Genomic DNA, 72,089 nt, shown 5'->3' with positions numbered 1-72,089 from the left:
CAGTCACATTAGGAATATTTTGGAACTTGGATAATGGTAATTTTGTAGACTTTTTGAAGAATTATTAGATACCTAGATGTGGGCTTTTTATAAACCATTGCCAAGCCCCTGTACGTTCTGGTGAATTACATAGTTATGCTATTGGGAAAATCCGTTTAGAAAACAATTATTTAGTTATAGCGAAAATTTGAATTTTTTTTTTAAATCGAGCCATTGTGATATTTATAGCAATAAATCTAAACAAGAATTAATTTGTGCTTTAAATATGGATGGGGCTTTTAAAAATGATACGGAGAGGGTGTCGAGTGGAGGACTACTTCAAGATCATAATAGCACATGGCTAACAGGATTTACAAGAAACATTTGTATTACCACCAGAAGCTGAATTTTGGGGCTTCTATGATGACCTAAATATGGCATGGTCAATGGGATATCATTGACTAGTTGTGGAGGTGGATAATTTACATGAAGTCCAAATGCTTAGGGAAAGACCCGAGGCTCCACCTACAAAGTCGTTGGCTCGAGCAATTCTTGGTTTGCTTAAGTGAGAGTGGCAAGTCAAAGTTTTTCGTATCTAATGGGAGGGGAATATGGTAGCGCAAAGGTTGGCTAAAATGACCATGGAGCAAGACATTGGTTTGTAAGTACTTCAACAACCACCAATGGAGCTGTTACTTGACACACAAAAGGATAAAAAGGGTCTAGTCACATTTCCAACATGTATACAATAATTTAAATGTTTCAATTTTCACTTTATTACAAAAAGAAAAACATATCACATCAGCTTGTCACTACAACATTAATGATAATTACCGATTCAATGCCATAACATCATAAATCGATAACATTAATTATTATGTAACAATTTTTTAAAATTCAATGACCAATGCATAATTTAAACCATACATGAACGACTAAACTAGTAGTTTGTCCAAAAAATGTTGGGTCATCTAATATTTCTCCTTAAAATTCCAAGATTTTTTCCTAATAATGAGAATTCAATACAAAATTTTGAAAGCCTCTTTACGAAAAAAACCCCTTCCGTGAAATTCTTTATTTTTCCATTTTTAATTTGCTGGTGAGAACCTTCCTACTTTGTCTGAATTTGATCTTCGTTTCTTTCTCTCATGAATGAAATTTCCAAGTTTGCTTTCTCTTGACGTCAGAAGATCACTTTGAATTGAATTAATTATTATGTCTAAAAGAAGGCCAAAAGGAAAACAACAAATAAGAAAGATTTAACATGTAAGAAAAAACAGATGATAACAGTGGAAAATCTTCGTAGAGATTTCTTGAAACCTGCTGTACTTTTCACTCATATTTTCCTATTTTATTGCTATGGCAACCATCTCTGATCTGCCCGCACTACTTGTTTGGATTAGTTAGGCATCTTTTTTTTTTTTTAAAGAAACACACATGATGTACCTACAACAAATGGTTTAGCTTCACAGTTGAAACTTAGTTTTTCTTTTCTTATAAACAAAATATGATTCTAATCTTATCCTTAAATTTTAAAATATTATATTTATATTTTTAAATTATTGAGGTTATATTAATAAGATTCTGTCATTATTAAAATAGTTAATTTATCAGTTAAATGAGAGGTTAAATTTTATATGTGATAATTTAAAATAAAACATTTATAAAAGAGTAAATATTATAAAACTAATGTTGTAAAAATATTGATTTTGAGGTTTTCAAAATTTTTACAGAAATTTTATTGTTCATATTTTTTTCTCGATTTTACTTTATTTTTAGTTTTAAAGTAAATTATTTTCTTATTTTATTTTTCTTAAAAATTTAAAAAGGAGATTATTTAAAATTATATTGTCTTAAAAATAGTATATTATTATTTTTAAATATTAAAAATTCGGAGATCTTTTACTTTTTGAACTTTTTTGCATTATTGAGAAAATACCGATTCTAAAAGTAATTTGTAAATTTTATTTTAAAAACGACAATATAATTTTTTACAAGTACACCTTTTCTATATAAACGGCCAAAAAACAACTTTATATATATATATACTTTTTTTACAAGTAAACGTAAGAATTTTCATATTTAAAAAATATTTTATTTTTTCCTGAGCTCTCTTTTAGATCAACATTCTTATACGTATGGTTTTTGGCCCTAATTCAAATTTTTTGTTCAAATATTGACAAGAATAGCGTAATCTCTTAAATTTTATTGATAGACCTCAAGGGTATATATATATAGGGGTGTACAAAATTCGGGTAAAACAAAAAAAATTCGGTTAGCCGACCGAATTCGGTTAATCGGTCGGTTAACCGAATTTTTTCGGTCGGGGGTCAGTTAATTATTTTTTGATTTTTCGGTTAATGGTTAATTCGGTTCGAAACCGGTCGGTTAACAGAATTTTTTTGATTTAACCGAAAAAATTAATAAATAAAATTATAATATATAAATAGGCCCACTATTCACCTAAACCCAATCCAAACCCAAGTATTCAATCCAACCCAATTACCCAACCCAACTCAATCATAAAAATTACAAATAATTTAATAAATAAAAATAAAACTCTAAAACTAAAACCTAAAACTAAAGTATAAAAGTCTAAAAATAATTTAATTATGTATGATTCAATTAGGTTAATCCGGTTAATTCGGGTAATTCGGGTATTCGGTTAATTCGGGTAATTCGGGTAATTCGGTTAATTTGCTCAATTCGGTTAATTTTTAACCAAAAATAAAAAAACATATAATTTTCGGTAACCGACCGAATTAACCGAAAAAATTTCGGTTCGTTTAATTTTTTAAAAAAAATTTTGGTTCGGTTAACGGTTAAAATTTTTGAAAGGTCGGTTAATTCGGTTAATGCTATTTCGGGTCGGTTAACCGAATGAACACCCCTATATATCTATACAGTAGTAGTTATGTAGGAATCAAATTGTCAAAAGATAACATCTCATAATAATATCCTATAATATCTCATTAGAACTCAAATTGCTAAGAGATAATATCCCATAATAATATCCTATAATAATATTCTAACACTCCACTCAAGTTGGACCATGCAAATCATAAATGTCCAACTTGTTGAGAAGATATTCAAATTGTAATTTACTGAGCGCATTTGTAAAAATGATAGCCAACTGAATCAAGGTGGAAACATAAGAAGGTGCAATAAACCCATCCTGGATTACATCCCTAACAAAGTAATAATCCACTTCAATATGTTTAGTATGCTTGTGAAATATGGGATTCTCACCAATACGCAATGCAAATTAACTATCACAAAATAAAGGAATTGCTTTAGGATTATGAACACCTGAGCTCAATAACAAGGCCTTTCGCCACTTGAGCTCACAAGTGATAGAAGCCATAGAACTATACTCAGCCTCAGCAGAAGAATGAGAAATAGTATGTTGTTTCTTAGCTTTCCAAGAAATAGGAGATTTTCCCAAAACGACAAGTCAAACAGTAAACGAACGTCGAGTTAACGGACATGCAACACAATCCGAATCATACCACCCTTTCAAGGACAAATCACTATCAGATCTCAAAAGAATCCCTTAGCTAGGAGAGACTTTCAAGTACTAGACAACACACAGAGCCATGTCCCAATGCTCCTGCCTCGGCTCATGCATAAACTGAGATAAGACATGAACTGAGTATGTCAAATTAGGTCTGGTCATTGCCAAATAAATCAAACAACCTATTAACTATTTGTACTACTTAAGATCAAACAAAACTTTTCCTGTTGCATGCACTAATTTATTATTTTGCTCTATTAGTGATCATGCGGGTTTTGCTCCCAAAAGACTCACCTCCAAAATAATATCAAGTGCATATTTCCTTTGAAAAAGAAATAACCCCAAAGAAATACAAGCTACCTCTATCCCCAAAAAATATTTCAAAACACCAAGATCATTCATATAGAAGCAAGAGCTAAAATACCCTTTAAAAGTTTTCAAAACAGTTGAATCGTTCCCAAAAATAAGTAAATCATCAATAAAAACTAGCACATTAATGTGTACAAATCCTTTAGTGTATGTAAAGAGAGAATAATCAGAATATGATTGAAGAAATCCATACCCTTTTAATACAGTAACAAGCTTCACAAACAAACACCGAGGAGCCTATTTCAACCCATACAAAAACTTACACAAATGACAAACCATTCCAGGCTTATCAAGAGCAAAACCTAGAGGAAGCTTTATGTAAACATCTTCGTCAAGATCACCATACAGAAAGCAATTATGGACATCCATATGATGTAACTCCTAATTTTTGAAGCTATAATATCTAAGAAAGCTCAAGCAGTCACCTTTCACCACAGGTGCGAAAGTTTCATTATAATCAATATATTCTACTTGGTGATTACCAAAAACAACAAGACGAGCTTTAAGTCTCTCAATACTTCCATCGGAGATATATTTAATCTTGTACACACACTTACTACTCAGTGCTTTCTTTTTAGGAGGAAGTGTTTCCATAGACCAAGTGTCATTATCCTTCAGAGCACAAATCTCCTTTTGCATAGCATCATGCTATCCTTCATCCTTCACAGCCTCTTTAAAAGACTGTGGCTCGACCCTTGCAGTAATAGCTGCAAGAAAATTTCAGTGTTTTAGAGTAAATTTGTCATAATTAACAAAATGCACTATGGGAAATGGAGTACCTCAGGAAGGCTCTAAAGCAGGTGAGGTAAGAGATGAGATTTTCTTTATGACAGTATGAGTGACAAAATCCCGAAGCTTCACACAAGGAAATTTCTCCCTATGCCATTGTCCCAATTCATGCGCATCATTACCTAAAGCCCCTTGTACCACCATGTCATTGGAAGAAGAAGAAGATATCACAGCTGTCGAAGAACTTACAAGTGGAGAACTCACAGGCTACGGAGTAGCAAGTGGAGGAACTTTCGCGGGTTGTAACACCTTTGATTCACCAAAATATGTATAAAAAATTATGTCTGCACATCCATATGGCAAGCTCAATGGTTGCAGCATTCCCATCCAAATATAGAAAAATATCCTAAAAAAAATTCACATCACGGGACACAAAGAACTTCTTAGAATCTAGATCATATAAATATCAACCCTTTTTTCCAAAAGGGTACCCAACAAAAACACACTTTCGACTTCGACTAACAAACTTATCACCCTTAGAACATTGATTATGAGCAAAACATAAGCAACCAAACACACGAAGATCATCAAACAAAAGAGGGCTACCAATCAACATTTCATAGTGTGTTTTATTGTGAACAATAAGGGAATGAGTTTGATTAATGAGATGAGAAGCAACCAATACACATTCTCTCAAAAAAGATATAGGCAGATTTCCCTAGAAATGCAAAGCACGAGCTATATTTAAATATGTTGATGTTTCCTCTCCACTCTCCTATTTTGTTGAGGATTACTAACTCAAGATGTTTGAAAAATAATGTCATTTATAAGAAAATAATCCTAGAGAAAATTAAATTTCGTCCCATTATCACTTCTAACACACTTTATTTGTTGAGAAAATTAACAATCAACCATAACAATGAATGACATGAAAACTTTGAAAACCTCATTTTTGTTAGCAAATAAATATACTCAAACAACACGAGAGAAATCATCAACCAATTGTCAAAAAATAATGAGATCCATAAGATGAAGAAGTGTCATAAAACCCCCATAAATCACAATAAACTAACTCAAAATATAAGTGGCTTTTTGTTCACTAATTGAAAAGTTATTTCTAGTTTTCTTAGCACGATGACAAATTTCACATGTTTTATTTAGATGACCTCTAGAGTTACTAACATAAGAAAGTAAATTTACTACTTTCTTGGAAGGGTGACCAAATCTTTTATGCCAAAGTTCCAAAACGGACGAGGCTTTAACCAAAACTGCTTTAACTGTCGAAACTTGTCAGAAGTAGTAAAGTCTATCTTGTCTCTCACTCGCTCCAATCAGCTCCCTCGAATGAAGGTCTTAAATAGCACATATGTTAGTAGAAATTTGGACAAAACAATTCATATTATCATTCAACTAGGAAACCAAATTATATTGCAGTTAAATTTAGGAACGTAAAAATGTGTTTTAAGTGAATTTTGTCCGTCAATTTAACCATTCCTTTTTGGGTAGCCACTATTGTTTGGCCATTAGGGATTCTTATGGAACATGCTACAACCTCATATTCATCAAACACATAAGATCACCTGTAACAGGATTTGAACACCATGTATCAATAATCAAATTATTCTTAGACTTACCATTCAACTGAGTAGAAATTGGTTGTTTATTACCGACCACCATCAAAAGAGACTATCATTGTTCAGCACTAAAACTAGGAAGTGCCGCCCCCTGGTAGTAGTGAACGAGGAGAAGACTCGTCAACAACCATTTAGAATGATGAAAGAAAAATAATTGTGTCAAAAACCTTATTTAGATGCCATGACAAGAATAGGGTAATCTCTTGAATTTTATTGATAAACCTCAAAGATATATATAATATCACATAATAATATCTTATAATATCCCATTAGGAATCAAATTGCTAAAAGATAATATCCTATAATAATATCCTAACAAATATTCTTATAGTAGCAAATAACAAATACTTTTAAAATATGAAAAGTTTAAAGTTAAAATATGCTATAAGTTCTTGTACTATTTATAAATTTCGAAATTTGTCCCTATATTTTAATTTTATAAATTTAGTCCCTCCACTTTTCATATTTCATAATTCAGATTCAATTGTTAACGCCATTATTTTTTTGTTGCATTTGTTAATGTGACATTTTGAAATAAAAAATACTCACTTGGTGACCATGTAACTAAAAGAATAAAATTGTAACGAGCATGAGTTTAACAAAAGAATTTTAATAATGTTAACAATTGAACTTGCATTTTTGACTTTGAAAAGTAGAGGGACTAAAATCCTTGAAATAGAAGTTGGGGGATTAAATGCCAAAAGTACGAAGAGTATAGGGACTTAAAGCATATTTTAACCAAAATTTAAATGTACTTTAAAAGTAATACTTTTTCAATAATAATAAAAACTGCAAAACTAATACAATTTCCAAATTTTTAATATTTTAAAAATAGAATTTAAAACAAGAATTTAAAACAATCTCTTTTTTAAAATTTTAAGAAAACTAAAAAATAAAAATTGTAATTTAGTATTTTTCTTTCCTTAATTTTAAATATAAATTTGAAATAAAGGGGTCATATCGAGAAAATAAATAAATTTCATTATCCTTTTTTTAATTGTTAGTTCAATTTTGAATGTGGAGGCAAAAAACAAGTCTAGTCTGAAGCATTTTTTTTGCCTTGATATATTGATTTATGCTTATCAACCAATCAACGGTGTGTTGACATTAGTTGGAGTTCAAATTTAAATAACTCCTTCCCCTTATCTTTGATGAAACAAAATTGATTATTAGATTCTTCTTCTTGTTCTTCTTCTTCTTTTAGCATAAAAGGCTCAGAAAGCCATTAAATTTCATTAATCAAACACCATCATCAATAAGAAAGTAAAGCCATTAAATTTCATTAATCAAACACCATCATCAATAAGAAAGTAGTGGTTCTCACAAGTAATCCACATCAAAAGTAAAATGTCTAAGCTATCAAGCTCTAATCGACTTAAGCAATCGACACTTCTATTATCTAAACATGTTAAATAATGAAAATTCAAAGACAAAAATAAAATGTTTAAACAATCGTGCTTCATTTAGGTAGAAGCCCAAAAGAGAAATATCATCCAAATTAGAATAAAGGTTAGAAATAAATAGAGCATAATCAGATTTCGCAATAATGCAATTTGCTCTACTTGGATTTTTAATAAAACTTTTAAGAAGGAAGTTAATTCAAGAATTATGAGTCGAAGAACACTCCTAAGACCAAGAATAAATGTTATATTGTTAAAGAGAAGATTGAGAAAGAGAAGAAGAAGGGAATCTAGTGTCATGAATGCCTTGGCTATGGTCATATTCAACTGAGAGTTCTAACACTCTTAAGAAGAAAAAGAAGTATTTATGTGTTACATGGAGTGATGAAGACACCTCCAGCAATTCTAAATATGAAGATGACCAGGTGAAAAATTATGTTACCTTTGTTTCAAGTGTGGTATATGGCTCAAAGGTTGAAATAGATTATGATGATCCAAATGTTGATAAAGAGGAAGGATTTCTGAAGACCCACAAAACTATGCTGAGAAAATGGAAATAAGTATGTAACTTTGATTCAAAATTGGCTCAAGAGAATTTGCAACTAGAGGAAGAAAACAAAAATTTGATTAAGCAAGTTGAGGCTAATGAAGCTTTGTTGACCAAAGACTTGGACAATCTTGTTAACACCAAAAACGAGTTGGCAAAAAAAATTATGCTTGAAAAATTCAATACATGTAGCAACAAATTAGATTAAATTCTTACTGCTGGTAGAAGAGATCCAGGAAAGAGTGGACTTGGATTTGTTGATAAAGGAAATACAATAATGAAGAGTCCTACTATGTCTGTGAATGGGTCAAGTCAAAGTGAAACAAGAGAATGCTCAACCAAGGTCATTATGATTAAGATAAACAAAAAGGTACCCATTCATTTAAGAATAATTTGTTATTATTGTGGTACAACAGAACACATCAGACCAAGATGTTTTAAAATACTACACATCAAACTATGCTCCCAAGGAAAAGGTTACTTATACCTTGGGTGATGGTTTGAATCCCCACGTGCGCATTTTTCATGATAAATATTCTACTTTTCCTACAGGTACATACTTCCTTCACCAATTAAGGCACTCCCACTTTGCGAACCCATAGGGCTTTTCATGGAACCGAGAGACGAAACCCTAACACAAGATAATACCTTCGATTGTTGAGGGTAGCATTAACTACCCGGCAAACAATACTTTGAAACTTCTCCCAAGGAAGTCGATCCCCCTTAACAAAAACTTGACACATGACACTATATATTTATATGATATTTTTTCCACAAGTTTCTGACGTCCAAATTGGACTTATTTGAATCATATTAAAAGTACAAGGATTAAATTTGCTACTTTTAAAGTATAGTGACTAATTTACATTAATCCTTATAATATAGGGAACTTTAAATACTTCAACCATTTTTTATCAAGTAGGCAACCTTGCAACAACTTTTGTTGTATGATCATTGTTGTAGATGTTTTTTGTCCCATGATTGTAAGATGAAATCTATTTTCTTTTCTATTCAAAGTAAATGAAAATTTATATATATTTTTTATTATTTCAATTTCATCTATTCTATGGTGTTAACAATAAACAACTAAAGATACTAGCAGTCCCTTTAGTTTTCAATCAGTGCAAATTAAAGGTCCTTTGAATAGCTAAAAAATAAAGTTGTAAGGATTGTTGAAAACTGATAGGCTGAGTAGGGTTTTAGGCAGGAAAGTGTTGAGACGGTTGTCAAGGGGACAAGCATGAGATTGGAAACCCTGGTTGAGGTTATTAAGACAAGCGTGGTATTGGTTTCAAGACTAATGGAAATGACACGCCTATCGAAGCCTCCAGATGATAGAAATTTGAGACTGGAAGATCCTTTGGTGGATATGTCACTTGCGATGCAGGAGATTCTACATGGAATAGATCAACATTCAGTCATTGTACCTAAGGACAGTGAGGATTCCATGCTGGTGAAAGGTTTTTACATTGTGGGAAGCCTTGGTGCTGGCGGGTCGTAGTAATCGAGTATGGCTTTACTGTTTTGTAATCTATTTTTGTATGGATACAGAATTATTGTTTTGGAATTGATAGGGACAGGTCATCCCTGTTTTAAAAACTTTGTGAAGGAGTATAAAAGACAATTCTCCCATGATTTAATGGTTCTGTTTGAGACTCGTATCAGTAGTTCGAGAGCTGATGCTATTATCAGGAAATTAGGTTTTCACAACTCTTTCATAATTGAAACAGTGGGCTTTACTGGGGGATTTTGATTTTATGGAACAAAAATATTGAAGTTGATATTTTAGATATACACCCTCAACTGATTCATATAAGGATCCATAGTAAATAGGGACATTCAAGTTTCTTATGCTCAGCTACTTATGCTAGTTCGCAACCAGCCAAAAAATGCTCATTTTGGAGTTTTCTGGAGTCACTTGCAGGGTTTGTTTTTTAACCTTAGATTCTAATAGGTGATTTCAATTCAATTTTGGATAATTCGAAACGGGCTAGTGGATCTGGTAATACTAAAGCTGGGTGAAATCTCTTCAAATCATTCAAGCATGGGATAACTTTGCTCCAAACAATTTTGTCTGTCACCTACACAAATTGAAGTCAGATCACAGGCCACTTCTGGTGTCTTTGAGGCCTAATATTCAAAATTCCCCTAACAATGCGTACTAACATTTCTTTTTCTTAGTAAGATGGTTACTACACCCAGAATTCGGATATTTAATTCGTAATCACCAGAATCAAGGCATTGATATTGTTTTGAATCAGGAGAAACTCCAGTCAGTAGTTCAAGATTGGAACAAGAGAGTTTATGGTAACATTTTTGTTCGAAAGAAGGAGTTAACTGAGGAACTCAAACGTGTTTTGAGGATCCTGAAATTACGTGTTGGAAAAAGTATGGTTTGAAAACGGTTTTCTTGCACAGCGAAAAATTAGAATATTGAAAACTAACCCGATTTTTTATATTTATAACAATAAACCTTAACCGAATTCATACTTGTGTTTTCTACTTAGCAGAAGTTCTTTGTTCTTGGCTTTCAACCAAACAATCTTTCCCGCTATTCTCCTACCACGAACTGCTTCAAGTGTCGGTTTGAACCAATTGAATTAAAACACAGAATTAGAAAAAAGTTTTCTCTCATTTAGGGATAAAAACAAAATTCTCTCTTCTTAATAGAAACTGGTAGAATTGTTATTCTGAAAAAATATATGTAATAGTTGAGAATAAATTCTCTCTATTTTTGGCAGAATAACAATCTCTCAAAGTTGTGTTTATAGCTCTACCGGTGTCATCTATTTATAGGGAGAGAAGGTAGAACTCTTATTGAATTGTAGTGGTTTATTTTAAATAGAAAAACAACATCCTACTGAGAATAGGATTAGGGTGGACAACACTCCCCAATAATACTAGGGTTACCGCCCCTTTCATGTCCATGAGGAGTGTTTCGGCCTCTCTCACATCAAGTCCAATTACGAGTACTTCCTAAGCCTTTTTGACCCAATACTCTGTAATGTGATCCAACCCAATTCGGTTTTTCTATTTCCCAAAATAAACTTTAATATATACATATTAAATAATTTCCTCACTCTAATTTTACCCTCCGTTAAAATTTTGATGATTTTACCCTGGTAAAAATTCGAGAAAATCCATTCAATATGTCACAACTCAACATGTCCACTATGACCGAATGATTTATTTTCATTTCCAGGCTTCAAAACAGTCCAAAAACATAAACTCATTCTTCTATAATTTTTTAAATAATCCTATAGAGGATTGCAAATTTTCATTTTAATTTGCATTTCTATTTTTGGAAACCTACATTCATTTTCAAATGATTCCATTTCTCCATTTCAGAGAAAACCATAATTATTCCTAAATGTTTCCCTTTTTTTTTCTATTCATTCTGTTCATTTTTATTCAAACACGTAATTCATTTTTGGTTTCAACAAGTTAGCGGAGGGACCGATTGAACATATGAAGTTGAGGCTCAAATGATTTATAATTAAATTTTTCTTTTCGTCTATTAATTATAAACTCATTTAGTCACGAAGTCATTCCACTATAGTATTGTGACTGAGCTCTTCCCAACAACATACCATTACGAAAGTAATTACTTAGTGCTTGTCCAATGACCTTGTCAATAGTGTGTTGCCTTCATAGGATATCCTTGATCTCTTTGGGATAATATCAGTTCTCCCAATATGATCCTATTTTATCTCATGGTAACCATTACATCTTCCTTCATGAAAAGTCAATCACTATCAATTAGTGATCAAGCCATCCATCACAAAGACAGATGACTCGTGGCCACATTTACTTTTCATCAACCATGTAATGCCAATGAGAGGATATCATTTACCCATGTTTTGGGTTATGAATTCCACTGTTATGAATGACGCTACATACTAAAGAAGTTGTACACCCAACCCACCAGCTTTTGATTCCTTATTTATTTGAAACTAGGATTTTACTTACATCAAACTGTACAAATCACACATACATAGTCCACCATCCAATTAGGATTTAGGTATGCCACACTATGAACATCACAAGTGAATAAATCCAAAAACGGATTCAAGATATATTCTACTTGGGTCCTGTCCGACGTACTGTCAGTGCAGTCTTTCATATCTATACCTCTATCTTCTGGGATTCATTCACTTTAATGCCCAAGATAGAGTATCTTCCCAATTAGATTTAATAGACGACATATTAGTCTTTCAATCAGTTTACTCATGTTTAGGTTCGTTTACTAATACAAGTTGTCTTTTTATACTAGGATCCGACCACGTAATACTGCTTAGTATTAGTTAAACAATAGACAACCAATGGGCAACATTTACTTCTATTTTGCTTTGCATGCAAAATGCATTTGAGGACAATAATACAAAGTATATTAATTTGATTCATGGATTTATTAATCAATCTGTTCAAAAAATTACAAATGTAGTTAGATGAAAATACTACACTTAAGGCACTAGATCCAACACTTCAATGGAGTCATGTCAAATAGTGCATTCTTAATTTCCTCATCAATAACCGCCTTGCCCAGAAACTCAACATCACAAGAGTTAAGAGTGGAAAGGAGCTAGGAGCTAGGTCCCTCATAAGTTTCGGGAAATCGCCATATAAATTTTGGAAAAAAACTAATCGCGCTAGATTGAAAGATATCCGCATCATAGATTCAAACACCTTCGTTATTTCGTAGAGTAGTGATTCAGTTATATTTCCCCAAGCTAAGCCAGTCACATCTAGCCTTTTGTTTCCATGGAAGTTTTTTATGATGTGAAACACTTTTTAACTCCTTCCTTACCTTTATTCTAACTGAAATAAATGATTAGAGTCAAAATGTTCCATCACCCTTTGAATGCCAGATAGTTGATTTAACAAATGTGTTTTACGAGAATTGATATGACTATAAACGAATTTATTCCATTCCTTAATGCTAGAGGTAAATTCAGAAAGTGAAGCTATCATACGTCCATTAAACTGGCACTTTTCTTTAACAAAATCAGAGAAATTTGTATGTTTAGTTCACCTAGCCAAAAAAACAAAAGGGCGCCTATTATTTGAACTAATCACCGGCCTTGAGGAAAGGAGAAGAGGCTTATGAGTAGAATTAATCATTGGAAGGTGAGTAACCATGCTATTGGGAAAGGCCTTCACCCAGGGATCATTACTGAGAGCTCGATCAAGCTGTTCAAATATTCCACCTCTATGCCAAGTAAAGCAGGGACCTCTAAAAACCAAATCTTACAGTTTAGCCAAATAAACAAAATCACGAAAGAAATGGTATCTCTTCCCACGACATTGTCCATATTTCTTTTCACTTGAGGAAAAGATAGCATTAAAATCACAAATAACAAGCTAAGGGGCTGCCTCCGAAGGAATAGAATATTTCAAATCCTCCTATAAAACCTTCCGTTTTTGCCTATCCAGACTTTTATAAACAAATGTGACAAAATAGACTGAAAAGATATGTTGTTGAGAACCTAAATCAAAATAAATTAAGAAAGGTTTTGGATTACCTCAACCTGGACCAAGTCCTTCTAACCAACCCAAATGCCTCTAGAAAAACCAATAACTTTCACTCGATAAGAATGCTAGAACCCCAACTTAGCAATAATTTTATCTACTTTAGAACCACTAACCCTTATCTCTAGTAAGCTAACTATATTTGGCTTGTGCTCCATGGTATACTATCGGAGAATATGAAGAAACTTGTCATTAGCACAACCCTAACAATTCCAAGAAAAAATGGAAAAATTCATATTCATAATTAAATAAAGAAAATCGAACCTTATTGGTTGGATACCACCATGTCTTCCAACTGCTCTTTAGCAACATCATTCGGATCATCTTCTTTAGTTTTTAGTTCCAATTGGGAGTTTATAAGCTCTATCATAGAGTTTATTGCGTTAGATAGTGAATCAATTACTCTCGGTTGTCTTAAAATGACTACCACAGCCTCGTAGTGCCCTATTTAACTTACTTCCTTTTTTGACATAAGTTGCTTTCATATTAGAACCTTGCCCTTGAGAGCCAGAGTCACCATTTTTCAAAACTACTGAGGGGCCTTCATCAACGGAGCACAAGTTATTTGGTTCCAAATTCTCCTTAAAAGAGATAGTCGAATGTTTTTAGGGTCAAGAATACCTGCATGCATCGAACTTACAACCTCAACTGGTCTTTCAAAAGTTGGGGTAAAATGTGATATAGTATTAGAATGAATTCCAACAGAATTATTTATTTCAACTACAAAGCCAAACGTAGCAAAGGAGGAATTGGGTATAGCTTTAAAAACATTGGTTGGTTTGACTTGTTTAAAGCTTACCTCGGCCACCACAGCTTTGTTATAATATTTAAGCCCGCCATAGCATTATTGGTAATGGATCCAATTTGGAAAGTTGCTGACATCACTTTATTCCCTTGGTTCATGTTACCCTCCTGCATTGGTTGCTTACCTAGGGCCTTTAAGGGTTTCCCACATCCCCTAGGCCCATACTATTATTATTGGTAGGTGAGCTAATTTTATACCAACTGACTCGACTTGTCTCCCTAAATCCATGCTCCTACATTGACCAACTTCCTTCCTTAGTGGGCCAGTGTTCTACGTTGCTTGCCATTAGAATCTTCTAGATTCACAACCTCCATAATATCTTTTCCTTTAATACTGAATCTCAAAATCTTCTTAATTTCTGAACTAGTCTCACTAACCTTTCTATCCAAAGGAACCAAAGCATTAAAACGTGATATCATATTTTCCTCCTCTGGATTTTTAGCTCATTGCTTTTGGGAATCTCTTGTTTTTTTGCCTTGATCTTCTCTCAACCAGCATCCAAGGTTTGTATGCCTCTTCCTATTTCACCATGCTGGATTTCGTCGACGATGTACCAGATGTCGCCATTCTTTTTCCAGTTTAGGACATGACCATGACGACCTTTCGACACAATTCTTTCACATGGCCGTATCATCCACAAAGATTCATACTCAATAAGTTGGGTTGTGCCATTAATCAAAACTTGAGAGGTCAAAGGTTTGTCCAAATTAACATACACCGCCATACAAGCAAATCGACTATTTGTTCTACTATTAGTGTTATAATCTAATTTAACAACCTTCCCCACCATGTCTTCAATTTCCTCAATTATCCTTCACTTGTACATGTATCCTCGAAGACCCGATAGTCGAATCCAGGTAACCACAATATTCGGGTAAAGCTGCGATGAACTGAAATCTACGATCCAGGGTTGCATTGTCAAGTATTGCCCATACATGACCCAAGGTCCATAAGATAACACATTCTCATAATCTTCTTTGTTTTGAAACTTTGCCAAGAAATAGCCATTCTCGATATCCATTAGTTAAAACGACATGGAAGGCCGCCAGAGGCTATATGTCTTATTTTGGAGAGTAGCATACCCGATGTTCCACCCCAATAGTTTAAGAACCAGCATAGTATCCATGTTTTTGACCAAAAGTTGATACACCTTATCCAAGAACTCGATCGAGGGGATTAGCCGACCTTGTGACATCCCTTTCCAAAAATTTGAAATCATCATCATCCTCAAGTCTAGAGGTTCTAGCCGACCTCCTTGATCCAATAAGGCCTTTCCCCATTAACCTATTTTTCCAAGACAGCATCGGTTCATGTGGCAATTCCACAACCATATCCATGTCCGCGTTTGCATTATTATCCTTAAATCGCTCTTTCTTAATGTTTCGATCTTCAATAGAACGCGACTTACTGCCATTACTGTCAGAGAGAGAATTTGCCATTGAAGTTTAGCCTTTTGGTCAAAATGGATTATTCATTGTAATATTTTAATCTAATGATTATATCATTAAAATATTAATTATATAAAATTATTTTAAATTAACTCGGATATATTAACATTATTAAGATTTAGAACGTGGAACACTCCAAAATAGTAATTTAATAATTGCTTGGCCCATTTTGATTGATAGCGAGCTGGTCTGGACTTTCAGGTTTCATGTCAAGTGGTATTTATTAATTAATGAACAATCACCGAAGCCGAGCAAAGCAAAGCAAAGCAAAGCGGAGAAAAAGTGTGTTCTGCAATGGCGGGCGTTATAGGATTCGTGGGGTTGGACCAGTTGAGCTTGGACATGGCTGCTTCGCTTCTTCGCGCTGGCTACAAAGTCCAAGCTTTTGAGGTTCCAAATCTTTCACTTTTTCCTTTTCAAGATATTGCCAGTTGACTATTGCTAAACTTAATTGATTTTTAAGATCTCAGTTTGGTTCTTGATGAAAGCGTATTTGTAATCCAAATCGGAATATTTAGTTAATTCAGTTGCAGTGGCAGCTGTTCCTTAAGACTTCACATTTAAGAACTGGAATGATGTTTTGTTATTTAATCCGTTTTGGAATTTTGATACAGATGGGTACTTGAAAATTTTATTGCATATTCAAGTGCTTAAATTCATGTTATACCAATAGTTTCAATAGGCAGACCTGAAATTTGGCTAACATAAAGCTGCAATGTCTGAATTTTGTATCTTTGACATTCAATTCTAAGCTCCTCGGTACTTTGGGTGAATGTCGTATGCGGAAATGCAACGCCACGGGAAAATTCAATTTTTTCTAGGTTTCTTAACATATATGGAGGGTTAGTCGTCCTAACCATCTAATTTAATGTGTTAGATACCTATACTTAAAGAAAAGTGAAGACTTGGAGCAATAGAATTTGAGTTATTTTGTTTTTTTGCCTTACCGATTATCAAGTCAAATTTTGAGATTCCAAATATCATTGTTCATCTTGACATTTAAGTTTATTTGACTTTAGTGTTTAGTCCAGTGTGGCTTTCCTTTGATGGTGAAGATTCGATTATTCCTCGATCATGGCTGAAAATTCCTTTAATGCTCTTCTATTGTAGTTGTAGGATGATGATACTGAATTGTGAAAAACTACATCTACGAGTTTGCATTTGTAACCCAACCAGCCACATTATAAGCCGGATTTCATGAACTGAAAGTTTCTACTTTCTAGAAATAAGTTATCTACACTTCATCATATTAGCTTCAGTGTTGTTAAATATACATGAGGAACCAAGTGCAATATTATATTTCTATGAAACATTGCTCAAGGTCAATTGTGGAAGAATTTTACCCAACTTTTAACTGTAACATTTCAGCAATTAGCTACTACTTAAAGATATTCCATCTTTATCATGAGTTTCGCAAGTACAGTATCTTTCTTTTCATAATTCTCTGCAGTTCATACATTTTTTAGATTTTTATTGCTCAACATCAGAACAACCTTGCGATTTGAAATTGATTTTGAGAGCTTTTTTAATTTCTGTTGCGCTGCAACATTCTATCTGCAGGTCCAAAATCTTTTGATGAACGAGTTTTTGAAGCTAGGGGGCACTGAATGCTTCAGCCTTAGGGAGGCAGGGAAAGGTAATATAATATTGAGCATTTCTTTTTGCTGTTATTGTTGTTATTATGTTTATTATTAAGGGTTGGGGGGGGGGATCGTATGCAGCTTTTTGTTCAAGGAGCTACTTGCATCTATATTTGAGCCAAACTTACAACTTTACAATAATGTTTGTGTTCAACTGTTTCAACCATGCATTTACAACTTTACAATAAGTTGGTTTTCATTTTTCAATGAGGGAATTTCATGAGCCAAGTAATTGATCTTGATATATTTGAGGTGTAAAAAGAACAAAAATGTGCTTTCTTTTTGAAGAATGATAGACAAATGTATGTTCTCAACTAATTGGGAAATGAAATAATATAAAAAAAAAATATTGTTTCCACTGTAATGACTAAAAACTGAGGGTCTTGGGTAAGTTAAAGTAATATATAAAATTAATGTTTTTTCGACTGTAATGGCTAACAAGTGAGGGTCTTGGTTAGTATGCTACTATAGAAGATGAGTTGTTTTATCTCAGAATATTCTAATACCCAGACAATTCATTTCATAGGGGGTTGGCAATCTTCTAGTGCTAAGATAAGATGATGGCCATTGCCATTTAATTTCTGAGTAGAAAGAGGCCTCTGAATTGTTTATAAATGCAGTGTATTTCTGGCTGATATTCAGCAACTAAATGAAGGGTAAAACTGAAAATTGTACAATTATTATCAGCAAACCCATAGGTGGAAGGTTTATAGTTGCATTGTGTCTTACATGCAAGACAGGAACCTTGATTACCATGTGAGGTTGCAATAATTTATTTACTGACCTTTTCCAACTAAGGCGGTGCCATATCTGTTTCCGGAAATGTTAGGGACTAGAGATCCCGAAACAGTTTTCAGGGAAGACTACTTGGACCTCTTGATCAGAATGAGCCCCGCCTTGGAGCTTGCTCTGATGTGATTGGTACAGGGTGATATCCACTTATTTAGGAGGCATATGCAATTACACAAGGATATTTTGAAAAGACGTATTAGTTTGTGTGTTCGGGTTTTCAATTATTATCAATTTTCTTAAATCTTAAGAAAAAGTATATAATCCCTCCAATTTTATTTAAACACTATATAATAAGTTGGTGGTCAACCCTCTGATCCTTTTTTCTTTCTTTATCTTATGCAGGTGTTGCTGCTTTAATTGTCTTAATATCTCACGTGGATCAAATAAACGATATAATTTTTGGTCATGATAGTGCTTTGAAAGGTCTTTATGTAGCTTCTTTGTTTATGTCAAAAATATTTTTTGCTCACACTGCTGTTAGGTAGATTTTACATCTTTATGAATTTTCAGGATTACAGAAAGATACAGTCATTATTCTTCATTCGACCATATTGTCATCACACATCCAGAATTTGGAGAAGAATCTCAGAGGTAGTTGTGGTTTTAATATTTGTGGATTGGTGTGATAACACATTCATAGGGAATACTATTTTCTGTTCTGCATTTGTTTCTCAAAAACACATGGTTGCCGATACCAGTATGCTGCTTCTTTGCTTGCTTGATCAGAAACCAACGGAAGTATTCCAGCATACATGTTCTAATAACAATGAATCTATGACCTCCAAATGTCTTCTTTTTTTTCCCTTCAATTGTAAAAAAAATCCTAGTTATTTCAAGAGGCATAGGTCACCATTAGCTTGTTTTATTTAGACTAAAATGGCTTGTTTGATCTCTAATTCCTTGAAGGAGAATCACATATGATTTAACTTTGATGAAGCCCTTTCTTTCTCTGACATCATCTACTCTTAGAGTTTAAAGGTACTATGGTGTGAGGACATTTTAGGATGTTTCACAATCAATTTGGTTTTTAGTTTCTTGTTTATTCAGCCTGAAGTAGTTGATCATCAATTTTAAATATTTCTCTGTTTTTTCTCTTAATCTTTCTTATTGGTCTATTTTCCCTTCTACCCTAGCTAATAAGCAGTTCTTTTCTTGTCCTGTCATTTCTGATAGAGGATGGACTGACAACTTCAGTAGTAGATGCATATGTCTTTAAGGCAACATCAGAGCTCTTAAATGGAAAAATTATGGTAATATTATATATAAACCTTTATTTTCTTTCCCTTTTCTGGCTTAGCTCTAAAATTATTGGGCCAATCTCCGGGTTATATTTTGTTTACTTAGTTATCATTTTCTTTTCCCATGTATCTTTTGGGAATTTGGAAGAAGGATATAGGAAAGGGTATACTTCAATCTAGCCTTGGCATCCTATCACATGGGGTATTTTATTCTTGTCCTCTGCTGAAGTTCTAAATAATTTCTTTTAAAATGTTTTTAGGTTATCTCCTCAGGAAGGTCTGATGCCATTTCTAAGGCTTACCCTTTTCTCTCTGGTATTGATCATTTTGCAAAGTAATAAGCTATAGATGAGTTCTACACCTGTATATTTATGCTCTTAAAAGATGTTGATTATACATGTCTCTGAGCTTTTTTTCTTTTTCTTTTTTATTGCAGCAATGTCCGAAAAGCTTTACACTTTTGAAGGCGAAACTGGAGCTGGAAGGTATTCTTTCATCTTGACCTGCTGTCCAAAGTTCTGCAAATTTTTCTATAAGATCAATGACATCAGTGACATGCTAATTAAGTTCCACAATATTTGACTGTTTCATCAATCCGTCACTTAAAAATGAAATTACTTTTAAAAACAGTAAATACTTTCTGTTGGTCTTCAAATTCCTAAATGTGCTTTTGGCTCCTAAGTTTCTTAGTTCCTGACTGTTTCAGCAAAACTAAACTGGTCACTGAGCTGCTTGAGGGCATTCATCTTATTGCTGCCGTAGAAGCTATATCACTTGGTGTTAAAGCTGGGATCCATCCATGGATAATCTATGACATCATTTCAAATGCTGCTGGAAATTCTTGGTGATTTATGCCTCTATTTACTCTTTATAAGTGTTCTAGAATAGTTGATGGCTTGTTATGTTTGCTTTGGGTTCTTGATGACTGCTTTCAGATTGAAAAAAGTTAAACCCCATATGGTGCATACCCTATACTAGCATATATCATACATAATATTAGAAATGAAAGATTTCTTATACTTGATTAATTGAGCTAAAATGGTTCCCTTGTTATGCTCAGAGGATATGTAGTAGGTATGAAACTTTAAGGCATGCATATAAGGCTTGGAAATGGTTATCGGAGCTCTTTGTTTATGTTGCTGGCTTAGTCTTTCCAATGGCATGTAATTTACTCTTTTCTATAACTTAGTTGTACTAGAGCTGAAAGATCCTAAGGGAACCGTGACTTGTTCTATGATCTGTATTGTTGAGATAAGTATAGATTTAGGGTGTGCTTGGTGGGGTGAGAAAGTGAAATGATGGATAGAGGGTGTTAAAGTGGAAAGAAAATGGATTTTGAGAATGATTGGTAGGAAAGATTATCATTTTCCGAACGTATTAACAAAAACTAACCACTGCAAATTGGAGAGAAAGATGAAAGAAAATGGGCATAGTGTGAGTCAAGTATGTATAGTTACAAGATTATCCATAATTTTCTTAACTTTTATTTTATTTTTATCTTAACTTACGAAAAGTAATAGTAAATAAATGTGTTTTTTTTTCTTCTAAATTTCCCCTTCATTTCATTTTTCAATCATACCTAGCAATTGGTGGAAAGAAACTTATTTTTTCTTTCCAATTTTCCATCTTTCCTACTAAAAACACTATATAAGGAAAAATATGTATATCTTTCTTTACATTTTTCTATCTTTCTATTATTCTATCCACTCAACCAAACAAAGCCTTATTTTTGGTTAGTCTAGTATAATAGCATATGAAGTGACTGCTTTAAGTTTTATATATGATGAAATTAGAGATGAATACTCTAACTTATTGAGGAAAAACTCTCTCAAAGTATGTATTTCTTAGAAATATATACAACTATATATATATATGAAAATTGAATAAATTTAAGGAAAGAATATCTCTTAATTAGAATCTCTAAAAATCAGTTGTAATCTCTAAAAATACTAATTAATGCTATCAAATAATCAAAAGATTCTCAACACTCCCTCAAATTGGTGCATAGATGTCTCGCATGTTTAGCTTGCAAAGAAGATTATGATAAGTCTTATAGTTGAGCCATTTAGTAAAAACATGCGCCAACTGTTTTTCGGATGCTAGATAAGATAGACTTAAGGCATCATTGGCTACTTTTTCCTTTATAAATTGACGGTCTATTTCGATGTGCTTGGTTTTATCGTGTTGTACTGGATTTTGAGCTATGCTAATGGCCGTTTTGTTGTCACAGTACAGGTTGATCCATTTTCTTTCAACAACTTTAGCTCTTCCAATACCTTTTGCAGCTATAAAAGCTCACAAACACCTTGAGCCATGGTCCTATATTCAGCCTCTGCACTTGGTTGAGCTTGTTTCTTGCTCCTTCAAGTGACTAAGTTTCCTCCCATAAGAGTACAATAACCCGTGGTAGACCTTTTGTCATCAAGAGAGCCAACCCAATCTGCATTTGTAAATGCTTCTATCTTGAGATGACTATTTTTTTGAGAAAAGAATACCTTTTCCCGGTGCAGACTTCAAATAGCACAAAATTTGCAATACTGCTTGTATATGAGCTTGGTGAGGATCATGCATAAACTGGCTTACTAAACTAAACGCATAGACTATATCAGGTCGAGTATGAGCGAGATAAATCAAACGTCTGACGAGTCTTTGGTATCTCCTTTTATCCACCGTTTCACCGATCCTTGCTTGTAACTTGTGGTTACTCTCAATAGGTGATTCGGCTGATTTGCAACCTAACATGCCAGTCTTTGTCAGAAGATATAAGAAATACTTTCTTTAGGAAATCACAATTCCCTCTTTCAATCTGGTCACTTCTATTCCGAGAAAATATTGTAACTTTTCCAAGTCTTTGATTTCGAATTCTTGAGCCAATTGTTTCTTAAGTTGGAACATTTCTTCATTGTCATCTCCTGTTATAATTATGTCATCAACATAAACTATAAGGAGAGTAGTCTTACCCTTGTGATGCTTTATAAAGAGGGTATGATCAGCATTACTTTGTTGATAGCCAAATGACACCGTGACCTTACTAAATCTGTCAGACCAGGCTCTGGGAGATTGCTTTAGTCCATATAGGACCTTTTTTAGTCTACATATCTTTCATTGAGTATTTTTATCCTCGAATCCTAGAGGAACTTTCATATACACTTCTTCTTCAAGGTCTCCATGTAAAAAGACATTCTTTACATCAAACTGCTGTAAGTCCCAGTTGAGACTTGCCGTTCATTATAAAAGGATCTTAATCGTGTTCAATTTAGCAACTGGAGCAAATGTTTCTTGATTATCCACTCAATATGTTTGAGTCCTTGCGCTACTAATCTGGCTCTGAGTCTTTCAATTGAACCATAAACCTTATACTTGATAGTAAACACCCATTTACAGCCAACTATTTTTTGCCCTTTAGGAGGATTAGCTAGTTCCCACGTCTCATTTTTTGCTAAAGCCCTCATTTCTTCAATTATAGCCTTCTTCCATCTTGGATTAGTGATAACTTCTCTTCAATCCTGTGGAACACACATAGATAACAAAGATAAAGCAAAAGCTATATAGGATATGGATAAGGAATCATAAGAGAAAGTCAGAGATAAGATGTAAAGTGCAAGTTCTAATACTTTTTTGTGGGGCTATTGGTAATTCCAAATAAGTAACAATCGTAGGTAAAGAAGACTCACCTGACAGTGAAGAGTCAGGGTGTAAAGTAGATTGTATGATGGCATCTTCTTTCTTGCCTTTTCTAGTGTATGTCCTTAAATCAGATCTATCCAACAATCGTCCACTAGTCTTCTCTTGAACTAAAGTTTCTACTGGAACTAAATTCTCCCTCGAAAGAGTAACAGAACAAGGTGTCATCTCTTCATTTTCAATAACCCCCTGCTAAAGAGATTGGTGTGATGAAGAAAAGTAGGGTTCATCCTCACGAAATGTTACATCCATACTTACATAATACTTTTTAGATGGCGGATGATAACATTTGTAACCCTTCTATGTAGGAGAGTATCCAACGAAAACACATTTGACTGCTCGAGGATCCGGTTTGCTCCCATTTCGAAATATGACGAAGCAAATACAACCAAAGACCTTCGGTGAAACTGGGTAATTCGTCTTGCCCTGTAAGGTTTCTATGGGACTTATAAAATTAAGGACCTGTAGAGGCATCCGATTAGTAAGATAAGCTGCAACTAAAATCGCATCGCCCCAATAAGGCTTTGGGAGATTAATAGTGATCACAAGTGATCTAGCCATCTCCAAAAGATGCCGATTTTTTCTTTCGGCAACACCATTTTGAGCACTTGTACTTGAACAACTGGTCTGATGTAAAATCACATATGATTCCAAATAATCATTAAAGTTATACTCGGTTTTATTATCAATTCGCAAAATCTTAACCTTAGTATCAAACTGAGTAGTAATCAGTTTATGAAAAGAACGAAAACACGAGAAAACATCAATTTTGGACTTTAATAAAAATACCCATGTCATCCGAGTGCAACCGTCAATAAAAGTAACAAACCAACGAATACTAAATAAAGAAGGCAAGTAGGGCCCCAAACATCCTAATGAATAATCTCAAAAGGAACAATACTTCTATTATTATGCAAAGGATAATTGTTTATTGTATGCTTAGCAAACTCATAGGCATCACAAATTAAAGAGTCTAATTGAGTTCTTGAAAATAAATTAGGAAACATCTTGGCAAGAACAATAAATGATAGATGTCCTAACCACCTACGCCACTGAATAATCTCCCAGTTGACATTTTTATTGTCTCCAAATAATGCTTGAGACATTAGACGATCGGTTCAACAGATATAAATCATCACACAATCTATCACTGCCAATCGTAAGGTTAGCTGGGAATTTAGGGACATAGAGGACAAAAGACAAGGTGATATTTGGAGTACAAACAACAGAACATGTTCTAGATATGGAGGTAAGAGAGTCATCGGCTAGTCATACACTATCTTTATATGGACAAATAGTATAGTTAAATAAGCTTTTGTTTAACCTTTTCATTTGTCTATTTGCATCGGAATCAATAATCCAAGAAGTAGATGGAGCATTTAAAACAGTACCTGAGTTCGCATGATTAGACTTGGCAATCGAGGTAAAGTCCAATTGAGACAAGATGCGTCAAAGATGTTGAATCTCGTCCGAGGTGAAACTTCCAGCAAAAGTGGACTTATCCTCTATTGTCACAGAGTCTGACAAATTTGCCTGAGGCCGAGAATTACCCTCTTGTTTTCCACCACGACCTCGAGTGGGGCGACCATGCAACTTTCAGCACAAATCTTTAGTGTGCTGAGGCTTTCTACAGTCGTCACACATCAAGTGATCCTTGACAGACTTACCACCCAATGGACCATCCTGGTTAGCAATGAGGCTAACTTTCTCTAAAGGTGGATTATAAAGCATACCAACACGACGACTCTCCTCTTGTTGTACATAAGAGAATGTCACATGGAGAGAAGGGAACAGAGTCTTGCCAAGAACTTTAACTTACTAATCATACTTAGTATTCAACCCAACCAAGAAATAAAAAACACGCTCCTTTTCCACTATTTTTTGAAATTTTTCAACATCCTTGGCACAATTCGCTTGTAAATGTTGATAATAATCAAGTTCCTGTCACAACCCACTTAATTCAGCAAAATAATAAGAAATCGTTAGCTCCCCCTGTTTTGTACCATGGACCTTATTATGAATCTCAAAAATTTGCGCATCATTCCCAACACAAGAGTAGGTGAGGGTAGCAGCATTCCAAATCTTTTCCGCAGTATCAAACAACAAATAGGCTTTGAAAATATGAGGCTGCATAGAGTTGATAAGCCATGCCATAACAAGGGAACTCGTTGAATGCCATTGACTTAAAGGTTGAATCAGTTCAGGTTTCGACGATTTACCGGTGATGTATCCTTGCAAGCCACGAGCCTTGATAAACAACAAGCAGGACCTTGACCAAACAAGGTAATTATATCTATCAAGCTTTATACGGCTAATTTACAATGAGGGATTATCGGTTGATATCACGAGCTTCTCGTCTGTAGATGTAATGCTAGAAAAAACAATTAAACCCCAAAAAATTTGCTTGCACAATTAGAATAAAAAATCACAAAAAAAACACCGAATAGATCCCACACAAAAAAAACTTAGCCAAAACACACCACCACTTAGAGGAGAATGACCGGAAGAGAGTAGAGGGCACAGCGACGACGTCGGAAAAAACATGGTGGCGACAAGTGGAGTCCACGCACGGGTCCTTTAGTCACCGGGGTTTGGAGTTTTGCCTACGAGTGGATGCTGACTCCAATGGTAGAGACGGTGAGAGAAAAAAATAGGGCTAGGGTGGAAAGTACCAAATTTGGGTTTCTAGGGTTTTTGGAAAAAAAATTAAAATTAGAAAAAAATCCCAAAAATCGGATAAGAAATCTGATACCATGATGAAATTAGAGATAATACTCTAATATATTGACGAAAAACTCTCTCAAAGTATGTATTTTTTAGAATTATGTACAATTCTATATACATGAAAATTGAATAAATCTAAGGAAAAAATATCTCTTAATTAGAATCTCTAAAAATCAGTTGTAATCTCTAAAGATACTAATTAATGCTATCAAATAATTAAAAGATTCTCAACATTTATATTTCATAACAAGGTCACAATATCTAATGAAAGTTTAAATTACATTTGCTAGACTGTTGTAACTTGACCTCATGCATCCTCAAGAGGAAATGTTCTCCTTTAATTAATGAATGCATGAATGTTAAGTACAAAATGAAAATTCATGCTTCTTATGTACTAGTAAAACTGCTAGGTTCTCCCAATCATTCTAGCCATTCTCTTTGAACTATGAAAGAAAAACTATTCCAGTTTATTAGGGTTTGATTAATAATTGCAGCACCACATGCACAAAGCCAAGAAGTTACTTTTTGTTCTCTGATTAGGGTTGCTTATCATGCTCAGTTGTCCTACTTTAGTTGGAGTAGATGCTTTTATGAAAACAAATGGTCTTTGTAAGAAAAGCAGACCACATGATTGTCCTTTCCTCATGTTACTAGTTCCATTTCGGTTCCCTTTTCCCTTCTCATTAGTTTTCAGAAAACTAGAGCCAGTGCAGCAATGCCATTTATGATGATTCTTCAAATAATGAACTTGGACGGATTGCTGGAAATATCTTTTGGGATAATTCTGCTTCAGGTTTAGTCGAATTTCATGCTTAGACTGAATAAATTATCACGAGTTGGAAAATGACGTTCAAAAAGCTAGACAGGTTTTAAGTTAATGTGTTGGATATGTGGAGTGCACTAAGGTGACGGAACATGTTTGACTACTCCAGATATTTTTCTGATGAAGATTACTCCAGTTGCCAAGTGCTGCTGGCCGGTAAAGTAGAAGTTTAATTTGAATATTGTAATGAAACCCCAAAAACACCTTAGATGCACAATGAATACAGTGGGATACACGTCCCATTTCTTCTGTCAAATGTCACTATACAGAAGAAATTCACTTTCAAGGATGTTTCGTTTATGATTATTACGTTGAAATGAAATTAGATTTTCTTTTATATTTTGTTTTATTCTTTTGGGCTCATTCAAGTAGGAATATATTGATGAAAATTCTTAAACAGAGTCAGCAAAGAAATCACCAAGGTTGGACCTACATAACCGAGAATAAATCCGATTAACCCCGCCTAGAGTAAACAAACATAAAGCTCCATAAAGATTCGCTTAAAAGAATTTATGGTTTTGATGATAGTTATAACCCATATTATTTTAGAGTATCTTTTTAAAAAATATTTTTTAACTTCAGAAAGGCACTTGTAGAAAAAGGGATCAACATTTTTTTAGCCACTCTTTAGCCTATATTAGGTTGTAATACGATTCTACTTAGAAGAGGAAAAAAAAATTAGATTTATCTTCAGCACTTCATGTTATATTATTTCGTAGCCTTTATGTTCTCGTGTGGTTTATGTTCTCGTGTGGTTTATGTTCTCGTGTGGTGCATTTGAAACTGTTTCCAAAGTTCTGGTTCCCTGACTACCTTCCTTAGCTTGTATTTTATTTTTCACTACCTATTTCCTTGAGATGAAGTGAATCTATCAATTATCACGCCCCTTTAATATGGGGACAAAAACTCCACATCAAGTCAGTGTATGTTGGCGAGGACATGGTTCTGTACTTAGGATTTAGTTATTTTCTTTTGGTGGTATATGTAACTTGAAAATGCTAGGTCTACCATACAAGTTTCTAGAACAATGACCAAATGGATGGTAATTTCTTGGAGCCTTGTCTTAGGTGGTTTATTAGCATATATCTTTTTTATGCTTTCCCTGATGAATGAATTCAAATAAACCATATGCTTGGAAGGTTTAATTGAGTTTTAATCTATCTTTGTTTCCTATTCCCCATCCCCCCCCCCTGTTTTTTCCCTGGGGGTGTGTGGGATGTTGTTACCATGTATGCAGGGTTTTCAAGAATTATATCCCACAGCTTCTGAGTGGCAATGTCAAATATAATTTCTTGAATCCTTTTAATCATAAATTGGTAAGTTTAACTACAATGACAAGTATTTCCTTTTTATTGTTTCGTTGAGCTGGCTTATGAAGACTGTACTGCCTTGACTTTTCCAAAGAAGTGTTTTCTGCAGACTTATATTTTTCTGCTAATTTTTTAGAATTTAAACTATAGCCTTAAGGTAATACTTCCTACTTAGAAGTAACTAAAATTTTAACTGTTAGCTATCTGGAAGATGCTACTTTTGTGTGCATCATAATTATAATGGTTAATAACAAGTACCATAATAATCTTTGCTCTGTGTTAGTAAATGTTTAATTTGTAAACTAATATGTTTACTAATATGTTTCCGGATAGGCATATTCCTCTATAGTACATTAGCTTGTTCATGTTTCATTCCAATGTTATTAATCTCTTTTTCCCTCCTAAATTCAAGGGTATTGTTTTGGATATTGCCAAATTGCTTACTTTTCCTCTTCCACTTTTGGCAAGTGCTCATCAACAATTGGCTCTTGGTACTAATCTACTAGATTATTTTCAATCTAAGTCCATTGGTTTTGGTTCAGAGCAACTTTTATTTCTTAGCTTCTTAATATGTTTCCTTTTTCAGGGTCTTTACTTGGTCATGGAGATGATAATACCCCATTGGGTCAGGTTGTTACTTGTAATTCTATTAATGGAACTTTCAGCCACATAGAACCCAACTTTAAATGAAACATTAAGCTTCCTTTGCTTGAAGGGGGAAAGATGGAGATGTTTCTCTAATCTAAAACTTACTTTTATCTATATGATTGATGAACAGGTTTGGGACCAAGTATTTGGAGTGCATACTGTTGATGCTGCCAATGCTGAACGCTACAACCCAGAGGAACTTGCAACTCAAATCACAGCCAAATCAAAAGCTGTGAACCGAGTTGGTTTTATTGGTCTTGGTGCAATGGGATTTGGCATGGCAACTTACCTTGTGAAGTCAAATTTCTGTGTTGTTGGTTATGATGTAAGTGCTAACCACTGCTTGTTTGACAATGTGTTCTTTACTTGATGCCTTGGGTTATTTTCCCACCTTTTCTTCTTAAGCATCCGACCTAAAACCAGTTGGCAATAGGTTAAGGTGTCCAACTTGAATATAAGACCACAAGAAACCAAACTTGATAACACTTAACATGTCTCAATGTGTTAATTTCTGCATTGAGCACTTTACGTGCAATATGAGTTATGACCATGCTTGATTAGTGAACACCAATATTTGGATGTATTCTAGTTGACAATAAGGAACTTTACAAGTTGAGTGAGTGGGGGACGTAAGTCAAATTAGGTTTCACTTTCTTTTGTAGAATAAAGTAGTTTTACACTGAGCCTAAGTTGAGGTTTTACATTTCACTAGTTGCATGTGTTATTCCACATTGGTTAAGTATTAGATCCTGTGGGTTTATATTAAAGTTGGGCCCCTCTTCCTATTACTAGTTGGTTTTAGGTTCGATGCTATGATAGTATTAAAGCCTAGGGTTTGTTATGTTGGTATTCTTGCCTAACCCCATATAAGGTTGACAACTCCTAGTGAGGTTGTCCACGTGTAGGCCTTGTGAACTACAGTGAGGGGGAGTGTTAAGTGGTTTTATCCCACATGTGTTAAGTATTAGGTATTCTATGGTTTATATAAAAGTTGTGCCCATCTACCTATTACCATTTGGTTTTAGGTTGGATGCTTAACAAAGTGCAATTTTAAATTCCTAAAGATAAATGGCTCCAACTGAACTTTTACCTTAAATACCTTTTTATGGCTTTCTTGATGGAGTGAGAGGGTCATAACCATCTAGAGTCAATATGAAATGTTTTTATTAACTTAGGAGAATGAAGTTCAAATTATAGGACATTTTGTTTGTCTTCTAAGCTGCACAGATTTTTGGAAAACTTCATTAGATTTGCTGGTAATTTCATGATTTGACTAGTTGGAAAAGTGATATTCTTCTCATACTGTCTTCTAGATTGCCTGAAAATCTGCATATCACACACTTTCTGTTTTATGCCTACATATTAAATAAATCCATGGTATCCCTCTTGGACTTTTAGTTAGTTGTTATTTGTGATCAAGAGATTTAAGTTTAAAGTTTAACTATGTTCCTGAATTTCAATTGGATGGTAGGTGTACAAACCTACACTAACTCGATTTGAAAGTGCTGGCGGCCTGATTGGAAGCTCTCCGGAAGATGTATCTAAAGGTAATTTCTGAACTGTTCAATGACCTACCAGTCCAAGTTAGTTAAGAAATAACAACTTTTGAAGCTTTTTATATGATTGAAATTTATTTCATGGTTTTGAGAGAAATTAGCAGTTTACATTTTGTGGTCCTCTTAAGATTAGACACTTGGAAACATTGGGGAGTCTAACACATGAGCTTACACAAGCTTGTTTCTTAATAGTGCAAGACATAAAGTTCTCATGTGCCTTTTGTCTTCCATGACATTCACATTAGTTTTGAAATCAACTCTTTCTTTTCATTATTTTAAAAAAAAATAAAATAGGGCCTATTATTTAAATTCATCTTTGATTGTTTTTATCTATTACTCTTTTAACTATCTTGTTTGTTGACCAATGGGAATATAATTCTACTAAAGACTGTTGAATAATGAACTATTTTCAAATACACTACAAAATAATTGAACAACTTTGCACCCTTTTATAAAAAGGATATAAGGACATCGTCAAATGCCTACCTCCGAAGGTGCTCTAGTATTGTAGATGGCTTACTTGCAAGCTAAAATTACCAGTTCCATTATAATCTTGATTTGAGCTGTTCAGATTTAACAATTAATGATACCTATCAGAATAGAAGGCTGAAATTTTGTTTCTATAGCTCTCTAGATTTGCTATAGATGGTCATGTAACTTAAAACAGAAGTAACACTTTGTACAAGCAATGCCGTCGGGAAATGGAACTTTAGCATGACACTCAAACAAGGATCTCTTTTTTCTAACCTGGAAATTCTTTTACTAAAATAGGAAGCAAGCCATTTGTAAATCCTTATGTGTGCTATGGTATGGTCTTTGTGGATGGTAACGCTCAAACTCTTTCAAGTTGGAAGAGTATGCCAACATTTGGATATAAAGGAATCAAGGTAGCAAAAATAAGTCTTTTGGAGGCTTAAGTGACTAACTGGCAATAACATGATCCTTGGAGTGCTTATTAACAAGGTGCTGAAATATAATGCAATACAGGGTTATCTTGAAGGGAAACGAAGACCTTAGCCTTTGAAGAAGTGTTGTAGATATTTCAGGTCTAGTACACTATTAGTTGTATGAATTAATACAAAAACTTACGGTGTCAGAAAATGAAGTAAGATTATATTCAAGGATATAAAGATTAATAAGAGACTGAGAGTAGCAACATTTAGAATTACTTTTTTTGTATTTACACAGTGAGACGAATAGCAGATACCCATATTCATACATAGAGTAATCAAAGTGGGGAGGTCTGATGCCTGATGATTTAAGCAGGGAGGTTAAGTCCAGATTGCTTTAAAAATATGGACCTTCAAGTTGTTGAGAATATTATACTGTCTTTGCATTGATGTGCTTGCATTGTTTTAGTCTAGCATGGGGTGCAGATATTTGATCAAGCAATAAATTTGTTCAAGTCATATTTTTTGATAAATTACTATTTTAAAATCTTCCTTAGTCTGATCTACTGCGCTTCCAGACTTCACCTGATTTTTGCTGGTTTCTTATACTTGGGTGATATTAAAAGCATGACTGTATGCAAGGTCAAACTGCTTCTTCTGTGCGCTCCAGTGTTGAATCTCAGTTCTTTTGTGTAAACCGTCAGTTTTAAATCTTTAATGAAACACAAATGTTCCAGAATTGGAGATTGCCAAATGTTATTTTAAAATTCTCATGATTCATTCACTGCCAAGAACATGTTTGTTCTGACATGTCATCTCTAGCAGGTGTTGATGTGCTTGTAGTCATGGTCACAAATGAAGCTCAAGCTGAGAGTGTTTTATTTGGGGATCTGGGTGCAGTTTCAGGTATATTTCTACTTTGATATCTGCAATTTACGAGCTGGGCTGATTTCACTCTCTATATTTTGTAGCCCTTCCATCTGGAGCATCTATAATTCTTTCTTCCACAGTCTCCCCTGCATATGTGATCCAACTTGAACGGCGTTTAAAGAGTATGTATTTATTTCATTCAGTTATCTATTTGCAGTAACACAAAGCAAAATTTCTCGATTGTTTTATTATTCAAATTCCAGCTTTCCTCCCATTGTTTGTTTTTCTCCATCTCGCTCACTCCAACCCCCCTCTTGCTTGTGATTTATCCTCCTTGAGTACACTTCATGGTTAGGTACTGAGCTTCAGCTCATTGCTCCTGAGCACGAGCTGAGCTTACATGAATCAAATCACTTTGTTCAAAATGTTAAAAGTGCACATCTTTTTCATTTATACTTGTTGTCATGGTTATTCCTATAGTAATTTATCTGTGCATGTGCAGATGAAGGCAAAGATTTGAAATTGGTTGATGCTCCTGTTTCTGGTGGTGTTAAAAGAGCTTCTATGGGAGAACTTACAGTATGCAAACGAGAATTTAACATAAAATTTCGATTGGAAAGCTCTTGATTTGTCCTTCTGAAGTTTGTTCATTTTCTTTTTCTGTTTCTATTTCTAGATAATGGCTGCAGGTTCAGATGATGCTCTCAAAAGTGCAGGTCTTATCCTCTCAGGTAATTTGCATTTAGTAAAGTTTTAGTTCTCAGCTGAAGGAATACCTGAGCTATGTTGTGACTGATCTTGGTTGTTGACACTGAGCAGCATTAAGTGAGAAGCTCTATGTTATCAAAGGGGGTTGTGGAGCAGGAAGGTACTTCTGAGCAATTATTTGTCATGGCATAAAGCATCAGTTTCCCATTTAGTTGTCAAGGAAGCAACTTTTTTATTATTTTTATTTCCTTTCTCAATTTCTAGTGGTGTAAAGATGGTTAATCAATTACTTGCTGGAGTTCATATAGCAGCATCAGCTGAGGCAATGGCTTTTGGGGCCCGATTAGGTCTTAGCACAAGAATGTTGTTTGATATCATCAGCAATAGTGGGGCAACATCCTGGTAGGTTCATATACATTGAAGTGGAAGTACTTTGTTTTCTTAATTGCTTTGTTTTAAACTTTGATTGAAACCTGACTACAGGCCTGAGTTTGATTTCTTCTTAATATTCATTTTTATGAGTTCTTAAACTTAGATGTTGCCTAGACCATTTGGTCTTCTGTAGAAGTCTGTAGTTCCCTAAAGAAAGCAGAATAACTATTAGAAGCTTGTAGCTGTTCGTGAAGGACTATCATATCAATACATGCTGCAGAGTCTTTAGCACTTATGTTTCCATTTTAAATTGGTGAAACAGTCACTGAATTGTATATCAAGGTTATTTATATGCTTTATCCAACCCTAAACTTCATAACAAGGACACAACCATGAATTGAAATGCTAATGGTTACAAGACTACATTGTCTTGAACAATTAACTAATTTCCCAGCTCTACTACTACTAAAACAGCAACAGCAGATAAATGTCATCCTTTTTGTTGGGTCAGCTACATAAGTCATATTTCTTACTCATGCTCTTGTTATGACCATTTCTTGGGAAAGATCATCAAGAGAGAGATCCTCTTAGAGTTTGTTCCAGTCTCTTTACTTTTTTCCTGCCCTCTTTTGACATGAGCATTTTCGATTAAAAGTTATCTACAAACAGTTTCATTTGGAGCTCTTCATCTTACATTTCCATATTTCCTTAAATAGCTTCCCTTATTTTGTCCTTAATTGACATGACCACTGCCACTCTATATTTTTTTCTTTTTTTTTTTTAAAATTTAAAGGAAAAGTTCAAATACTTTTTATTAAGCAGCAATAGAAATAGCATCGTTCAGAATAACTTCATGCAAAACATCTGGAGAATCAAAATTGAAAAACAAAGGATCGAAAGTAGCTAAACCCAAACTGGCTAAATTATGAGCTACTAAATTATGATCACTTCCACTTATTGTTGAATGTAGGGTATGGGGCTAAATATGACTTATAACTTAACTGATATGTTTTTGGGAATTATCCATTGAAGTGTTGTATTGTATGCTCAAATTTTCTTTCAAAGTTGATTGTTGGAATTGATGATCCTAGCAAACATACTTTTGGGAAGTATCCTTGCAGGTCAGGTTCATGCAACTCTTTTACTATAATCTAGTTGTGCTCCATGCTTTCTTTCAAAAAATTGTAATGTGAAATTTGTTCTTTTCATAAGCTCTATTTGATTTTACATAATAATGAATAGTGATTGCCACTCACTTGAGGACAAAAAAAAAAAGGGCAGTTGCCTTTCTCTGGCACTCTTATAGTCTTATGTTCTGCCGTAATAGAATATGGCCTTCATTTTTTTACTTTCATCCTGGAAGTGTAGGTGCAGGTGCTCATCTATTCTTCTCAAGTTTGTCACTTCCCTTCGCATTATCACAAAAGTTTAGTATATCTTTAGTTCTTCTAGGATAAAGAAACATCAATTCTGATTAGGTAAGTGTTTAGTATATGGAAAGGTCATGACCCACACTTCTATAGCTGTGTCTTGTGTCTAAATAATTCAAGTTGCAAGATTTAGGCCATGGTCATGTTCAAACAAGTTGATCCTAGATCCACAGGTTACATGGTTTAGTGTAACATAATCTATGGAAAACTTGATATCTTATTTCTAGAATTGGAAACTGCATCACTATGAAAAACCCTTGTCTTTAGAGGAACCTTTGCATTACCTTTATCTTAAAATAACTGGTCTCTAGCTTGAGAATATTTTTCATTTTTGATGAGTTCTGATTGGATTATGATTGTATTGCAGGATGTTTGAGAATCGCGTTCCACACATGTTAGACAATGACTATACCCCTTACTCTGCTCTAGACATCTTTGTGAAGGATCTGGTCAGATAATGTTGTTCGTTTATCTTTTCAATGGAAACAAATATAGCCATACTTATGATTTTTTTACTTAGCTGTAAGACAAAGTTTAATTGACTACAGGGTATTGTTGCTCGTGAATGCTCAGCACATAAAATTCCACTCCATATTTCAACTATTGCACACCAACTCTTTATCGCAGGTGAAGCATAACCTCTCTTATTCTGTGTAGAAATTGTGACTTATTTTGATCTTTCTCTTTTTACATTTCTGACCTGAGGTGACTTGTTGCATAAATTATACTACCTTTTTACTGCCTGTTCATTTAAAGTTACCTAGTTTACCTGAAGAAGAAGGGGAGACACATTTACTCATGGAAGATAGGGAGTTCCATTTGCATTGATCTTTCTCTTCATGTTCCTTTTTTATTACCCCTGTAATTTGACCAGGATTTGTCTTGTGACTTGAACTGGGTCAATGTCTCATATCTAACTTAATTTGAGATGGTAGCAGCTAAAATTTTTAGCAGCTAAAATTTTTACCATCCAAGGATCTTAGTTTTGAATAAGGAGTTGTATACGAGGTATTATGCATTGAGTGAAATTTCAGAAAAATATTGAGGGATAAACAAAGAAATTTGAAAAAGTTCTAACAGAATAAGAAAAAATTAAAGTTGAAGGTATCATGTAAAGATAAGTGTAAAATCTGCAAAATCTTATATGGACAGTATTGATATTTTTTGAAAATCCATGGGACTCATATTCCACCTTTCATGGTGAAACTACCTTCCATCTTTTGAGAAAAGGGTGTCTATATGTATATACCACTAGACCAACTGCACCATTTGCTGCCTATGATAGTTGCATGAGGTAAGAGCTATTCCACTACCTCAGATTATTGAAACACAAGATTTAAAGATCCAGAGGGGGTGAGAAATGGATGCTTCTTAGCTAGGTCAGCCTTCACTTCATTCAATAAAGTATGGAGGAACTATGATGGAAGACCATAGATGTATTAGAGATTTGAATGTCTAGAATCTAGTCTTTTCTTTGTTTGGCTTTTATTTAAATGAATTCAAATGAAATTCAGATAAAGAATAAGATGACATTGGACGGCTTTTGTGGGTGCTACCTTTTAGAGTTAGAGATGGGTTTGCATGCATTTTGGGACTATTCTTTTATTCGTGAGGTTGCTTCTTGTGAATCAATGAATGAGACACTTAGAGATGAACTTCTTACCCTCTCTTTGAAGAATTGGTTATTTATTAAATGTCTTAGAATCGCCATGGGTGTGGAGAAGTTGACTGGAAGTTGCATTTTATTAAGACCCTTTGGGGTTTATGGAAGAGTAGGAATAAATGACTCTTTCAAATGAAATATGATACTGCTGCAAATGTATGTTCAATGGCGAAGAAGTTTGCTAAGTAGGTTATGGAGGTGGCAGGAGCTGGGATTAATAGTGTGAGAAGAATGCCAAGATGGATCAAGTGGAAACTATTAGAGCAAGGTATGTAATGCTTAATACAGAGAGCGCGATGAAGAGTATTTTCGGTTTAGCTTTGGCGGGGGCTTTGTTATGTGATTGGGAAGGGAATTGGGTTAGGGGTTTGATCTTAATATTGGAATGCCAAACAGCCTATTTGTGGGGACTGAGAAGGTTTGATGCTGCTTGAGTTTTGAATATCCAATCTCTTATAGTTGCATCAAATGCTGCTGTGATGGTTCAAGTTTTAAGGAAGGGGATTAAGGCTGTCATCTTTGTTTCGTATTATTACAAGATTGTATGCAAATCATGTAGGCAGGGTGGATTTAAGAAATTCTAAATATCCTACAATAATGTAATAGGTGTGCAAATGGCTTAGCTAATTCGGCTTAGAAATTTAATCCGAGAACTCATATTTTAGATAAGCCCCCAATTGAAATATGAAAGTTGTTGGAAGAGTGTATGTTTGGTGTAGCAACGCTTGGTTAACTTGTTAATTAGATCTTATATACCAAACATATATGTTATATTGTGATGCAGTTTTCCATGTTTGTCTTTGTGTGTTGCCCTTTCATTTTAGTTCTCTTTTAGAGTTGTCTTCCATACAATTAACACTTATAATGTTACTAATGAGAAGGATCTGCCGCTGGCTGGGGTCGACAAGATGATGCTGGTGTGGTAAAGGTATGCACGTCTAGTATCATTCCATTATTCTCAATTGATAGAAAGCACTATTCAAAGATTACTTAATTCAAAGATATGGTTAATATCTAAAGAATATTGAATGTCTAAAGTTCTTTCTTTCTACTTGCTCAAATAAGTTGAACTTGGAAGAATGATCTATCAAAAAAAACTACTGACCGCTTTGCATATAACCATCAAGCTTAGTCATGTGTCACTAATTTCTTCTTCTTATTTTTGTGAATGGTAAATTACATTTATGTCCCCTATAATTTCATGTTCTCGTACATAGCAACTTGTGATTTATTTTTTTGATAGGTACCTTGTGATTACGTCCTATTGTAGAGGTAGTTACACACACTATTACGAGTTATACACAATCTTTATAATCTTTATAGCTTAATTGAATATGAATTATGGTGTTTAAAGTTATCATGTTCACAAATATAATCTGGTTGCTATAATTAGCACATTGTAGGTGTAACAACTTTTTCTGTAGGTATATGAAACCCTCACAGGTGTTAAAGTTGAAGGAAAACTTCCAGCTCTTAAGAAAGAAGTTGTCTTGCAAAGTCTTCCACCTGAGTGGCCAGTGGATCCTATAAATGATATACACAAGCTAAACCAGAAAAATTCGAGAACACTGGTTGTTCTTGATGATGATCCAACTGGAACACAAACTGTTCATGATGTTGAGGTATTAACTGAATGGTAAGTGTCATTATTTTAATTGTCTTACTGCTTAGCTATGAAGCATGGATATGCCTCGACCCCTGGTGTATCTGTGTCATGTCTGTTTTGGACATATGCATGCATCTAACATGCTGAGATACTTGTGTAACAGTAAACAAACAAAAGTTTCATTATTTTATTTATCTGCGGCTGGATACGGATTAGCTTCTGGATTCTAAATAAAGCAGGCAGAAAGGGGATAACACTGCTGCCAATAAAGTGATGGTGGTGGCGGCCTCACCTTGGACATAGGGCTATGAGAAAATTTGGGTTTAAAAAAAAGAAATATAAGAAAAGAAAGAGAGACAAGGCTGACCTGAACATTACAATGGCCTTGCTTTTATGGGCACAAAATTTAACTGAGCCATTAGAGCAATAAAATGGAGGCAAGGATGGGGGTGGTGGCAGGGGACTGACTGTTTTGAAGTGGTCTATGGTTTGGGAAAGGAGGTACTCGGGTAACGAGTAGCGATAAGTCTAACTTATGGATTGTGGGACATAGAATATGGGTTGCATTGACTTTTAACCTTGTCGTCCATCACATTTGATCATAACATGTTTAAATCCCAAAAAAGTTAAGGTTATGCAGCCAATTTATAAAAATATTTTCCCGGTAGTAATTGAATCATCTTAGTCTGTTGTTATAACATAAAGTCTTTTATACTGATTTTAGTTATATTCTCATTTCAAGAGTTTTTATTGTCTACTTGGTTAATATTAATTAACGTTTACACACATAAATATTCAACCTGTATACTGTTTTTTTTTTTTGTTTTACCTATATACTATTATTGATATATCATATATTGTACCCATATTACAGTTATATATATCTATCTTGTCAGCTGTATTATATAACAGTTTTGCCATCTAGAAGGAATTCCTTACTTCACTTATGTTTGCCATCTGCAGGAGTATAAAATCACTTGTTGAACAGTTCAGGAAAAAACCTATATGCTTCTATATTTTGACTAACTCTAGAGCACTAAGCTCTGAGAAGGTATAGAAGTTTTTGTCAAATGTCAAGTTATTTGATCCCTAGATCTCATTTTGCATTACCATGGAAATATTTTTATTGAAAATTTATTTCAACCAAATCAAATTTCTCTTTACTTTTCTCTTGACCGACTAAAGATTTAACATTTTGCAGGCTACTGTGCTGATCAAAGATATATGCAACAATCTTTGTTCTGCAGCGAAATCAGTTCAGCATATTGATTATACAGTAGTTTTGAGAGGTGATTCAACTCTACGAGGTCACTTTCCAGAGGCAAGTACAATAAATCTGAGAATATATTAAGTAAAAAATATGTTGCACGAACATGTCTAGGTATAATGACCCATGGATTAAACAAGCAGTATTGTAGCAGTGTTGCGGTCACTATTTCACAGTAGTGGCAGTGTCTGCCGCCACTAAACACTTAAATAACAGTGAAAAAAATCACGTAAAAAACGGCCTCTTGTGGTGCTGAAAAAGGCAAAATGGAGAATAATGGTGATAACAACCTGCTATTTCCACTATCCTGTTTCTTGTTCAGTATTCAATCAGATTTTGATGTTCACAAAAACTCACAACTCAACTAATCAAGTAACAGACTCACACAGTTTCTCAGGTAAAAATCAAAGATAAAAATCATCAAATGTAATCAAATAACTTTTTAAATAACCTGCATTTTTTAATTTATGGATAGTGTTTGTTACTCTCTTCTATGTTTTATAGAAGAAAAAGAGAATCTAAAAGTAATTTGGTTTGGTTGGGCATATCGGATTGGAAGTGAAATTGGAGGTTTTTGGGTTGGTGAACTGAGGGAATTAGGAAGGATTGGTGCTAGGAGGGTTTTGACGCTGGGTTGGGTCCGTTTTAGTCCTGAATCCTCTTTTTAAATATTAATACTTTATTGATTCAGTGAAATTAATTTGAGATGAAAATTTTTTATCAGTAAAATTTTATAGATTTTAATAAAGGTGAATTTATGTGAAAATGTAATTATTAAATATTAATAATAAAAAAATTATAGATGAACTTTGATTTAATGTGCAATTGTATATATGAACTCTATTTGGTGTAGTTATACATGTGAACTCTGATTCTGGTTCAAATGTGTACTTGAAACTTTAATTTTGATTTAATCATACATATTTAAAGAAATAAATACATCAATCTATTTTTATATTGGATAAATATAATTATTTTCATACGCAATATATAAATATAAAATGATGATATATCAATAATTGTGTTAATTTACGAGAATTGAATCAAATCAAAATTTCATGTATAAAATTGCACAAAATCAAAGTTCATGTATACAATTGCACATTAAACCAAAGTTCATGTATAGTTTTGGGATTTATGCCATTTAAATATATATATTGATTTGATTATGTATTAATTTATATTTTATATTTGAATTTAGAAAATATTTGTTCATATGATTATTTTTTGGATAAAGGTCACAAAAATGGGTCATTGTGGTTTTCAAAGTGAATTGGATGGATTTGTTTCTCCTCATTTATCTACCATGTGGCAAAAATTGGAGTATGCATCAATATTTATAGTGGATGAAATTTTAAATTATTTTATTTTTAAGTTTGTAATGTACTAAATATGAATGTTTGAATTTAACATGTTCTTAATTTGTTAATTATTAATTTTCCTAGAAATTTATAGATAAGAATGAAAGCATTTTTAGTATGGAAATATTACTATAATGAAAAAAAGAAAGTGAAATTTTTTAATAAAAGCTCATACAACCTCGTACATGACTTGAAAAATCTTTGGCAAATTTGGAAAAAAAAATTCACAATTGCGTAATAGCATATGTTTTGTTTGCAACCATGATAAATGCAACACGACAAAAATGCGAACACAACTGCAATTGAAACCCTTGGTAATGACTTTAGCTGTCTAACATTTCTATCCATGTATTGTAGGAACCAGATGCAGCTGTCTCACTACTAGGTCAGGTGGATGCTTGGATTCTTTGCCCTTTCTTTCTCCAAGGAGGGCGTTATACCATTGATGATATACACTATGTTGCAGATTCTGATCGGTATTGGCTTTAACCCTAATTCAAATTGATTTCTCTTATTGCTTCCTCCCATCTACTCTCACATAAACCTGCCTGAATATGAAGCAAAAGGAATGACCATAAGAAAATTATGTATTCTGATATCTAGCACTTATTGGATTATATTGGCTACAGGCTTGTTCCTGCAGGAGACACTGAGTTTGCTAACGATGCTGCCTTTGGCTATAAATCTTCAAACCTTCGAGAGGTCTGACTTTCTTGAAGTACATGCCAATTCATATTTTTTTGTAAAAAGTTATCTAATTTGAATTTGCTACTTGCTTTACCTAAATGTGTTAGTGGGTGGAGGAGAAAACAGCAGGACGAATTCCAGCTAGCAGTGTTGCATCCATTTCTATCCAACTTTTAAGAAAAGGTGGACCAGATGCTGTTTGTGAGCTTCTTTGCAGTTTGGAGAAGGTACTATATGTGATGTGTTTCTATGCATTTGTGCTGCTCTTTATGTACAAGTACATACCAATGCCAGTATTCATGTAGGGAGAATTTTTTGTTTGTTTGCTTTCTGTCATATATGTTGGACTTGTAAGTTGCTGCAAGGCTATTGTTGACTTATTTACCACTTTTTGTATTTTAAAAGTTAGGCACATTAGTTATTTTATCTTATTTTTTGAAGTAGTAATTGAAATTTTTATGTAACTATCTTTACCTCTATGAATAGAGGTTTTCATAAATAAATCAATGGAACCATTTCATAAGCGTCCCTTTACTTCAGTGGAATAACCTTCAAAACTTTAATGCATCACAGACCTTTTATATGAAAGATATTTTTGTAATGATACTGCTGGCTGGATTTCTATAGAGAACTACATGATTAGATGCAAAGTATTCACTATATTTTCATTTATGGCTGAAGCAGGGATCGACATGCATTGTAAATGCAGTTAGTGAACGAGACATGGCTGTATTTGCTGCTGGAATGATCCAGGCAAGATACTGCAAATCTTATAGTGTTCAGCATATATAAATATATATATTCTTGGGCATGTTGATAAAGATTTTGAGAGGTTTGGTGTATAAGCTTTAACTCCATTGGCAGGCGGAACTGAAGGGGAAGTCTTTCTTATGCCGTTCTGCGGCCAGCTTTGTTTCTGCCCGCATTGGAATTATCCCCAAAGCTCCAATCCGCCCAAAGGATCTAGGAATAAGTAAAGAGAGGAGCGGTGGACTAATAGTTGTGGGTTCGTATGTTCCAAAAACAACAAAACAGGTCCAAGATTGATGAATTTTAAAGTTTATTTTTATTATTAGTTTTAAATTAATTAAAAAAGTTTTTTTTTGTTATTTCTATTTTGGTTAAAATACAAAGACCACTGTATTTAATCGAATTTATTGTATGTGCCCCCATCCTGTTATTGCAATATTTATGATCTGTTGATTCTATAGATGGATGGAAATTTTACACCATCAACTCCTTTTGCCTGGTGGGTGAATTGCATGTGGTATGAATAGTGTAGAATAAATGCATCAACATACTATTTTTATAAGCAGGTGCCATATAGTAAATGGTAGCTTACACATGTGCCTAAATTGAAAAAGAAAACCATCTTTTTATTTTATAACATGCTAAAAAAGATGCCATGTGACTATTTATTCTACATTATCTATGGCTTGTTAACAATTCTGTCTCAGTTGGCAAATGATGGTATAGAAATTTCCGTCCTTACCCCATACAGACTCAATTGACTGTAGATAATGGATTAGGGGCTCAATCGAATGCACTAGAAAGAATAAGGGCTCATTTGATAGATGAATTATTTAGCCTTTAACTTCTAAGTTGATATACTCTTCATTGTATGTCTTTCACAATTCCAGGTTGAAGAGCTTCACTCACAACATGGACATATGTTAAAAAGCCTTGAGGTGACCAGAATTCATATATGCATCTTTGTTTTCTACTTTAGGCTTAAGTGGCCTTTTTGACATCCAATTATGTGAAATGGCCACACAGTTTTGCAATGTGCCCACTGTATTAGTGGTTTGCGTTGGGTACTAAGTTTTCCTTCTTTGTTGTCAACAGGTTTCTGTTCATAAAGTTGCTATGAAGTCATCAGAAGAGAGGGAGGAGGAAATTAATAGAACTGCAGAGATGGCTTCTGTTTTTCTTGCAGCTCGTAAAGATACTCTGATAATGAGCAGCAGAGAACTCATCACTGGAAAAAGTTTGTTTCTTAATTCTCTTTGAAAATCCTCTCCAACCACTCAAAACCCTCATGCATGAATATGAAATAATCCTTCCTGTTTCTGAAAGACAGATATTAGTGCAATTATTTTGTTTGTACTAAAGGTAATTCTTTTTTTTTTCTATTCATTGAAATGGAAACTGTTTTACCTTCCTCTTGATAGCTGCTTCTGAGAGTTTGGAGATCAATTTCAAAGTGAGCTCTGCACTTGTTGAAGTAGTTAGGCGGATAACTACAAGACCTCGTTACATTCTGGCCAAGGTACTTTAGTTTTATTCTGACCAAGCATTACTTGGTTATATTTTTCGCTACTCCATAGCTGATATATTTGTTGCAAGTTATATACGTCCATCTTCCAGAAAAGTTATAAAAGTTTTCAAGAGAGCATTTAATAAAACTGTTCTGTCTTTTATTAACTAAACAATTGAATTTAAATAGAGAAAGGAGTCATAATCTAATTGGGAAAATAATTCCCTTATTCTAATAAACTACTAAAAGATAAGGAAATTCCCTTATTCTAATAAACTACTAAAGGATAAAATAAGATATTCCTAGAATATCTCAAATGATTTATTCTAAGATTTATCTACCTAAATAAGATTTATCTATCTAAATAACCTTAAAATATATCCCAAAATATATGGGTTTCACATATTTCAACACCCTCCTTCAAGTTGGTGCATATATATCAATCATACCAATTTGCTTACAAGAAAATCAAAGCTTGTCTTAGAGAGCCCTTTGGTGAGTATGTCAGCAATCTGTTGTTTTGAAGGAACAAACGGCATGCACACTTGGTCTTCTTCAATCTTCTCCTTGATAAAGTGTCTATCAATTTCAGCATGTTTAGTTCTGTCATACTGGACTGGGTTGTGAGCAATACTAATGGCTGCTTTGCTATCACAGTACAACTTCATTGGTGAAGTTATTGGTTTCCTCAGATCTTCCATAATTCTTTTTAACCACATCATTTCACAAATTCCTTGAGTCTTGATCTAAACTCAGCCTCTGCACTACTTCTTGCTACAACATTTTGTTTTTTGCTTCGCCAAGTCACAAGGTTTTCCCATAAAAATGTACAGTATCCTGATGTAGATCTTTTATCTATTATTAAGCTTTCCTAGTCTGCATCTGTATAAGCTTCAATTCCTCTTTGTTCGGATTTCTTGAAGAATAAGCCCTTTCCAGGTGAGCTTTTCAAGTATCTCAGAATCCGAAACACTGCTTCTTCATGTTCTTCCATTGGGGAGTGCATAAATTGACTCACTAAGCTCACTGCAAAAGCAATGTCTGGCCTTGTATGTGATAAGTAAATTAACTTACCGACTAATCTTTGGTACTGCCCTTTATCAACTAATCGACCTTCTTTACTTCCGAATTTTACATTTTGGTCAATTGGTGTGTCAGTAGGGCGGCAACCACTCATCTCAGCCTCTTTTAAAAGATCAATTACATATTTTTTCTGAGAGATACAAGACCCTTCTTTGATTGAGCAACTTTCATTCCAAGAAAGTATTTCAAAGGACCCAAGTTTTTGATCTCAAACTCCAATGCTAGATGCTCCTTGAGATGCCTTATTTCATCCACATCATCTCTTGTAAGAATGATACCATCGACATAAATTATAATAATTGCTATTCTATCTCTTGATGAGTGTCGATAGAACATTGTGTGATTAGCTTGCCCTTGTGAGTAACCTTATTTTTTAACAACTTGAGTGAACCGTTCAAACCAAGCACGAGGAGACTACTTTAGATCATACAAAGATTTCTTGAGCTTACATACTCGAGTTCCAAATTTTTCTTCAAAACCTGGAAGAGAATCTATATAAACTTCTTCAAGTTTCCTATTTAGGAAAGCATTCTTCACATCTAGCTACTGTAAGGACCAATCAAGATTAACAGCAATTGATAAAAGAACTCTAATAGAATTTAATATGACTACTAGAGCAAATGTTTCAAGATAATGAAAAAACACCTAATAAATGCAAGTATGATCATCAATAAATGTGACAAACCAACGTTTTCCTAAAAAAATTAAGACCCTCGAAGGTCCCCAAACATCACTATGAATTAATGAAAAAGGTTTGGAAGCTTTATATTTTTGAGGTGGGAAGAATGACCGATGATGTTTAGCCAATTCACAAAATTCACAGTGATATGAAGGAATTTTATTTTTAAATAGATCAAGTAACAAATATCTTAAATAGTAAAAATTAGGATGTCCAAGTCTATAATGCCAAATCATAACCTTATCAAAAGTAGAAGCATAATTTAAACATAAAGTAGTTGTTGGTTGACTTAGATGGTCGTCGTCGAGAAAGTAAATTCCACCAAATTCTTTAGCATTGTCAATCATCCTTCCCGAGACTATGTCCTGAAATTTACACATAGAGGAGTCAAATATAACATGACAATTCGAGGACTAGGATAATTTACTGATCGATATGAAAGTACAAGCTAAATTTGGCACATGTAAAACATCATGTAAAACCAAGGAATGCGAAATTTTAACAGTGCCTTTCCTGGCTATTGTCGAGAATGATCCATCTGCTACTTTGATTTTTTTGTTTCCTACACAAAGTGTGTAAGTTGAAAAAAGAAAATGACTACTAGTCATGTGATCACTAGCTCCAGAATCAACGATCTACGTGTTCGTTTTACAAGACCTGGCACTGAAAAAAACAGAAAAATCAATACCTGATTGGGCAAAGGACGAAGAATGATTATTGGATGAGTTAGGAAGACAAGAATTCATCCGAAATTGTGGTGACTGAAAAAGCTTGTGTAGATGCTCTAGCTGTTCCTTAGTGAATGGAGACCCTTTTAGAGAACTTTGGCCTTCATAATTTTCATTAGTTGTTTCAATGAAGGCTATTTTAACCATGATGCTACTAGAGATAACTTAGCTCAGATGCCATGAAAGTTTTCAAGAGAGCATTTAATAAAACTATTCTGTCTTTTATTAACTAAAAAACTGAATTTAAATAGAGAAAAAGATCATAATCTAATTGGGAAAATAATTCTTTTATTTTAGTAAACTACTAAAAGATAAGGAAAATAATTCCCTTATTCTAATAAACTACTAAAAGATAAAATGAAATATTCCTAAAATATCTCAAATGATTTATTTTAAGATTTATCTATCTAAATAACTTTGATTCTGTAATGTTTGCATTTGTTACTCGACATGCAAACAAAGTAGCTCATGATTTGGCTAAGTAAAGATAGTGACAGTGATTTGAGATTGATTACCCCAACATGTTACATGAGCAGATTTTGCATGACAGTATGAATGATGATTAGTAAAAGTTGGTGTGGTATTTTCAAACAAAAAGTATTGAAGGAATATAATAGTCTATGCCTTTCTGTTTCAGGGTGGAATCACTTCATCAGACCTTGCAACAAAAGCTTTGGAAGCAAAACGTGCCAAAGTAGTCGGACAGGCCCTAGCTGGAATACCTTTGTGGGAGCTAGGGCATGAAAGTAGACATCCTGGAGTTCCCTATATTGTTTTCCCCGGTAAATTCTGACGGGTTTTGTTCATGTTTTTTGATGAATTCTGCTAAAAGCAAAAAATTGATCCTTACCCTAGTAAATTACCTTTGTTAGGTAATGTTGGTGACAGTAAAGCACTGGTGGAAGTAGTGAGATCTTGGGCTCACCCGCTTAGACTTTCATCGACTAAAAAGATCCTTATTGTAAGTATAATTTGTAGATTTTATCTTTTATTGTTTTTATTTATTATTATTCTTCCTCGAATATTGACGATGTTTTCTGCTTAAAGAATGCTGAAAAGGGCGGCTATGCTGTTGGAGCCTTCAATGTCTATAACATGGAAGGAGTTAAGGCTGTAGTATCAGCTGCAGAGCAAGAGCGTAGTCCCGCTATTTTACAGGTCAGAAATTGGTTTTTAAAAATTATATAACAAATATTGACATAAAGAAGACATTGTACCATTTTTCTATTGCACCATACATCGAGTTTCAAACTTAGATTAGGCTATTTGTTGTTCAAAAAGTAAACCATGTGACCTAATGCTTCCTAACATACCATTAACAAAATTAACATTTGACAGCCATTTTTTCATATCTGACAAATTGTAAAGATTTGAGTGTAGGCATTGTAAACAGGCAGAAAGAATATTGTTGTATGCTATTCATCTTAGAAGTGAAGAATTTATACATGTTACAGAAGATAGAAAAAGGAAAGAAATAAAAAAAAACTCTGTGAATCAGCATAAGATTATGTACAAATTGTTACTAGATCTAGAAAGACAACTAACACTCACCCTCAAATTGGAGTATAGATGTCTATCATGCAAAGCTTGTCACTCAATATGAAAAAGTCTTCCTTCTTAAGTGCTTTAGTGAACATATCAACAATTTGTTCTCTTGAAAGGGTAAAAAGGAGTGTAAATCTTCTTATTTGTCACACCCCTTACTCATATTCGACACCGGAATAGGGTACGAGGTATTAATAGAACACATACACTTATAAACATGTTAAACCGAGTTATAAAATTTCATTCAAATTTAAACTCTTCAAATTTTTAACATGTTTTTATAAATCTTCACGTTATAACTTCAAAATACTATATTTGTAACAAATAGTGCTTCTGAGACCCAATACATACTCATGCAATTTAATACTTCATTTCCATTTCATTTAATTCACGATTCTCATGTTCACGATTCAATTCAATTTCTCAATCCAATATACATTTCAATACTACAATAATTCATTTAATTCAAATCATATCATTTATAATTTCCATTTAATTCACGTACAGTTCAATTTTATTAAGTTCAATACTAATACATATTTATCATTTAACTTAGCGTCCCCTTTGTGCGTCATTTTACACTTCAAGCATTAACTTAGTATTTCATTTCCTTTCCACTCCCGTTTCCTATGCATATCACGCAAGATATAAACATTACACTCAACCATAGTCGCAAGCTAGTCCTTTTTGAAGACTAACTACATGATAAACCATTTTAATAAATATTACAAACTTTCAACCTTACCACCCTTTTATGATCACAAGCATATTTCCATCTAGGCATTTACTATCTCAATAAATAATTTTATAAATTTAATGTGGCGTAATCCAGCCACAACTTGGCTAAAGCCTAAGCATACACACCAAACATGCTAGCCAAGTAAACATATAGTATAAGCAGTATAAGCATGGATAAACACCACATTTATTTATGTATCAAACTTATCAACATGAGCTAATTTATAAACCATTTCTGACATTGCTACATACCAAATCATATATCAAGTATACCACACCACATACACATATTATGAAACTTTATTTTCTCACATGAACTTTAACCATAACTAATAATGTACAATTATAAACTTCATTTCTTTTTAATCGTTTATCGATTATAATCGAGCATATGCCAATTATACACAAATCATTCATATGTTCTTCCAATTTTCCTCCTCTCCATTTCACATTCTTAATGTACATAACACTCTTAGAAATAACATTTTCTATAGTTTCACTATTCACTTACATGTATACTTAAAACTGTCTCCCCGAGTCAAAGTCACTAAATTATTTTTACCCGGAGCTACAGAGCTCCAAATTAAGAACCGTTAATTTTGTCCAAAACTAGATTCACATATCTTCTTACCATAAAATTTTTAGAATTTTTTGTTTAGCCAAATAGTACAGTTTATTCTTTAAAGTTTCCCCTATTTCACTACTCGAAATTTTTGACTTCTCTTCACTAAAAATTAATTATATCATTTTACAGAATTCAGATATTGTTTCCGTTTGTTTCTCTTGAAAATAGATTCACTGAGGATTCTAAACATATAAATTTTATCTCATAATTATTTTTGTACAATTTTTGACAATTTTCGAAAGTCAGAATAAGGGATTCCGAACTCATTGACTCTGTCTAACTAAACTTCAAATATCTCAAAATATATAACTATTTTGCTTGCTTTGTTTCTTTTATGTGAAAATAGACTCATTTAGCTTCAATTTCATATATTATTCAGCCTCTAATTCAATCTCCACCATTTTTGGTGATTTTTTAAAGTCACACAACTGTTGCTGTCTAAATTGTTTTATTGCTAAATGTACTCTTTTATAATTTCACTTTTTCACTTTCAATCACAATTCAATTCAAAATTCACTTTTTCATTTCTAAGTCGATATTCAATTCAATTCCACACCTATATTCATTATTCAATTACACTTAGTCAATTTCTTGATGAACACTTCGGAATAATAACAGATACTCGGTGGATTCAGCACATAGCAACCACCTTATTAATTAATGATTTCTGGTGGAATCATCACATAGCAACCACCTTACTAATCAATGATGTTCGGTTCGCATAGTAGTCTGCACATAGTACTACACATGTGACCATTATCATCCGATACACGTAGTAGCCTGCACATAGTACTACACATGTGATCGAAACTATTCGGTACGCATAGTAGCCTGCATATAGTACTACACATACGACCTATTATTCCGGTACACGTAGTAGACTGCACATAGTACTACACATGTGACAATCACTTTCACTTTTACATAGTGGCCTACATATAATCTGTGCCACATGTGATTATTTCTGTCACTTCATTCGTATCCTTTTTTATTCCAAAGATTCATTCGAGAATTTTTCACTTTTTCTCACTTTTCTTTTTATTGATCAATTTCAATTTCTTGTCTTTCTTGATTTATAACAATACATTTAACTTATATAACATTCACACTATTCATTCCAGTCCAAAAATCATACTTTGGCAAAATTATGTTTTTGCCCCTAAAGTTTCACAAAATTACGATTTTTCTCCTAGGCTCGTAAAATAATTTTTATTTAATTTCCTTGCATTTTAAGCCTAGCTGAACCATTTTCATAACTATAACAGTCCATAGTACTCACTTATTCACACACTTGTGACATTTTATAACTTTTACAAATTAATTTTTTTAGGCATTTTCATCGAAAAGTACTTAGTACAAATCGTTTATCACACTCCAAATATTTATATTTTTCCATAGAACATCAAAATACATGCATATTCTCCTTGGGTAAATTTTTAAACATCAACTCTAGGTCAAATAAATAGTAGAAATAGGTAAATTATATTACGGTAATCTCAAAAATGTAAAAATCATTAAAAACGGGGAAAGGATGGATTTACTATTGAGCTTGGAAGCTGGAAAACCCTAACCATGGCTTTTAATTTTGTTTTTAATTAATTTAATAACTAAATGACCAAAATGACTTTAATGAAAAACTTTAGAAACATGCCTAACTATACCTATTTTTGTCCACCAACTTAACCAATGGTCTAATTTCTATATAAAGACATTCAATTTAAAATTTTATAACAATTGGACACCTATAACATATAGAACTCAACTTTTGCACTTTTTACAATTTAGTTCTTTTGACTAAATTGAGTGCCTAAACGTCAAAATTTTCGAACGAAATTTTCAAAAAATAATTTTGTGAAATCATAGACCATAAAAATATAATGAAAATAAATTTTTTTCTCGTTGAATTTGTAGTCCCGAAACCACTATTCCAACTAGCCTCAAATTCAGGCTGTTACATTATTAGTAATTGTATTTCTCACAAAATGACGATTGATTTCAATGTGCTTTGTCAGTTCATGAAAAACAGGATTGCTTGCAATATGAATTGTCGCCTGATTATCACAATGCATAGGAATAAGATCTGAATAGAATGTTAACTTTCTATCACTCTTGTCATCAGCATAGTTTGCATCAGAAAAGCTAACTAATTCCACATGATTGTTATTTTTGAATCATAATCCTTTTTTCTGGAGATTCCTTTATATATCTCAAAATGTTGCAGACAACCTCCCAATGACCCTTTTTAAGCTTATTCATAAATTGACTAATTAAGCCCCTAGCATGCATAATGTCCGATCTAGTAAGTGTTAAATAAATAAGCTTCCCAACAAGTTTTCTGTATTGTCCATGGTCTGCAAAGTCATCATCCTCCTTCCACAAGTCTAGATTAGGTTGTATTGGTGTATCTAATGGTTTTGCACCTAGTAAACTTGCTTTTTGTAATGGATCAATTGCATACTTTCTTTGAAATAGAACTACACCTTCTTTACCACAGGCAACTTAAATGCCAAGAAAGTACCTTAACTGACCAAGATCTTTGGTGACAAATTGTTGCTGCTAGTGCTTCGTAGTTGCTTCAATGTCATTTACATCACTGCCCGACAAGAGTATATCATCAACATAAACAATAAGTACTACAATCCCCGATGAACTATGTTTCACAAATACCGAAAGATCAGCTTGACTGAAGTCATCAAACTCTAAAACTCTACTTCAATCCATAAATAGCCTTGTTTAGCTTACATACCAAGTGAGTCTCCCCCTAAGCAACAAAGCCATATGGTTGCTCCATATAAACTTCCTCATTTAAGTCTCCATAAAGAAACACATTCTTGACATCCAGTTTTATAGTGGCCAATCATGATTGACTGCAACAGAGATGAGCACACGAATAGAGTTTAGTCGAGCAACAGGTGAAAAGGTTTCAAAAAAATCGATGCCTGGTGTCTGGGTGTATCCTTTGGCAACCAATTGTACTTTATAACGACCAATAGAGCCATTAGGGTTGTATTTTACAGTAAAGACCCAACGACAGGCAACAAGTGAAACTCCTTTAGGTAAAGGTACCAAGTCCCATGTATGTCTGCTGAGAAGAGTTGACATTTCCTAATTCATGGCCTGTTTCCAATTAGGATCCTGAACTGCCACTATATAATTTTTAGGAATAGATATGGACGATAGGGATAAAGTTAAATGACGGAAACAAAACCAAGGTGATTAAAGGAAATAACATTAGCAATAGAATGTTGGGTACAAAATTGTTTACCTTTTCGGAAAGCTATTGGCAAATCATCAAGATCATTGGCAAAATGCACTAAAGGAGATGGCTGAGAGACAGGAGGAGTTTGCAAATTATTTCGTGTAGTGTAAACTGGTAAAGGTTTCGAAGAAGGAAGAGTCACAGGAGATGTTATTGTGGTAGGAAGGGGAACTGACTCTTTGACTTTAGAGTTTCGAAAAAAATGATTTTGACTCAAAAAAAGGTAACATTTGCTGAAAAAATTGATTCTTTTTTGACACTGAATCATAACATTTGTATCCTTTTTGAGTTTGAGAATACCCTAAAACAACGAACAACTCTAGGAGACAACTTATCCATACCAGTTTCAAATAAATGAACGAAACAAACACAGTTAAAAATTTGAGGAGTTTAAAAATATAGAGGAGAATTTGGGAAAAGATATTTAAAAGGAATATCACCTCCAAGAGTAGAAGATGACACCCAAAGATATTTGGGCGCATTTATTTGAATCATAATAGTACGGCGAATATCGAGAAGATGTTTGTCTTTATGTTCTGCCACATCATTCTGTTGTGGAGTATGAGCACACGATGTTTGGTGAATGATGCCATTAGCAAAACAAAAACGAAAGAATTCAGTTTTCGTATATTCTAAAACATTATCAGACTGTAAAACGGGAATGCTTGTAGAAAATTGAGTCTTTATCTCATTATAAATGATTTGAAATACATAAAAAATAAAAAACCTGTCTTTTAACAAATAAATCCAAGTCATTCGAGAATAACCATACACAAACGTAATAAAATACTTATAACCAGACAATGTAGGATAACGACAAGGCCCCCATACATTAGAGTGAACTATATCAAAAGGACTTAAACATCGACTCTCTTTAGAAGGAAAAGATGCGCTGTGATGTTTTCCTGATTGACATACTTTACAATTTATTAAAGAAATAGACTCAGCAAAAGGTATTATTTTTTTTAGCTTGGAAAAATTAGGATGACCTAAACAACAATGTCAATCATAAGGAGACACGCCACCAGCAACAGCAGCAACAGAAGAATTAAGATAATAAATACCTCCTGATTCAGAGTCGTGTCCAATCGATGTATTCGTTTGGAGATCTTGAAAAATTCAATGAGTAGGAAAGAATGTTACAAAACAGTTTAAAGCTTGTGATTTGATTCACTGAAAGAAGATTAAATGATAATTTGGGAACATGTAAGACTTGATTAAGTGTAAGAGAAGGGGTATGGACTGTACCAAAACCAGAGATAGTGAAAACAGACCCATCAACAACAGTAATAGGTGACAGAGATTGACAAGGAGTAAAATTATCAAATTGGCGCTGGTCACCAGTTATGTGATTTGATGCACCAGAATCTATTAACCAAGAATTATAGAAAGAGTTGCTAATGCAATGGTACATGTTTGAAGAGTATGAGAGGCAATAGAATTAGGTTGTGAGTGAATTAACCGCTCATACTCCACTTTAGAAATTTGAATAACAATCTTAGGTCCAATTTAAGAAACAAATCCATCAAAAGTTAAAGTAACAGCGGCAGCCTTAGAAGTGTTTTGCCTTTTGGTACGTTTGGTAGCCCAATCAGGTTTACCACGTTTGTTCCAAAATGCATCTTCAATATGATTTGTTTTACTACAAAAATCACATTTTCTATTACGTCATTTACTATTGCCATTATTGTGCCCCCGTCCTTGTGCAACCATAGCGGAATGTTCAAGAGTAATATCTTGAGATGACAAAGATAAAAGAAGCTGATTGCAAGCGAGAAAAAGTTGCTTGAAGAGTAGGTATAGTGCTTTCACCAAGTAATTGACTTCTAAGAGTATTAAATTGGTCATTCAAATTCATAAGAAAACCACAAACAAAGAAATTTTCCCATTGATTTTTTTGAGTTTCTAAATCTGTAGAGTGGGGCTGCAATTCATGAAATTCATTGATAATTTCTCTGGAAGGGATTTTTCACCTTATTTATTATCAACAAGTTGTTGAAACAAAGAGAAAATACGAGAATTGTTACCATCATTAGAGAACATTTCTTTGATAGAGTCTCACATCTCCTTAGCAGTTGATATCAATCCAACAGAGGCAGTAATCTCAGGTTCCAAGGAATTCAACAGCCAAGTTTTCACTGCACAATCAGATTGACGCCAAGCTGCATATTTGGGATCCTGATTGTTTTCCATTGTTTGAACTAGATGATGATCACGGCCTTGAGAACCAAGGTACGAAACGCTTGAGACCAAAGGGCATAATTTCTACCATTAAATTTCACGGTAGTTCCATCAGAAGCATGTAAATCAGAGTTAGACATGCTATTACTAGATATAGAAAGACAACTAACGAGCACATTCTTAGCATAATCCTTAGCTTGATTTTAGGGAATTATTCATCACTAGCTTTCCTAACTTTGGCTTTTATAGTGTGTATAAATTCAATGTATTTGTTCTTTACAAAATATATGAGAATAAGTTTCTCTCAAATTCTTCTTGAGTTTGAAATACTCTAATTTCTACATGCTATCATAGCTACAATTCCAAATTTAGAAATCCAATTTTGAAATTTTTTGGAGATTCCTCAAACCCTAAAAATAAAAAATTGGTACTTACCTTTGTGGCCCTATTTTGTTTTCTTCTCACCGCCACTCTCAAGAGAGCCACAGCTTCATTTCCAGCCAAACCCCAGATTTCGATAGCCTACCTCCTTGCACGTGAGCCTCAAGTGCCACCAGAAGCTCTTGCGCCTTCGTTCACACACCAGCACGAGAAGCACACCTCCTTGGAGGTTGTTTCTCCGATCACCACTATCAACTTTGTGGGGTTATTTCTAGCCTCCCTTGTTGTTGGCTCCATTGGTGCTGGCTTGAGTTTTTTATTTAAGCTATTTTTGGGTTTTGTAAATCCTTTTTTTTTTTTTTTGAAGAAATAATTTGGTTTTTAATCTTCTCCTATTATCATTTAAAAGGAGAAAAAAGGAAATGGCATATAACAAGAAAATTATTAGCTTCGACAATCCCTCTTTTCAATTCAGTCCTATAAAGCTCTTTGGAAACAAAAATCCCGTAATATCACGATCGTGTTTGTTGTCCATTGTAACAGAAGTAGAAATTGAGAGAAACACTTACGTTATTTACACACGAGAGTATCGTACATATACAAGTTACAAGAGTTTGGTAAAGGAAAGAAGTAGAGGTTAATAAAAACTCTTAACAAAATATTATGTCTAATATTATATTCACAACACTCCCCCTCAAGTTGGAGTTAAGATATTGATCATGCCCAACTTGTTACAAATGTAATCTACTCAACTTCGTTCAATGCTTTTGTGAAGATATCTCCTAGTTGATCTTCAGTTTTAACATAACTTGTAGAAATTAACTTTTGTTGAAAATTTTCACGAATAAAATGACAATCAACTTCAATATGTTTTGTTCGTTCTTGAAATACTAGATTGGAGGATATATAAAGAGCTGCTTGATTGTCAGATCACAACTTTTCTGGCAATGTAGTTTCTAAGTTGACTTCACTTAATAGTTGATGCACCCATACAATTTCACACACAGATTGTGTCATAGCTTTATACTTTGATTCTACACTAGTTCGAGAGATTATAGTCTGTTTCTTTTCCATGAAACTAAGTTTCCTCCAACAGAAATGCAGTATCCTGTTGTAGATCTCCCAGTCAACATTCGATCCTACCCAATTTGCATATGAGAAACACTCAATATTAGTGTCTATGATTTTTATATAATAAAACTTGTTCTGGAATCCCCTTCAAATAACAAAGAATTTGTTCCAAGGCTGCCTAGTGTTTTTGCCGCCGAACAGTCTGGCGGCACATGAGGGTCATGTGCAGGGATTTTTGCTGCCAAATTTCAAGGGTTGGCAGGAAAAGGGGTTGTGCACCTCCCTAGGCTAGTGGTGAGAACATAAAACCCCCCTTTAGTGGTACATGAGAATACCTTAAAGAGAATACCTTAAAGAATTCGTTTCAAAAAAAAAAGACAGAAGAGAATACCTTAAAGAAGTACTGTTTTTCGATAAATTTGACGAATCTCAAATTATAAAATCAAGCCCTTAACTCTGATACCATGCAACGAAAATAGAAATTGAGAGAAAAACTTATATTATTTGCATATGAGAATATCATATATATATACAAGTTACAAGAGTTTGGTTAAGGAAAGAAGTTAATAAAAACTCTAACAAAATAATGTGTAATATTACAACATTCATCAAAGCTAGAGGAATGTTAGGGGTATGTTACTAGTGATACAAGAAAGCTCACAGTGAACAACCCCATTTACAATCAGTGGGACTCAAGAATTCCTTCTGATGGCAGGGCTCATCAACTCATCAACTCTATGGAATCACAAATTTCCAAGACATATTTGTTGCTTGATATTGCAACAAAAATATGGAAGGTAGCCGCTCTTACATACTCACTAGTTAGAAATGATGGTCAAATCTTTGAAATCCGGAACAAGGTTCATACAACTAAGAACAAGGTTCATACAACTAAGTGGTTGCAGAAAGTAATGGAGGAATTAAAGTTGTCCGGAAAAGGAAAATTATCCTTGTAGTGCAACAACAAGGTTGCCATCAATGTCTTGAGCTTAATTCATGTGGCTTTTGACAAGCAATTGGTTGATGTGTTCACTAAAAGACTTAGCAACAGAATCTATCATATTTTGGTTTGCAAGTTGAGCATGTGTGATATCTAAGAACCACCTTCAGGGGGAGTGTTAACTAAATTAACATTTAACAGCCATTTTTTCATATCTAATAGATTGTTCAGATTTGATAGAGAGTATGCAGATTCTTAGCATAATCCTTAGCTTTGATTTTAGGGATTTATTCATTACTAGTTTCCCTTAGGCATTTACTGTGTATATAAATTCAGTTGCATTTTGTTCTTCACAAAATATATGAGAATCAGTATTTTTTTGTCTCTCAAATTCTTCTTAATTTCAAAATACTCTTAAAAGTACGACCCCCCTAGCCTGACATTAGATGGCTTATATATGTCCAGCAACAAACCGTTGAGGCCATTCTTAAATGGCATACATGTGTCCAACAGCTAAAATTGGGACCCAGTTTTTGCAATATCCTATGGCATTGGTGTAATTAAATTAAGAGATGCAAATTGCGTTATTGTAGCTGATCATAGGTTAGGGGAAGACCTTAATACTATGTAGCAGACACATGTGTCAGGCCCAACCTAACCCAGCCTAGCTTGGTTTGCCTTCATATAGTCCTGATTTTGCATACACAGCAAGGATACAGAAAATAAGAAACTTGAATGCCCTTGTCAGCTTGAGGTTGTAGGGATTTCTTGGTAGGTAGGACAGAAAGGAGGAAGTATGCAAAATTTTAATCTAATGGTCAAGTTTCAACTGCCTTCCAATTTTAGCTTAGTTATCTGTTTAAAATGTTTTCGCCCTTTTTCCTTTCTATCCTCCCTACAAAGAAAAGTTGTAGTGTACTCCTTCACCACCATGTTCCATCAGTCCACCATCTTCAATTTGTTGGAACCTTTTCCATTTTTAATTGTTCTTTTTTTTTTTCTTCAATGTGCATTTGATTTGTTTATGCCAGAAATTAGAGCAAGCCCCTTTTTCCTTGAAAAGGAAAAATCGTCTAAACACAAATCATATAACGTGTTTCTGAATTTTGGAATTCTTTTTCTTTAGTTTCAATTCCAGAAAATTTTCTAATATATTAATTTCTTTTCCAGGTTCATCCTGGTGCATTTAAGCAAGGAGGGGTTACATTAGTTGCATGTTGTATATCTGCCGCAGAAGAGGCCAGCGTAAGTCTCCTTTGTCTATTAAACGTTGTCCTGGTAATAGTAGTGATGAACATCTAGTTTGGGTTTACTAAGATGTCTCCTTTGTTTTCTTTCAATCACTTGTCATGCTAAAACTGAGTTGATAAAAGCTTTAGAGATTCCCAGCAGACACATACAGTACAAGTACAAACTGATGTTTTATTTTTATTTTGAATTTCAACTCTAGCTCTTTGAGCAGGGGGATGCATTGTACCTACCATTGAGTAAAAAGCTCAGGATGAGGATGTTATTTGTTACTTCGTGAAGTAACATACAGTACATCTTCTGGATGTTGTTAGCGCTAATAACGTAATCTTAAGATATTTTTTGTCATCAATAATCCAAGATTGCTGCTCTACTGGTCCTCAATCTTGCGGGGGCGTAAAAACTTAGGACTTCATTAAGCGCCACATAGGACTTAGTACGAAATTATCACCTGGAAGATGAAATTTATTGCAAAAAACATAATTACTCAAGTACTAGTTTTACAAAAACAGGGGGGGAGAGAAATTTGATTTCATGCAGGGTACATGTATTGCAGGTTCCCATCACTGTTCACTTTGACCATGGTACTTCAAAGCAAGAACTATTGGAATCTCTTGAGCTGGTGAGTTGGCTTGTTTTTATATTAAAACCATCGTACAATTTTGTTTGTGGAATGGTAATTATCGATATTCCTTGTGTGTTTAAATGGTACTAGATTTTTTTGAAACGGAATTTCTTTTTATCACTGCAAGGGCTTTGATTCAGTAATGGTGGATGGTTCACATCTTCCCTTTAAAGATAATATCTCATACACGAAGCACATATCAAACTTGGCCCACTTGAGGGATATGCTTGTGGAGGCAGAACTTGGAAAATTGTCAGGAACGGAAGATGATTTGACTGTTGAAGATTATGAAGCAAAGCTGACTGATATTAATCAGGTCACTGTGCTCAATCAAATTAAAAATGCTTAACTACTATCATTTTTCTATTGCTCATATCAAAGTTCACCTCATGAATTTCAGGCTGAAGAATTCATAGTTGAGACTGGCATAGATGCCTTGGCAGTATGCATTGGGAATGTACATGGAAAATACCCAGCAAGTGGCCCGAATCTCAAACTTGATTTGCTTAAGGTCAAGTACACCTAATTATCATTTTATACTGTAGCTTTTTTATTAAAGTTTCGATGCTTGTTGGTTCACATTTAACCATTGTGTTGAATTCTCTCTTAGTAGTGGCAGGCTGCATTTACTTGGGAGTATTTATTTTGACTAAATTACAGTATGTTAAAGAAAACATGATGCGTGCTTACAGTAAAATTCAATTTGATAAAAATTTCATCATATTTCGAGTTTGTGAAAAAGTCAATTAAACCTTCTCTCCTACATAATTTTAAATAAAATTCTCTCTATATTTCTCCCTCTTAGATGAAACTAAAACCATAATTTTCTTTTTATTGACTTTCTTTTTCAACTAACTATGATGACGCGTTATATTGGATTAAGGCTTGCTGTTTGGTTTATAATGCCATATTTTTTAGTTAACCTTTTCAGCTTGGTCATCTTTCTCATTCCATGCCAAAATCATGTTTTGACTTGTTAAATATCTTGTAATGGATATTTTAAAAGGTTCCCGAAGTGTTCAATCTTGACCAAGTGCTCCAAAATTAAAAATATTATTGGCACAACTACACTAGTAAATTGTTAGTGGTAAATTTGGAATATTCACATAAATAGATTGGTAAATTTGGACCTTACCCCTCTGTTTAATGTCTACTTTTATTTCCTACAGAGGTTTGATTGAAATACAATCCCATGTTAATGCCTTGTATTGCAGTTAGATGCTTATAGAATATTATCCATTAATGTTAAGTAAATCTGCCTTTAACATCTTGTTAAACTAACTGTTTTTTGTTTGTTTAATTTCTAGTTCTTGATTTTCCAGTATTTTAGCATAATATCATTTTAATGAACCCATCCTACATAAATCCTTGGTAGCGGAGGTAAACCTTTCCTTGTTGTTCAGGATCTATATGCCCTAAGTTCGAAGAAAGGAGTATTTCTTGTGCTGCATGGTGCCTCTGGTTTGTCTAAGGAACTTGTGAAGGTACCATCTACCATCTCTGTGGGGTTATTAATATATAATGTGATAGTTGGAAGTATGTGCTTATGTTTTGCATTAGATATCATAAAAGCTTAAAGCGAATTGAAATTACCTTGGATAGGGGTGCATAGAGCGCGGTGTGAGGAAGTTCAATGTGAACACGGAAGTACGAAAAGCTTACATGGAATCCTTGAGCAGCCCCAAGGGAGATCTTGTACATGTAATGGCTTCTACTATAGAGGCCATGAAAGCTGTGGTTGCTGAAAAGATGCATCTATTTGGTTCTGCTGGAAAAGCCTGATGGGTTGGGGTGATCATAGATCCTACAAAAATAGAAGCTAAGGTTACTTGCTCTTTTCCCAATTTATAACATATTATGATCCTTTTGTGCATTAAAAACATTATGGTTCATTTCCTTTTGGAAAGGCTTAAACCAATAAGAAAAAACTTGGTTGAATTAGCAAGAATTGGGTTTGTATATCGTCTTGTTTTGTAACCTTGTTGTGTTCTTCACCGATTCGTGTTGGTTTCTAATACAAAATTCCGAAATCCAATTTATAGATGTAATAAGCATTATTACTTCAACTTTATTTCATACATACCCTTTCAAACTAAATAAGCATTATTCAACACATCAATAACTTCCACAGGTGGACTCAAACATTGCTTCCTCCGTGGAACCCTGGTCTCCTTGCTACCTAATTTACCCATGGCTTTAATAGCTATAACCTGATCAAAATGAACCTTCTGATCCTTCTCACTCTTAGCCTTATTATGAAGGGCCTCAAGAAGTGCACGTTTATGCTTAAAAACGCTTCCCTTGGCTTTCATATAAAATTCATGGTACAGGTGCTTATCAATCTTCTTCATTTCCCTGTACTTTCGAAGGAGTCGCCTTAGGACTCGAGCTCTTCTCATCCACGAAAGCTTGGATGGTAGCGTTGCTTCCTTTGTTCCCTTTCTCTTCCCATATCCTTTTCTCCTAGGATTCCCAACATCCTTACCTTTCCTGTACCTCCATCCCGATCGACTTATGTTAGGCTTTTTTATAATAAGATTATCCTTTACAAGCTTTCTTATGTCCATCCCTGCACCAACATTATTCCATGCGCCATTAATAAAAAATTATGGACTGTGGGTGAGTTGTTAAGATTAGCTCCCGAAAACGATCTAGTTAGTAGAATGTATCATAACTGATTTTAGCCTAGAATGTTTATAAAATAGAATACATACACGCACTCATATAAATAGGAAATAAAGTGGGGATAGGGAGACATACTGGAATTTGCCATGGAGATAAGAAGGGCCTCGCAGGGGTCGAGCCATACTTTACCCTTTCCACAGTTAAGAAGGCTAGCAGCCAGCCGCTTCTGTACCTTCAATGACACCATCGCTATTGCTATATCTACACTCAACTTCTATTTCTTCCCATCTATATATATATATATAAGTAACCAAGGCAGAAATATTTGACAATTGACTTTCTCCACTATGCTTATGGTTTTCTTTCGTGGGCTGCAAGTGTACTCCATGTTGCTTGTTTGACTTCTATCACCGCTTCAACATGTCACTTCCTTCCTTTTCTTGGGGACAAAGTTTGTTATCTAAGAAGCGTAACTAAATCACCAGAATAATATTACATTCCACAAATATACTTCTACCATATTACTTGGGATTCATTGGCTTTTCGGAAATAGTTTTAGGTTATACATATGCATATATATATACTCACTAGAATCTAAATTATGTTAAAAGTAATTTTGATATAGTTAATGATTATAATTTTTAAAAGTAAAACATGTATATCGATGACTGTTAGATGTAATGGTAAAATACATTGCACTCTTAAGGAAGAATATATGTTTGAACCTTAGAGATGAGAATAATAGGAAGGGCAATCACAAATCTTGAATATGGATCGTAAAAAAAATATAAGGAATATAAAAATTAAGTAAAAACACATATTCACCTTTATTTTTATATATTTTTTGTAATTATTTCATTTTTTTATAGGTACTTTTTGTTGAGTTGCTATTGATAAAGTGTTTTTACATATATATATATATTCTATGGACATGCTTAATAATACTATTAGATAAATGATAAAATGCTACAATATCATTGGAAATACAAATCATGTTTTGTATATAATTAGTTTTTTTATGCGTGCATGTGTTTATAAAATGTTATTATTCGTTAAGACTTTAAATTATGATATGATAGGGATAAACTTAGGTGTAAGATAAATTGTTAAATTATCATTGTTGGCGCGTGGGGATAAAAATAAACTTATGAAAAATTGATGAAGGCTTTAAGGTGTGTATCAAGACTACTTTCTTTAATGTTCTATTCGCTCCACCTATATTTTGGTGTGCAAAAGAGTTACTGGAAAATGAACCCCGATGATACAATGAAGTCCAATGACTATCTGCATTTTAAACCGACAGAAATAATCTACTGAGCACTGAGAGGAGCATAGCAATGATATCAATTGTTATAAAAAAATTGTAGTATTTGTTTATAGAACAATTTAGGAATATAAAAGATGGTGGGAGAATGGAAAGAAACTTTTAATGTGTTTTTTTGGTGTGTCAGACAAATGAAATTTGGCTCCTATTTATAATAGTTCTCATGTCTTTACCCGTGGAGTCAACTGCTCCGATAGCCAAGATTAGTTATCTTTCTAATTGGAATTGTATTACGGACCTTTTAGATTATCTACGGAAGTAAATTGTCATTCTCACAATATAAATGTTCTTACAGTGCCACTTATAATCAGTTCGAATTTAGACAATCAATGAGCTAATATTTGTTTGTCACAATTTTGCTATGTATGCAAAACATGAAAGAAAAAAATACAAAAGATGTAATAGTGAAATGTGAAATTAATTTTATTCATTTATTCATCATTCAAATACATAGAAAACAGTTACATATTTACTACAATATGGGCACATTTCTCAACACTTTCCTCATATCATTACGGACGCCTAATACTTTTTACGTTGGGATGATATTTAATATATTTATTATTTTATAGTGCTAGTAGTCACATAACGATGATGTACTTTGTCTCATTGAACTGAAAACTTGATGTTATACCAAGCGTTGAGTTGAGATTCTATCATGGGTGACTCAAATATTATAGGTTTGTACCTCATCCCTAAATTTTTAAATTTTCAACATAAATATGTTAATTATCTATATCACATGGTGAAACTTTATATTTATTTGTGTCTTGAAATTTTACAAGATCAACATCCCCACCATGTTCAATTACTCATTCTTTCGTAAAAGAATGCTATTAAGGATATCCTTTCTACTATTGTCAAATTATAGTGATCACTTTATCTTTTCTTATCATGAAAATTTCATATTTAGCTATTTTGTTTATTTCTTGATGTAACACCCCTTACCCGGAATGAACCGATACATTCCAAGCAACAGATGCCACATTTGGACACTAAAGCTAGCTTAACTCAAGCTTCAATTTCAACACTTCACTTCAATATAAATATACTCATTTGAAGTTATTTAAGTCATTTTTAAGCTTACTTTAAAGTTTGAATACAAATAGGGGTCATTCGTGGCTTAAATAGGACATAACAGAGTAAACAAAGTCAATATTGTGACATTGGGAAGTGGGTGTCACAAAATTGAAATGATGTTACGACACTGGGCTTCGGAAGTCGCAACACGAAAACAATTTGCTCTAGTGACTCCAATGTCGCGATACCAAAGATAGGTTACTTGGAACATGTTTGAATAATCTAAAACCAAGTTTAAACTATCAATAATCATCTCATATATTTTCTAGACAATTTTGGTACTAAAAAATATGTCAAATTAACATTCAAAATCTTCATATAACTTATAAGTATATACTAAAGTAAAAACTGTTAAGACATGCAAGACCACAGTTTTAAAACCACTAATTTACTTATAACCAAATTTCATATGATTCAAATTCTATGTACATGCCACTAAGTTACTCATAAGTGTGTGTAAATAATGACACAAGATCTCTTTATATAGGGAGAGTTTAGAGAGTTCAACTATGATTAAACTTAATTAGTTTAATATTAAATTAATATAATATTTATCAAGATAAATATTAGATTAAATTTAACATTAAATCTTATTAATAGAATATTTATCTACAAGATAAACATTAAATTAAACTTAATATTAAATTAATAAAATACTATTAAGATAAGTATTTAATTTAATTTAATATTACATCTATTAAAATAATATTATTTTTGGAATAATTAATTTGAAATCAAATTTCCTAGTAGAGTTCCAGTAGGAGTGTAATTCTTTAATTGCTCAACCATCGAAGACCCACCGCCGTCGACCATTTTTCGGCCACCGGATGCCGCAATCACAGTCGCCAGCACCCTGAGCTGGTTTGATTTCTGTAGGTTCAGTCCAGGCCAATGATAGCCCGATCGGCTTGGTCCAACCACCAGTTGCACCGTCAGCCCAGTTTCACATACCAGATTCGAATCGACCAATTTTTGGATCATGGTCTCGATTTTGGGCTCCCAAGCCTAATTTACGATCTCAGGTCCAATTTTCAAGTTCAATTACCCATTGGGCCAATTGTCTGACTTAAAAATTAATTTTCAAAAATATCATATTACTTTTAATTAATTTGATTAATTTAATTTTACTTGATCAAAATTAATTTTTCCAATAATCACTTAGATTTTTCAAATTAAATTTTCAAGAAATTTTTGTAATCAAATTATCTAGTTGAACAATTCTTACAACTGTCCAATTTAATTCCACATCGAATAAATGAACTCAATTAAATTATTTCCAAAGTCGTAGAATTTTTTTCTAATTCAAAAGTAATCCGATCGAGCTTTTGTTGAGCTAGCAGAGGGACCAATTGGACATATACAATTAGGCTCTAATAATTGCAATTATGTCCATAAGCATCGTTCTGATGATTCGCAATTACTTAATCATGGAGTTAGTTCACAAGAAGTACCATGATTGAAAACTCCTCATTGTTTACTCTTCATGAAAGCAAGTCATTTAACTGCTTTGTCCAATGACTTCATCATGTGTGTGTTATCGTCATTTGATATCCTTGATTCCTGTTAAATCTGTTCACTCAATATAATCCCATTTTACCTCATTGTCACCATTGTGTCTTCTTAATGATTAATATGATCACTGCCAACAAATGGTTGTGATAAATTGCTCGTTCGAGAACAAGCAACTCGTGACCATGTTTCATATTTATCAATCCACACAATGCCAACAAAAGGATATCGTTAACTCTTTAATTGAGTTATGAATTCCACTATTGCTAGTAAAGCCATGTCATACACAAGTCATGTACCCAACATACTAGCTATCAGGTCGATCATCTTTAAAGCATAAGCCTCTACTTATACCAAAGCACATGAGTTACATGTGTATGGTCAGTGACTAACTCAGGATTTAAGTAAATCACACCATGAATGTCACAAGTGAATTAATTCACAAACGGATTCAGAATTAATTCATATTGGGTCTAGTCCAATGTATCATTCTGCCAATGAATACATCTACATCTCTACCATTTGAGTCAACTTCTCTAATAGCCAAGACTAGTCATCTCGTTAATTATAATTGTAGACAACATAATAATCATTCTTAGTATTTAAATCAAATGTTCACTTTGATTCTTTTACGGGATTACAGGCTCATTTAGATTATCTAATGAATTAATTTATCTTTCTCGCAATGTAAACATTCTTATAGTGCCATTTATCATCAGTTTGAACTTAGAAAATCAATGAGCTAATATTTGCTTGTCACAATTTCGCCATGTAAAAAATGAAAGAAAGAAATACAAAAGGTATAATAGTGAAATGTGAAATTTATTTATTCATCGTTCAAATACATAGAAAAAAAATTAAATGTTTACTATAATATGGGCACATTTCCCACCATAGGGTCCCTAATGAAAGAATGTGAAATTAGAGTTTGATCCGATGCTAAATATCGAAAGATATGCTTATCCTGAGTATATGGACTAAATTGAATAAAATACAAAATATGTTTAGCTTTGTAATTAAATATGAAATGTATGGAATTTGATATTTTGTATTTGTTTAATTATCATACGTAGCTAAAGATGACAACGGGTCATCGAAAGGGAAAGAGAAAAGAAAGGTGAAAGTCGCTGATGAGTAACCGCAATATCAGTTTGTACTTTTATGATTCAAGAGTGATTTTATTGTTGCATGTTCATTTTAATTGCATGATTAAGTATCAATGTGAGTATATAATGGTTGTATGAATTGGTTTCTTGTGATTGATATTAGATATCAAGATAGTAGACTAAATTGAATAGAATGAAAAGTAGCATGATTCAATTGAAATATGTTATGTGAAATGAAAATGGTTTGAAATATGCTATGTTGTATTGGTTTTATATGTGAATTGATAATGGTGATATGCAAATTGATTATATAATGTAATCAGAACATTGATTACCCTATTAGTTGTTCAGACAGGGTCGGATATAATTGGCATACCATAGGGTCAAGTATAATGATTTGGAACCATTATTACTGAGTAACCCGAGGTGGTAGAATGTACATATGTTAATAGTCATCGTTGTCGGGCAACCTGAGATGACAGAATAATTGGATTGTGAAAACCATTATTGTCGGGCAACCTAGGGTGGTAGTATGTACATGTTTAAGAGTCATCATTGTCGGGAAACCTGGGGTGACAGAGTATTAGATTCGTGTATTGGTTCTAAGTCAATGTCTGATTAATAGGGTTATAAAAATATGAATTGAAAACATGATAAATGAGAAGAATGTGATTGAATCCATGCTTATTATATATATGTGATATGTGGAAAACAACATGTGAAAAACCATGCAAATCGGTTTAAACAAGCATTAGGGGTCGAATCAAAGTTGAAGAAGGCAGTAGAATAAGAAAGAGAATTGGATATTAAAATAAATGATAAAATAGCATTGAAAAAAATAAGATTAAATATCATATTTGTACATAAATGTTTATGTATGTAATTTATTTAGATATGTTGCATCTTTGTTAATAGAATGGATGATATAGATGTTAGTTTAATTATCAAATGAAATGGTGTGTGAGAATGATATTCTTATATTGAATATGCAAATTGATTTGGTTAAATTGTGGCATATCTGGATTGAATTCTTATATTGAATACGCTCATTCTGTGACTTGAATCATGGAAATACCACTGAGCTTTATTGCTCAGTGTACGATTTGTTTATTTTGTGTGCAAGTTTAGGTCAATCTCGAAGTCCCAAGATGTGATTCAACATCTAGCCAACAATCATCGACTCAACAATGTTTGTATAATCCATTTCACTTTAATATATGGCATGTACCTAGGGTTGAGTCGGTTTTGTATATATATGGATAAGTTGATATTTAAGTAAAAATGGTTAACTTGATATGGTCAAATGGTATTGTAAATATCATGTTTGAGATGGTTGAAATTGAAATGAACTTAATATGAATATGTTATGTTAAATAAAATGAATTGGTATCAAATGGTTAAAAATGTAGTAATTGTTATAGGTATTAAAGCATTGAATGACATTTTGTGTAATGTATATAAATAAGTGTTGATTAACGGTTAGAATTGAGCACATGAATGTGACATTTTTGGTTAAATGGTTGAATGGAAGAATCGGTTATGTATTTAGGTGAATTGAATAGGTAGAAAATGGACCCCCTTTTGGAATTAGGCTGTCAAGTCGCGATGTCGAGCTCTTGACGTCGTGAGAAATTGTCAGTGAGTTGCATCGCAACGAGGAATCTTCGAAGTCGCAACATAAACCCGATAATTTGTAAATTTTACAGTTTGGTCCTATTTTGACCTCAGGTTAGCATAAGAGCTTTCGTAAACTCGTATAAGACCCGAAAATGATAGTTTCATATATTCAAAAGGATTAATATAAATATTAACATGTATTCATGGTTATATTGAATTGTATTTGATCATAGTTTCTTCGGCAACGTATGTGGCATCTTGTAACTCGGACTCGGTGATTAGGTTGGGTATGGGGTATTACATGATTATCACATTATATATTATACTAGAAGATTTCATACCAGAATAGTGATCTTATTATAAGTCAATGCTTTCCACTATTCTACATTGACTAGAAAAATTAACCATGCATATGCATACGACTTATATCATTTCTAGTTAAAACCACTTCTAGTCCAAACTTATAACATAGATTAAAAAATGTGCAATCATATATAAAAACCCATTTAGCTTATGGTTATTTAACAAAAACACCAACCAAAATAATTTATATTATATGATCATCTACAAACTTTTATTTTTAGCAATGAAAATAATGTTTCATCAATATCATCCAAATGCTAGTTACTAATATCATGATTTAAATAAACAAATTAATTCATATCTCAAATTAAATATATATCTTAAAAATGAAAGAATACTTTTGTACTAAAAATTTCACTCACAAATTGGATGGAATGAATTAAATTTCAATTCTCCAAACTTATTGTTTATTTAGAATGCACTGATAGGTTCATAAGTGACTTTTTAAAATGACATCACTTTTCAAGTTGAACTTTTTGGTTTTAAGAGATCATTCCAACCCAACCTGTTGAAAGTAACTGTTGGATTCAATAATACAATTTTTTAGCTTAGGAATGTTTTCTTGAATGGTTATAATGCTTCTATTGGATAGAAGTCTGTTAAACTAATGTTTGAAATGTTGGATCTGGTGCCTGAATGTAGTATATTTATTTGTAAACTTATAATTTTTTTCAAACAAATTGGTTAAAAAAACAATTCATGGATTACATTAATATACTTTTTATAATTGTCCTCGTGTGATTTTTGACTGCAAAGCAAAATAAAAGTAAATATTGGCTCACTAATTGTCTAACGTTTAAACTAATACTAAGCGATATTATGTGGTCGGATCATAATTCAGAAAGAAAAATTATATTATTATACAAACCTAAACAAGTCCTTAACCTAATCGAAAATGAGCAAACCGATTGAAAGACTAATATGTCGTCAATCAAGTTCAATTGAGGAGATACCTTGTCTTGGGAATCGAAGTGGATGACTCCCAGAAGATTGAGATATAGATGTGACTGATTGGACTGACAATACATTGGACTGGATCTAAGAAGAATAGATCTTAGATCTGTTTATGGATTTATTCACTTGTGACAATCAAAGTGTGACATAACTTGATCTTAAGTGGATAATGGACTATGTGCGCGTAACTTGTATACTTTTGATGTAAATAGAAGTCTGAGTTCAAATAGATAATAATCAAAAGTTGGATTGTTGGGTATACGACTTTTGCAGTATGTAGCATCATTCACAACAATAGAGTTCATAGCCCGAGATATAGGTAAATGATATCCTCTCATTGGTATTAGATGGTTGATGACAAGTAAATGTGACCATAGGTTTTTAGTCTTTGTGATGAATGACTTAATTATTATTTGATAGTAATTGACTTTTCATGAAGGAAGATATAATGGTTACTATGAGATAAAATAGGATTATACTGGAGAGAAAATGGAGGTGAGAGAATGAGAAATAAGACAGTGAGCTTAATGATCGCATATGGGGGAAATAAGAACGATACTATGTGTTACAATATTCTTAGTGCTTGAACCATTTTGAGCAAATATTTTCTTTGAATTCATACCATCCTAAACTTAAGAATGTTATAAGCCTAAAATCACTATGCAACCTTAACATCTCTGTTTATAAAACCAAAACTTGCAAAACTTAGTAAGAAATGAATAAGTTAGATTCCTTCTTGTATATATACATTATATCTGCATATCTTATTTTGATGGAATTATATGAAATAAACTGTTTTTCTATGATTGCCTTTATATCTATTTACTCTGTAACTTTTTGAACTAGGTTGATTTGATATCAAAGTTGTGAATTTATGATTCATCATTTTTAGGTTGTATAGTAGAAGAATCGATCACACTGTACATATCCATCAATTGATTCTCAAGTCTCACTAGTGATCAAAAGTCCTCTAAGTCGCATGTGTAGTGTCTTAGTTGTTTGCTTAAGGACAAACAAAGACTTAAGTATGAGAGATTTTGATTTGTCGTAATTTGATACGTCAAATTACACTCACTAGAACACTTAATGAGTTTGCTCTCAAACAATTTACAAGTTTTTTCTATGCCTTTCGTTAATTTTTAGTTTTTAATACTTACGATCGTTTTATTTAGTTTTAGTCCTTTTGAGGTCCAAATTGGAAAAATGGTGTCATTGGAAGTCTAATGGTGTGTTTGAGTTTGTATAGGAGGACGAAAATGGCCAAACCTTGAGGAGAACTACACCTGTCAAGGGTGTCACAACATTGATGCTAGGATGCCGCGAAACAGCCTCTATTACTTTAGGGATGCAAGACTTCAACAAAGAATCAACCTAGAGCAGATTATTGAGAGTGTCACGACACTAAGGGTGATTGTGTCTCAACATTGAGCCTAAAATTACGACACCAAGCCTCCAAGGTCATGATACCACTATTGATTGTTGAAGTGAAGAAGTCACGACCACTACCAAGGATGTCGGGACACTATCCGATCAATATCGCAACATCAAGAACCCCTAGAGTCAAGAGTGTGTCACTGTCGAGGGTGTCACAACATTGAAGCTTGGATGTTGCGACACTACTGCCTGATAGGGTGAAAGATACTGCAGGGGTTGTTTTATGTCCAACACCAACACAAATCAACCCGTCCTATTCTAGGACATTTTTGTCAATTTTAAGGTTGATTTTTGTTGTACAAAAGATACTTTGGCTATCAAACTTAAAAGGGCCACCTTTTTATCATCTTTTTAGCTTAGTATTTATTATTTTCTCCATTTTTTTTAGGTTTTAGTCTTTACCTTTCTCATCTTGGTAGTTTTAGCTGGTAGTTTTCTTAGTTTTTACTCTAGATTTCATTTCTTTGCACTTAGATACAAAAACCTTGCTTTGTATTTTGATTTCCATTTAAATATTTTAATATATTTCATCTTTATCAACTTTTAAAAGTGTAAAAATCCTAACTTTAGTTGTGCTTTCTTCTCCATTATACTTGCTTTCATCTTCCATAAAAGCTTCATCGAGAGTCCCAAAGAATTTCTAACCTTCATTTTTTATGCTTCCTTTAATGAATTTTTTGAGCATATATTTGACTTATGTTTGTGTATTGATGATGAGTAGTAACTAAATTATGATGGTTAGTTGATGAAAGTGTTGCATGTTTAGTTTTTGGGTGAAGGACTAAATCGTAAAAATTGGATCAAGTTGAATAGGCTTCAAAACCTAGAATTGATGCCTTTAAGTGGACAATTAGATAGGTGAGATCGAAAGGAAAGCCTATTGAGAACCAATTCAATCGTCTTAATTTAGTTTAGTGAGATTAAGAGATGAATCAAACTAAATCGTCTAATTTGGTAAAATGGCGACCGAAAGGTAAAATTGAACCAATTAGGAGCTTGAACCCTTTAAATACCTAATCCAATAATTATCTAGCAACATGGAACTCAACCGACAACTTTAGCTCTTTGAATTGATATTTTGCACTTTTGACTATTTTTTAATTTAGTCCCTCTGATTATCAAATAGCTTAATTAATCATTGATGATGAATTGTTGTACTATAATTGATAGAGGGTTGCGCGCGAACCAAGATCGAGTTGTCAAGTCACGGGAAACTCTTACGAAAACTCTGAATGCTTGGATCTGAAACGAAAACAGAAAATTCGGCTTAGAATCAATTAGATCTAAAACGAAAATACCCAAATCAATAAAAGATCAGCCAAGAATTAAAAACACTTAGGAATAGCTAATCTTGGAAGCCAAGAACATGGAATTAAATTCAAGATAGGTTCCAAACAGCCGAATCTGAAAAGAAGAACACAAAACAGCAAGTTAATTTCAAAAAAACTCAGCAGATCACGAAATCAATTAGATCTAGGGTTTGGACGGCAATAA

At 33.5% G+C, this 72,089-nt stretch overlaps 2 protein-coding genes across 3 annotated transcripts; one reads left to right on the top strand and one right to left on the bottom strand.

Annotated features, from left to right (window-relative positions):
* Positions 1-16,079: 16,079 nt before the first annotated feature.
* LOC107908489 (uncharacterized) lies at positions 16,080-60,626 on the top strand. 2 transcript variants are annotated; one of them, XM_016835665.2, is made up of 42 exons: positions 16,080-16,344; positions 17,515-17,590; positions 18,729-18,809; positions 18,897-18,977; positions 19,560-19,636; positions 19,885-19,939; positions 20,061-20,109; positions 20,331-20,468; positions 28,093-28,171; positions 28,578-28,656; positions 28,752-28,795; positions 28,944-29,138; positions 30,285-30,360; positions 32,085-32,165; positions 32,231-32,311; positions 32,632-32,708; positions 32,806-32,860; positions 32,949-32,997; positions 33,102-33,239; positions 35,007-35,088; positions 35,188-35,266; positions 37,184-37,230; positions 37,727-37,938; positions 38,872-38,959; positions 39,110-39,229; positions 40,894-41,012; positions 41,166-41,238; positions 41,331-41,450; positions 41,905-41,976; positions 42,088-42,258; positions 42,864-42,911; positions 43,069-43,210; positions 43,395-43,492; positions 46,608-46,752; positions 46,843-46,931; positions 47,018-47,128; positions 57,881-57,955; positions 58,515-58,580; positions 58,711-58,899; positions 58,984-59,094; positions 59,987-60,067; positions 60,186-60,626. In XM_016835665.2, exons 1-42 carry the CDS (start codon positions 16,249-16,251, stop codon positions 60,363-60,365), a joined length of 4,125 nt encoding a protein of 1,374 aa, XP_016691154.2. In that variant the 5' UTR covers positions 16,080-16,248; the 3' UTR covers positions 60,366-60,626. The 2 variants fall into 2 exon arrangements, with proteins under 2 accessions (XP_016691154.2, XP_016691155.2); XM_016835666.2 differs by having other exon boundaries at positions 16,153-16,344; positions 41,908-41,976.
* LOC107908490 (60S ribosomal protein L19-1) lies at positions 60,623-61,597 on the bottom strand. Its single transcript, XM_016835667.2, has 2 exons — positions 61,344-61,597; positions 60,623-61,152 (listed from the first exon to the last, which is right to left on the bottom strand). Exons 1-2 carry the CDS (start codon positions 61,453-61,455, stop codon positions 60,671-60,673), a joined length of 594 nt encoding a protein of 197 aa, XP_016691156.1. The 5' UTR covers positions 61,456-61,597; the 3' UTR covers positions 60,623-60,670.
* Positions 61,598-72,089: the final 10,492 nt, after the last annotated feature.

Source organism: Gossypium hirsutum, chromosome D02 (genome assembly GCF_007990345.1).
Source record: "Gossypium hirsutum isolate 1008001.06 chromosome D02, Gossypium_hirsutum_v2.1, whole genome shotgun sequence".
NCBI lineage: Eukaryota > Viridiplantae > Streptophyta > Magnoliopsida > Malvales > Malvaceae > Gossypium > Gossypium hirsutum.
Note: the sequence above shows the minus strand (reverse complement) of the source record. Positions and strands in the feature narration are given on the sequence as shown.

Bases quoted from the DNA above. Each gene is read 5' to 3' on its own strand.
- LOC107908489 (XM_016835665.2), top strand. From the start codon at position 16,249: ATGGCGGGCGTTATAGGATTCGTGGGGTTGGACCAGTTGAGCTTGGAC. The intron at 43,211-43,394 runs GTTTGTTTCTTA...TCCTCTTGATAG, and splicing joins AGAACTCATCACTGGAAAAA to CTGCTTCTGAGAGTTTGGAG. The intron at 43,493-46,607 runs GTACTTTAGTTT...TTTCTGTTTCAG, and splicing joins CTCGTTACATTCTGGCCAAG to GGTGGAATCACTTCATCAGA.
- LOC107908490 (XM_016835667.2), bottom strand. From the start codon at position 61,455: ATGGTGTCATTGAAGGTACAGAAGCGGCTGGCTGCTAGCCTTCTTAAC. The intron at 61,153-61,343 runs GTATGTCTCCCT...ATGTTGGTGCAG, and splicing joins TATCTCCATGGCAAATTCCA to GGATGGACATAAGAAAGCTT.